Source organism: Salvelinus fontinalis, chromosome 33 (assembly GCF_029448725.1).
Source record: "Salvelinus fontinalis isolate EN_2023a chromosome 33, ASM2944872v1, whole genome shotgun sequence".
NCBI classification, from domain to species: Eukaryota; Metazoa; Chordata; class Actinopteri; order Salmoniformes; family Salmonidae; genus Salvelinus; species Salvelinus fontinalis.
The window spans coordinates 40754749-40814375 of NC_074697.1; the positions used below are offsets into that span (position 1 = coordinate 40754749).

Genomic DNA, 59627 nt, shown 5'->3' on the forward strand with positions numbered 1-59627 from the left:
GGCACAGCCATGGGTGGGACTGGGAAAGCATAGGCCCAGCCACTTGGGAGCCAGGCCCAGCCAATCAGAGAGAGTTTTTCTACACAAAAGGCCTTTATTACCGAGAGAAATACACCTCTGTTTAATCAGCTGTCGCAGTGGCTGGTCTCAGACAATCCCACAGGTGAGAAACAGGATGTAGATGTCGTGGGCTGGCATGGTTACACATGGTCTGCGGTTGTGAGGCCAGTTGGACCTACTGCCAAATTCTCTAAAACAATTTTGGAGGCGGCTTATGGTAGAGAAATTAACCAACAGCTCTGGTGGACATTCCTGCAGTCAGCATGTCAATTGCACTCCCTCAAAACTTTAGACGTGTGGGATTGTGTTGTGTGCACATTTTAGAGATATTTTATTGTCCCCAGCACAAGGTACACCTGTGTGATGAGCATGTTGTTTAATCAGCTTCTTGATATGTCACACCTGTCAGGTGAATGGATTACCTTGGCAAAGGAGAAATGCTCACTAACAGGGATGTAAACAAATTTGTGCACACAATGAGAGAAATACCATTTTTGTGCATATGGAAAATTTCTGGGATCTTTTATTTCAGCTCATGAAACATGGGACCAACACTTTACAACACTTTTTTAATGAATTAGCAAACATTTCTAAAAACCTGTTTTTGTTTTGTCATTGTGGGTTATTGTGTGTAGATTGATGAGGAAAATAAACAATTTAATCAATTTTAGAATAAGGCTATAACCTAACAAAATGTGGAAAAAGTCAAGGGGTCTGTATACTTTCCAATGGCACTGTATATGATCAGTTTATCTTCCCGCCAATTGACAGCCTACTGGACCAATTGGGTTTTAAAGTTGAATGTCTTCTGTTCAGACACTCTTATCTATCAATCAATCAAGTTTATTTTATATAGCCCTTCGTACATCAGCTAGTATCTCGAAGTGCTGTACAGAAACCCAGCCTAAAACCCCAAACAGCAAGCAATGCAGGTGTAGAAGCACGGTGGCTAGGAAAAACTCCCTAGAAAGACCAAAACCTAGGAAGAAACCTAGAGAGGAACCAGGCTATGAGGGGTGGCAAGTCCTCTTCTGGCTGTGCCGGGTGGAGATTATAACAGAACATGGCCAAGATGTTCAAAATGTTCATAAATGACAAGCATGGTCAAATAATAATCAGGAATAAATTTCAGTTGGCTTTTCATAGCCGATAATTAAGAGTTGAAAACAGCAGGTCTGGGACAGGTAGGGGTTCCATAACCGCAGGCAGAACAGTTGAAACTGGGACAGCAGCAAGGCCAGGTGGACTGGGGACAGCAAGGAGTCATCATGCCCAGTAGTCCTGACGTATGGTCCTAGGGCTCAGTTCCTCCGAGAGAGAGAAAGAAAGAGAGAAGGAGAGAATTAGAGAGAGCCAAGATGTTCAAAATGTTCATAAATGACAAGCATGGTCAAATAATAATCAGGAATAAATGTCAGTTGGCTTTTCATAGCCGATCATTAAGAGTTGAAAACAGCAGGTCTGGGACAGGTAGGGGTTCCATAACTGCAGGCAGAATAGTTGAATCCAGTCCTTGGCCTGTTTGGAATACGTCACATGGCTTCTGGATCTACTGAAAGGTGTGTAACTGAATAACAAAAACAAATGAAATGAGCCCTAATTAGTCTTTCCTTGTATCCTCCTGAAAAATTATTGGAGGAGGCAAGAGTGGAGGAACATTGAGTCCCCTCTTTGAAACGGGTGTGAAAAGATACACAGATGTAAGAAATTGAACAAAGATCAAATCCGAGACAGTATGGTTGATTGTCCTATCTTCATGTCTGTTCCACCATCCCGCTCCTTCTTCCATTCCTTCCCAGGCAGGTATAAACAAAGAGTGATTGGTGATGTTGGCTGGTATAAAACAGAGTCATTACATGTAATCAGTCATTACATGTAAATTCAGGGCATGAGCTGATATTCTAAATGTTTTAATTGAAATAATGTAAGGTTGGGTTAGTTTGTTTGTTGTCAACACAACTAATGCACCACCTATGGCCAGAGCCATATATTTATCTATATGGCTCTGGCTATGCGTGTGTCCTTCTCATGGACCTTAAATAGGGCAAGTCATTTTATGCGATCAATATCACTACAGAACACTGATACCTAGTAGAAAATAGTATAGTGTAACGACCCTGGGTTTATAAGCGCGGAAATCGACTCTGCCGCACAAGCATTCTTTTGCGGCACAGTCGATAGCGCGCCGGACCTCGGGTTAGAAGGTCGAGGGTTCGAGACCTGCTCCCTGCCTCTTTCATTACATTACTATTTATTATCAGTAACGTTATAATGAAAATGGGAATTGCGTCACAAAGCTAAATAAACAAAGCAGTCAGTAGGACAGGATAACATTACCGTTACAGTAGTAGCTTAGCTAAACATACCATAAATTAGTTCAGTGAATGGCAAACAAATAACGTTATAAATTACTTTGTGATGTCTAGCTACAGGTATTATTCATTTAGCTAGCTAGCAACATACCTTGAATGGGTGGAGCGTTCCCGTGTATGTCGGAAAGACGGTGGGATCAGAACCCGGTTTCAGTCGGTCCCCATTGTAGTCAGTGGCCACAACGTGATCACTAGACACGGTCAACCGCAGCTGGTACAATGCACTTCATTCTGGCCAACTTCACTCAGCTACTTGACTACTACCGTTATTAGCCTTACTTTAGCCTAGCTAGGTACCATCTCTTTGTTTACTTCCTTTCGTTCTGATTTCCTTTCTTGAAGACCAATAGTGAAATGCTCATTCGTCCCGCCTAGTGTAATTATCCATTTTAGAACCAGGATTAAGAGTATTTACCGATTGCATTCTATATGGAAGAACTTAGTTGTTTATACTTTTTACATTAAAGGCCACATGTATTTGGCAATTCAATGCCGAGACACCAATTGTTGTTTATGTAACAAATACGTTTGAATGCATTTTAGGTAACTTTGGGAAATTCAGAATTTATATATAAAAACACAGAAATCTAAATACTAAACCAATGGACCTAAAACTATCTGGGGTACTGACAAACAGCCGGGTAAGTGTTGTAAAGGGCCCAGAAGTATTTTTGGGTGAACTTCCCCTTTAACTAATTAAGGATACTTGTTGGTGGCCCTTATAACTAGCTGGAGCAACAGTAAGTCAGATAGTGACACAGCTTTTACTCTGAAAACAGCTAGCACATTCCTGTTGCAGCCCATCCTCTCCACGCCGATGTGAAATGGCTAGGTAGTTAGCGGTGGTGCGCGCTAACAGTGTTTCAATCAGTGACGTCACTCGTCCGTAGACCTAGAAGTAGTTGTTCCTCTTGCTCTGTAAGGGCCGCGGCTTTTGTGGCGCGATGGGTAACGATGCTTCGTGAGTGACTGTGGTTGATGTGTGCAGAGGGTCCCTGGTTGGGGCGAGGAGAGTATACTGCCACACCAGTTCTTGTGGACAACGTAATAAAAATGTATCCATGCAGTTAAAATTGTTAAATTAAGTTTGGATATCGTACACGGAAATGGAGCTCGTCAGCCTGCAGTCCTAAAAAACGGAAATTAGTTACCTGTGGTTCATTCATCCTTTCTTATGGGAGAATGAATGGGGTTTGTGGATAAACACAGAAAATAAGGTCTGAGGCTTAGGAGATCTTATACGTTTTGTTCAATGAGATAATCAGTCAGTTAACATTACCTTTATGAATGAAGCCTTTATGTGCTTGTTTTAATTACACAAATGCTTCAAAATCCAAAGTCACGTTAGCTGATGAATATTATCTCATAGGACAAAACTTAAGATCTCCTAAGCCTGTGTTTACCTTATTTTCTGTGTTTATCCAAAAAATAACATTAATTTCCCTATAGGCTTTGGCCAACGAGCCATGGTTCTACGACTATTGCTTTGCTAGTTTAATTAAACCGTTTTTCCTGTCAGCTTGCAAGGCTAGCTAATGATAAAGCAGCCCATTGGATTCCATGAAAATGCGACGCCTAGACAAAGAGTTCACTCAGGCCGTTTTACCGTCAGTTCCGGTCTGCTTAAGGGTGTGGCTCTCCCATAGACACCAGTGCTATAGCAGTTGGGTCTATTAGTTCATTGACTCCAATGTAACCAGAAAAAAATGAAGGAGTCTCACTTTCTCATCCGCCTTGGATGAGTTTGCCGGAAGTGTTGTGGAATCCAATGGGCTGCTTTAGCATTAGCTAGCCTAGCATGCTGACAGAAAAGGCAGTTCAATTAAAAACGAGCAGTATTTCAATCTTCTAGTTATCCCATTATCCCAGCTGCGAAATTGAGGAGTACAGTGACACCTTCCATCCCTGAATTGAGGAGCATTTTGAAGCCATATCCACCATTCGCCACCGTGGCGCAAACATTTAGCATTGCATCGTTATGACTTGAAGGGAAGATTTGTAATTTACTGCTGAACCTCAAATCGAGACACGTTGGCTAGATTGGGGTGTGACGTTGTAAAGAACATGAGTGAGAACAATAGTATTCTGTTCTCCCAGCAACAGGAAATTATGCAGGCAGCACAAACATGATTAAAAAAAAGTTACATCGGAAGGTCTGGAGGGGAGATAGAGAAGATAGGATGACAGGGATATGAGGGGACATGGGAGGGGAGAGTCGAGGAGTTGCTGTGTCTATAGAAGAACAAAGACCATGGATTATTTTAATTTTAGATTTTATATATTTTATTATTTAAAAAGCATTTATTTTGAAGGTTTACACAAATACTGTTATGTTAAACTATTGTGTATTTTTAAAGAAACACACTTTATATGTTATTGGAATTACCCAATAGATTCTGAAGAATATAAATGGTCTCTTGTGCTGGGCAGCTGGTTTAATACAGAGTGCTGGCGACTCCTTACTCTACCCACTCCCTTCATTGCAATGCAATATAATACACTGTATATAAAATAAATATGGCATAGAGAAAAATACTTGACTACATGTTTCAGCTAGAGGGGGTGGCCATTATTCAGTAAGGTCTCTACTAACCAAATGTTTAGTTTTTGAGGGGAACTGTGTTATAAATATCCACCAGCACTTCGTACACTGCCTATTCCATTGCCCCCGAAGCAATACACTATATATGAAATACATATTGGGTTATAGAGATTTTTTTTAAATTTGTGCTGGGGAATAAATGGGATTGGAAGTAGTCAGTAGGGTCTGTAGAATCTATATCTGGTGACATTTCCTGTGCTCTTCTTTTGACTAGGGCCCATGGTGAGAGGAGAAGGAAGGGGAGTAGAGGAGGAGAAGATGTGAAGAGAGGATTTTTTTGGTTTGACGTTACTCTTAAAGATGATTTGCCCTTCTTATTTTTATGCCCCTACTGTACCAATCCCATTGCTTTTTAGCTAGTGGTGGCTAAAGTTAGCCGGAGTTTGTAGTAGCTGTTTAAATAATAACTTGTTTTATTCAGGCTTCTGATAAGAATCAATGAATTAGAAATTCCTAATATCACACCCTTAACGACAACACTAAGGCTGTCGGTCTGGTCCAGCCAGCATGGAACGTTGCCATGGAACAGGAATGTCTGTCATTATAATTCTACAAAGTCTCCATTCTATTATTCTACAGGAGAGGTGATGGAGCACTAGCTAAAGCCTGAGGGTCTGGTAGAGAAGATAGGATGATATAGTAATAGGAGAGGATGGGAGGAGAGAGAACAGAGGGGAGGGGAGTGAAAAGGAGTTTCTGTGTTTCTGGAAGAACAAGACAATGGAATGGATGGATGGAGTCTTAAGTGTGCCCCTTGATAGCCTGACCAGTCTACTATCTGGTCCGTCTTCTCTACAGTCTTTAATGACAGGCTCTAGTGGCCTAACCTCGGACCTTTTATAGTGTAAGGCTTCTTGTGTAAAACTTTAATATTCGGGCGAAATTTTCGTAGTGCAAAATAATTGTCAAAGCACAAAAAAATACTGTTAACCTCATAAGTATGGTCATAGGGCTCTGGTCAAACGTAGTGCACTATATAGGGAATCGTGCCATTTGGGAGGCAGACTATGAATTCCTTAAGGTATCTTGTGTAAGATTGTACTTTGTGCACAGATATGTAAAATATGTTGTTGGCTTGAGAGTATGTTGTTTAAACATTCCGTATTCCTTAAGTCTTCCATGAAAATGACACCAGATAGTAGAGTAAAGTAGAGACTGAGCTACAAAATGGTATATCATACACTGCATTTGGGAAAGTAATTCTGCTTTGAAAGTTGATATACTTTTGAGAAAAGGGCCTTTGAATGTTTTGGTACGGACTGGAGAGGTCTCCTTTGTCTACACCCATTCAGCATTGTTCACACCCTCTTAAAGTGGTGGGTGGGGCTGGCTTAAGGATTCACATGTTAGGTCATGTGCTAAACAATGAGTAGTGTAGTAAAGATTAAGACTAAAAGTGGTAGTAGCCTACAATAAGGAACATTTCCAGGTGAACAGAAAGTGTCCAGATGTAAAGATACCTTAATAGAAAATGACTAAAGTAAAAGTCACCCAATAAAACACTACTTGAGTACTTGGAATTGCTCAAATGTACTTAAGTATCAAAAGTAATAATAATTTCAAATTCCTTAAACCAGACAGGCCCAATTTTTATATATTTTTTATTGACGGATAGCCAGGGGTACACTCCAACCCTCAGACATAATTTACAAACAAAACATTTGTGTTTAGTGAGTGTGTGGTATGTCACAAAATCATCTTACGACCACACATATCAATATAAATTTTATATATCAATATTTTGCTAAGTCTTGCAAAGTGGACGGATCTCCACAGAAGGTGTAAACAGTACAGACAATGGATACTTGCATATCAGCAATATCAGAAATAGACAGTGTCAATATAAATAAAATAATATACAGTATGTACACGAACAAGATCAATAACGATAGTGATAGACGAGGTAATTGTATGCATACAGTCAGGGGTAAAGTGGCTGAGCAGCAGGATAATAAAAATAATTGTAGCAGCAAAGTGAGGCGTGTGTGTTAGGAGAGAGTCATGTGAATAGAAGCACTGCAGATAGTGCTGATGACTGGTCTGTCCGAACCTCACATGAACAAGGGAATCTATATTCGGAGAGCCTGTTTCTGTCCTTACCTTGACTTTGGTGCAGGGCATGTGAAGTCCAAAAAGAAAGACAAATTCCAGATACTAACGTTACACACATTTCATACATGTAAGTTACTGTTAGCTAGCAAGCCAGCCATCTAATCGCCGCTAACAGCAAGCTTTAACTTGGGGTCTTTTGTTTTAGACATGTAATGTTAAAGTTAGCTAGCTAAGAAATTTACCAAAATCCCAATCCAGAGTAAAGTTAGCAAGCCAGCCATCGAACTCCAGCTGGCTGGCTAGCTAACAGCACGCTATAATTAGCAATACAAACAAATTTTCATAGCTAGCTAAAGTTAACCAAAATAGGTTCAATGTTAGATTCTTACGCATATACATAGATGAAAGCTTCACGTCCTGTGTCATTACCGTTTAGTTTGAACAGCTTGTTTAGCACGTTGTGTCAAGTAACTTTGGTTCACACTGACAGTGTGCAATGCCATAAGTATCATCAGAACTTTCTCCCTCTCTGTCACCGATGCCATGTTTGCCCTTAGTTTGAAGATGTAATCCGGAGACATGTTTTATACAACAGCCTTCTGTGTTCTCTTTTCGACCCCCTATGCATTCTTCCGTGACACACTGTTGATTGTCACCATTTCTTCTCCATCACTGTCATCAGAAGACTCTACAATGTCTTCAATTAAAATGTTTTTACCTAAATCAGGTATTTCCTCATCGTCTGATTCATTTTCAGAGTCAGAGTCAGCATGGCACAATCGTCCTCCAGAAAGTGGTTCATCACAACTTTTTCCCCACTTACCCTTGTCGATTGCACCTGATAAATCCAGGGCAGCAATGCTATTGAGAGAAGTAGCAACATATTTGCAGTTCTCCATGGCTAATGTTATATATTTAGAAAAAACTGCAGTAGAAAAGATTATCTACACATTACGAGCAGCTCATTTTATAGACACAAGATGCTACACCGCAGACCAACCCAATCTCATCTCTCGGCATGTGCAGTCCACTCATTATCTCAGCCAATCATGGCTAGCGAGAAGGTTGCTGACTTTTTCTGTGGCTAAACCAACTAGGCTCATAATTTAACAATTTTATTCGTATTTACAGATGGCATACAATTTGATTTTAAGGCATATGAAAGTTCACATCTTCAAGAAGGCATTTCTTTTTTTTTACATTTCTTTTAAATAAAAAAAATTACCCCTTTTTTTCTCCCCAATTTCCTGGTATCCAATTGTTAGTAGTTACAGTCCTGTCTCATCGCTGCAACTCCCGTACGGACTCGGGAGAGGCGAAGGTCGAGAGCCATGCGTCCTCCGAAACAATGTTTCGGAGGAAACACCGTACACCTGGCGACCTGGTCAGCGTGCACTACGCCCGGCCCGCCACAGGAGTCGCTAGTACGCGATGAGACAAGGATATCCCTGCTGGCCAAACCCTCCCTAATCTGGACGACTCTGGGCCAATTGTGTGTCGCCCCATGGACCTCCCGGTCGCGGCCGGCTGCGACAGAGCCTGGGCTCGAACCCAGAATCTCTGGTGGCACAGCTAGCATTGCGATGCAGTGCCTTAGACCACTGCGCCACCCGGGAGGCCCGAGAAGGCATTTCTGCCCCCAAAAAACATTTTGATTAAAAAAAAAACGTTAACGTTCAAACAGTTCTCTTGTGCAGTCGTGACTTGCAACATATGCCTAGTTTCCTGAATCGGGTCACATATAGATTCTACAGACAGTACTGAGTACTTCCAACCCCATTTTAACCTTGGCACAAATAATAGTAAAAAAAAAATCTTGAACCAAATTATTTCCATATACTGTGTATTGCACATGTCAAACTCATTCCAAGGAGGGACAAGTGTCTGCGGGTTTTCGCTCCTCCCTTGTACTTGATTGATGAATTAAGATCGCTGATTAGTAAGGGACTCCCCTCACCTGGTTGTCTAGGTCTTAATTGAAAAGAAAGACTAAAATCCAGCAGACACTAGGCCCTCATGGAATGAGTTTGACACCCCTGGTGTATTGCATTCGGGAATGGAATAGGCAGAGTACAAAGTGCTGCTGGATATTTAGATGACATTCACACAAAAAAATATGGCTAGTAAAGACCCTACTTATATGTACTTCCAACCTCGCTTTTATCTCTGCACAGTTCTTTTTTTTTTCTTTAAAATGTTTTTATACAATATTTTTCATTGTTTTCATAAATATTTCTCATTGTTTTCATACATTTCTTGTTGGATTTGCTTATAAGCACAATACAAATAAATGGTCATTGATTAATTGTAATTTATTTTGAAATCGACATTGCAATGTTTTGAAATGTGGACTTTTATTTTGAAGGTTTCCGCACACTTCCAGTCAGACGCAAAATTGTTTGAATAGTACCTGAGGTCAAAAGGCTCAGCTACTATTAATTTGCATCTTCGGCGTGAACGCATACAAGTACGGTTCGCTTCCTGCTTCCTCGTATTTCGACCGTGCAGCTGGTTAATGCGAGTGTATCATGTATATGTTAGCTTGTGGCGTTGTATTTTTCCCGGGACTGTTCTTCATATCCAGGAAAGTGCTTGAATCCGCTTTCAAAAGTTGGAATGATGCAGATGTGTTTGTGGTCAGTGAAAGGTAGGCTTTATTGTGACTATTTCCGTATTCATAACCAGTTCTTGTCATTGAATGACTTAACTAGTAACTGACACTATGTATTTCAGTGAGCAGATTTCTAGTTCTATCGAAACAACTCCGGAGAAATCTATCAGAACTGAACCGCAAACTGGATTTACAGGAGACATTGAAGATGCCGATTCTCCTTTAAAACCAAGAGCAATTTAACTTGCCATTAACCCATTTTTCAAGCTTAATAATGTCAAAAAACGTTCGGTAACGTTACTTACCAAAGAATGGCGTTTCACTGAGCGACAGATGGACTTCCAAAAAGGGTCTAAATAAAAACACATATGCAACCGAAAAAATGCTTTATCTGAAAATAATTTATTTCCATATTAGTAATGGAATTAAAATACACGAAATGAAGCCTATCTAGAAATATATAATCACTATAACGTACCCTATATTGGCTACATAACCCGTTACCTGGCACCAATAAATTAATATAAAGCAATTTGTTTGCTATTTTAAATTAATATTAAAACAAATGAAAAACCAATTGTGCGCACTTGCATAGCCTCATCTCATGTATTCCATCTCTCCACAAGGTTGCTGTCCTCTACCCATGCCACTCTGGCTACTATTGTTGGGTTCATAATTGCTACTGCCTCCAATGATGTGATGTCTGACAGGTAAGAATTCATGTTTAAATAATTTCCTTTTAAACAGCAATCATCACGTGATTTCATCTCCTCTGAGTGGAAATATAACCAGTGATTCTTTGCGATCTCTACTTTGCACCTTCTTCCACTGCAAACCAACCATTCCAGTGTTTTTTTTACTTGCTATATTGTATTTACTTCGCCACCATGGCCTTTTTATATTTTTATTTATATATATATTTTGTTTGCCTTCACCTCCCTTATCTCACCTCACTTGCTCATATTGTATATAGACTTATTTTTCACTGTATTATTGACTGTATGTTTGTTTTACTCCATGTGTAACTATGTGTTGTTGTATGTGTCGAACTGCTTTGCTTTATCTTGGCCAGGTCGCAATTGTAAATGAGAACGTGTTCTCAATTTGCCTACCTGGTTAAATAAAGGTGAAATAAATAAAAAACAACCAGAGCCATTAAAAACAAGAGTTTTTGGGGCAGAGGCCGTAGTACCCTTATAGATAAAAGACTGACATGCACAACAAGAGCCCGTCACCAGAGTCCTCTCTAGAGATTAAATTGAGCACAACCCCACCCACCCACCAATTTTAACACTGTGGTCTCATTATCTGCAGGGTTTGGCTGTTTTCATTTCCTTCGTGACTGAAACTGTTCCTCAATTATTCATAGTAAAAAAGGAAACTTTTTTTGAAAAAGCGTAAGGTCATGAACAGTCAATTTGACTGTAGGGTCTCCGCAAATATAATTAAGTTTATCCTAATCATCTATGGCAAAGATATTTATGTTTTCCCCTTTCGTCTGTAAGTTACTGTCTAGCTAGGTCTTCAGCCAGCATGGAACAAAAAGGGAGCGGGGGAGGGTCGTTCAAAACTCGGACGCAGTTGTCAAGTCAACACACCTGTCAGTGTTGTTGTGAACCTCACAAGAGAAATGGAATATGTATAGCAAAATAAAAAACAAATTGATACAATGTCAGTGTTTGAGTTGCTTTGTGTATCACCAAATTTGCTTGATGATTTTAGTGCAACACTACATTCAAGTTGCTTGACATGGGCGTTTCAAAGAGCTGTCACTCAACGTCGGGCTCATGAATATAAGCTTCTCGCCCACTCAGCCTGTCTTTTCAAACTTCCTGGTAGTTAGCCATGAGAGGAAAAAATATATAATTTCAAATTTTTAGCATTTCTATCCAAAACAAATTATGGGTGACTTTATTTTATTCACTAAATGTTAGTTTACATGGGCATCGGAATGACTGTTTGGGACCTTATTTTTATTAAATGTTTAATTCCAGGTCATGTGACATGATTAACCAAAACACAGCCCTATTTATATTTTACTCTACCCTCCAGTTTCATTAGGTGTAGGAAGAGGATTCAGTGATAAAGGATAAGGCCACATTTCTATTTGTTTCACTGGTTAAATCATCAGGTTTAACACACAAAATCCAGTGTAAGTGCTTACTTTCATCATGATCCTAATGTACCGGTATGTCACCATCTTCTTTAGGCACAGACTGACCAATGAATTTGTGTGGTTTGGTGCTCCTTACATGGCCTTTGATATCTACGCCATGTATCTGAGTAACTACCACAGTCAAAAGGTCAAAGGGCACGAGGAGTACAGAAAGCACTCCCTCCTTACCATTAAGCAGTTCCTCCTCCGGCATCCCCTCATGGTGGTTCATCACATGGTCCTCCTCATGGTCTTTATGCCCATCACTCTGGTGAGGACAGAGCACAATTACTGTACAGTAACTTTAGGTCTGATGTGTTACATCGGCAGTTGAAATTTTTGTTATTGAGAATTGGCAGTGTCATCCTCAAGCTGGCTGTGCTCAATGAGTTAGTTTTTAATATTCATATCATGCTGCCCCCCCAGTTCCTCAGGACCGGTCTAGGTGGAGACTTCTTCATTGGCTGTTTCTTCATGGCAGAATTCAGCACTCCGTTTGTCTCATTAGGAAAGGTTCTGATCCAGGTAAGGCTACTCCTAGATTCATAAACCCCTTTTGTTTTTGTTGCGCTTTAGGAAGTCTGAGCATAGTATGAATTGTACTATAATTCGGTGTACAATCATTAAACAATCCATATATTTTCCTCTCTAGTTGGGACTAGAGGACTCATGGCTTCACAGAGTCAACGGTGTGATGGTTCTGCTGAGTTTCTTCACCTGCCGTATCCTGCTCTTCCCCTACATGTACTGGGTGTATGGTCAGCAGTACACCATTCCCTTCCACAAAGTGCCTTTCCATCTACAGCTCCAGTGCAACTTAGCCAACCTATCCATACTGGCACCTCAGATCTACTGGTTTGTGCTGCTGTGTCGCAAGGCCTATCGCCTCTACCTGCGTCAGACTGGGTCAATGGGTCAACCTGCTCACAAAGATGGCTCAAAGACAGATTAGAGGTGCCATCTAATTCTGTGGTTAGCAACATGTCAATTATGCTTCCTTTGCACTCAGGTCTTCAATGCCATGAGTTATTTCAATCCTTGCTTCTAAAGGAACGGTCTGTGGAATTTAGGACATGCAACTGCCTATGAATACAAAATTACTGGTATTTATAAAAATTCTCAGGGGTCAGACACCATCTGTACTATGTAGTTTGTGCAATAAATATTGAGTGATTTTTGAATAATTGTTTTCTACGAGAGTGACACCATACATGACGAGTCAGGATAACTTCTAATCCCCAAATTATTTTTCATAGTTACCTAAAATAATTAAGTATGTGAAATGTTGCACTAGAAAATAGATTTGACAGACAAATGAAATAGGTTTAGCACTGACAGCCAAAGCTTTTTGGTCAAGTTGTAACCCTGTCTTGTGTCCTAATGTGGATTATCAAAGTTTGTTTTGATTAATAAACCATTGAAAGACATGCAATTTGTCAGTTTTATTCAAAAGTACATTTTGGGTCAGAACATTGAGGCTGGGAACAATAAACCCTCGTTCAAGCGCTGTCTTAAATGTGCATCAACCTGTTGACGACAGCTGAGCAATTTTCTGATGCAACACAGCCTTCATCTCGGCGCTGTCCAGGTTGTCTGTGATGGTGGTGAAGAAGTGGCGAGTGTTCTCGGTCTCCAGGTGCGAGCTGCTGCTGGGGTGTGCGGCCAGCACTGCCTCGTAGTGGGTCAGGATCTCCAGTGCACACAGGAACAGGGACTCGCACTGCCCGCCGGGCATCATCACCTGAATGTGCTGCACATGGCAGAAGAGCTGGCTCAGTACAAACAGCACCTCCTGGCTGGCAGTGGTCATAGCTGCCCTCTCTTTTGGGTCTTTGTTGGAGGGAGACTGTGACAGCTTTCCCCTCAGGGAGTCTATGACCTCTCTCATGGCGCTGGCGTACAGCCGTCCCACATGGGCCCAGCCCTGGCCAGGCAGCCAGTCTTTGCAGCTGGAGCCACAGAGCAGCTGGAGGACACGCAGCAGTAGCACGGACAGACCCAGCTCGCAGGAGAAGGCCCGCAGGTCCAGCAGGGGGAGAAAGTCCACGTACTCCAGAGAGTAAGGCACGTGGAGACGGCCTGAGCGGAGCAACTCTCGCATGGCTCTCAGCAGCCTGCCCCACTCGGTGATGGTGCACCAGGGTAGGGTCTGCGTCACGGCCACCAGCAGGCCTTTGCTGAACATGTTGACGTCGTCGGGCCGGTGCTGGTCCAGAACCAGAGAGGTCAGCATGATGTCCTGAATCTCGTCAGAGACGGCACAGCACTCCATCCACACCAGCAGCCCTGTGCCCTGCCCATACTGGGCCAACTTTAGGCCAGACCACTCCTGCTCCGGCAGCTCGCACACAGCCAACAGTGAGAATGGCACCTCGTTTTTGAAGTGATCCCCCCACACTACCTTCAGGTGGAAGCGAACAGTCCAGTCCAGGGCCTCCACTTTATTGTAGAGCCAGAAGAGGGCTCTGGACCAGGTGTTGGGGGCTGAAGCCACCTCCCGTCCCACCACCTTGCCCAATGCAGTCAGCACTGTGACGAGCAGCACCTTGGACTCCATGGATAAGTGACGTGGTGCGCCCTCTGCAGGAAGCTCCCAGCACCTGCCGCCCTCGTTCAGAATCTGGCAGAGGACGCAGAGGAGGGGGAACGGGGAGCAGTTCATGACCCAGTGTGGAGATGCATCCTGGAAATCCAGAGAAAATGCAGAGTGGAGCAAACGCAGGCACAGCTCCAGGCTGCAGGTGCTAGAGCCGGAGGAGGGGGAGAGGTGAGGCAGGACGAAGGCACACACAACCTCTTCAGGGTGCAGGAAACTCTGTCCGCTCTCGGAAATGATCGGCTGCATCAGTGCAACCAGGAAGTGCAGGAACTGGTCCTCCTCCTTAGCGGAGGACAGTTTAGTCATGGCAGTATCTTGAAGACAGCTGCACAGTAAGCTCCCCGTCCCCTCTGTGCAACCGGGAGCACCGCCCCTCAGCCCTGAGAGCTGCTGGAGTATCTTGGAGAGGAGGCTGTGGGCCCCATGGTTCACCACCGCTAGATGGCAGCACCGACGCAGGGTGGCCTCGGGGTTCTGAAAGGCCACGCGGGCTATGGCGGCCACGGCCAAGCTGAGGTTGTTCTGCGCCGCTCCCCCCTGGATGATGCAGTTGAACGCCATGTTGAGCTCCTCACTAAAGCCCTCCGTCACAGCCAGGGGCAGAGAGCCCTGGAGACCCTTCTTGGAGCAGGTTAGCATTTCCGCTAACGTTGTGTTTTTCTCAGCTAAGGGGAGCTCTGTGAAAATGTTCACAATAATGTCCTTCAGCTTTCTGCAGTGCTCTACTTCTTCAGTATCTATTTGGCACTTTGTCATGAGAGTGGAGACTAATTTCATGACAATGTCCTTTCGCTGGAATGCGGTTTTGTTTCTCTCCAGACAGCTGATCCACTCCTCCATGCTCAGGGACCAGCTCAGTTCAGTGGCAAATAGCAGAGTGAAATCTTGGAAGCCCTCCAAGCGGTGGTTAATGATGGCTACGGCAATGTGGGCCATTTCCCCAGTGTTGTGCTCTGTGTCGGGGAAGGACAGTGAGCCTAACAAGCCTCTAAAAGTGCTTTGCACATTGTTCAGTGTCTGGCGCTCACCCTCATCCATGGTCTCAGACATGGACCGTTCCTCTAGGGACTCGAGCACTCTGGCCAGACAGCTTTTAAGACGGAGTGCCAAGACGCCGGGGTCACCACTGTCTGTCATCTCCAGCAGCCCTCTCTTCTCCCAGGCCTGAGTGAGCTGTGAGACAGTCTGCAGGGCTTGCATTAGTGTCATTCCACAGGGTTTAAACTGGGAGGGTGTGTGGGCTGCCTTCAGGTCACTGTGGGCCTCGCTTATCACCTGGACCAGATCAAACTTCTCTATCTCAGCATGCCTCTTTCTGACAATCACCGTACTGGTCAGGCTCTGAAGTTGCACCTCAGCTGGGAGGATGATAGCTTGGTCTATCAGATGCGAGGTGTACAGGGAGTCGAGGCAGTTGGATAGGGCACGGTAGCAAAGGTCAGAGGTGCTCAGATGCTCTTTCATCTCCCCCAGAGCATGAAAAAGAATGGACAGCACATCAGTGGTGGATGGTGGTGATGTTGGGGTATCTGGGTCTGACTTGAATCTCTTGGCAGCCTGAGGTGAGAGGCCAGTGGTGTTGGTGAGGCGGGTCCACTGGTTAGTAAAGACCTTATCGAGGTCGTCCTCCTCTTGCCTTCCCCCCCTGCCCTTCCACAGCTCCCACCACACCTCCAGCAGGACGCGGACGTCCTCCTCAGTGCTGTTTCGGGTAACGTGTTGAACTAGCTTCTCTAGCTCAGAACTCAGGTGGGACGATGGCAGACACAAAAGCAGCTGGGCGTAGATCTGAGAGAAGCCTTTCAACTTGACCAGCTCAAACATCACTGTTCGGTTAATGTCAGGTAGACTGTTCTGCAGAGAGAAGAATGGATTCTCCCTCCAGCCGATTTCCATGTCCTCTTCGCTCTCCCGCCCCAGTAATTTGCTCCATAAGACGCAGATGATTTTCTTCTTCCAGCGGACACTGCTCAGACAGCTACCTCGCTCCTGCCCACAGATTTCTCTGACAGCCTGTAGAATTGGGTGGCCAACCTTACTCCAGTCCTCCTTCTGTAGGGCACTGAGTGACGCTGGCTGGCACAATCTGTTGGCCAACAGAAAGCCTCCCTGGAGAACGGCAGTCTTCTCACAGCTCAGCCAGGAATCTGAAAGCACAAGCAGAACAGTGAGAACGTATGAACACAGGAGTAGACTAGAGAGGAGTTAGTTCAGGACAGAAATCAGGTTGCCAGGGCCAAATCCATTTGAGTTCAGTCACTTTTTGACAGATCCTCTTTGATAAAAAAAATTAAAAAAAAGTAGCATTCATGTTTGCCCATGGAAGAAGTTGTCAGGAAGTTACTTTTTGTAACTGAATTCCAAAACATTCCAGAGATAAAGGTGCTCAAAGGTGACCCATTTTGCATACCCCACCATTCCATGAGACATCCATGGAAACGATAAACGGTTGAGTTTGATATAATTTAAAAAGCTTACAAATAGGTTTGCAAGCTTCGGTTGAGACACATGCTTTTGAATACAGGGTGGGTGTCATTTCAATCATATAAATAATTCATAGCATGGACCTATCCTTCAGACCACTGGAATTTAGCTGCTACGCCATTGAAATGTGAACTTCTGATTATTATCACCTAGTCAGTTGTACAAGTGAATGGCTTCTGCATTTAACCCAACCCCTCTGCCATAATCGACATCCACATCTTCTGCACCTGGGAAAGAGTGGGTTAACTGCCTTGCTTAGGGGCAGAACAACATAATTTCACCTTGTCAGCTCGGGATTCGATCCCGCAACCTTTCAGTTACTGGCCAAACGCTCTAACCACTAGGCTACCTGCCGATCCACCCACATTCAAATGTCAACTGATAGGGGTGAAATTACAGGTTTAGCACATATGTGGAAGCTAGGTGATTTGCAACAGCACTTGGCTGAATTCAAAACAAATTTCCTGCACCGCATCCCATTTCCCTGTAACATGGCGGAGAATTGCAATCGAGCCCTTTACCTATGGTTTTGGTCCACCAGCTTCAAACAGCTGTAAAGAAAAAATGTTGCTATTAAAAATATAATACACAGCAATTTAGATGGTACACCGATTCCCTACACTATTCAGTGCTTGTTTTCTGAAACTGAGCGAACAGTGTAGAATTTTAGGAATCAGGAAATGACAGTGATTTCTACATTGACCACTTGACCTGATTAACACAGCTACAAAGTCAAAACAGCTTTCCCATTTTGAAATCAGATGCCATTCGGGAAGGAGAAACCAATAAGCGAATATCATAGCCAATCCCAACACTAGAGGGTAAGTAATTCTGTGAAACACACCATTCCACTATTACTGCAGATATTTTGGACATTTTCTATAATTACAATGCATACATTCTTAATAAAAATCCTGTGTAGAACCTTGAAATGGCCATGTCTATTCTATTATCTATATTTCTATGATTTCAATAGGTTTCCTATGGAAGATTAAGAGTAGAATTTAAAACAGATATTCCCATTCAAATCAACATTCTATGTGTGGACTTCTAACCATCTTTGTGGTACCATTTGTAAGTTGAAATGTCAACTTATTAGTACATTTATCAGCCAAAACATGACACACACCCTGTATTCAAGAGCATGTTGTGTCTCAACCGATGGCAGTCACAAGACAACTTCAGATGTAAAAAAGGGTCTAAGCTACAACATGTGAATATGACAAATCAAAGTTTACACGTTTTTTTGATAGTTGATGTTTAAGGTTAAATGGCAGTTATTAAATAAATATTTAAGCAATTATACAATAGTTTGACAACCCTGTTTGTAAACTTTTAAGTGATATCAATATCAACTGTTTTCACCCCACCCCCAGTGATGAAGGTATACAGGGCATTCAGAAAGTATTCAGACCCCCTTCACTTTTTACACATTTTGTTACGTTACAGCCTTATTCTAAAATTGATTTAAATATTTTAAAAATCCCTCAATCTACACACAATACCCCATAATGCCAAAGCGAAGAGCAGGTTTAGACATTTTTGTAACTATATTAAAAATAAACAGAAATACCTTATTTACATAAGTATTCAGACCCTTTACTATGAAACTTCAAATTGATCTCAGGTGCATTCTGTTTCCATTGATCATCCTTGAGATGTTTCTACAACTTGATTGGAGTCCACCTGTGGTAAATTCAATTGATTGGACATGATTTGAAAAGGCACACACCTGTCTATATAAGGTTCCACAGTAAACAGCGCATGTCAGAGCAACAACCAAGCCATGAGGTCGAAGGAATTGTCTGTAGAGCGCCGAGACACAGATCTGGTGGAAGGGTACAAAAACATTTCTGCAGCATTGAAGGTTCATAAGACCACAGTGGCCTCCATTCTTAAATTTAAGAAGTTTGGAACCACCAAGACTCTTCCTAGAGCTGGCCGCCTGGCCAAACTGAGCAATTGGGGGAGAAGGGAGGTGACCAAGAACCCGATGGTCACTCTGAACAAGCTCTAGAGTTCCTCTGGAGATGGGAGAACCTTCCAGAAGGACAACCATCTCTGCAGCACTCTACCAATCAGGCCTTTATGGTAGAGTGGACAGATGGAAGTCACTCAGTAAAAGGCACATGACAGCACGCTTGGAGTTTATCAAAAGGCACCTAAAGGACTCTCTGGTCTGAAGAAATCAAGATTGAACTCTTTGGCCTGAAAGCCAAGCGTCTGAAGCATGGTGGTGGCAGCATCATGCTGTGGGGATGTTTTTCAGCAGCAGGGACTGGGAGACTAGTTGGTATCGAGGGAAAGATGAACGGCACAAAGTACAGAGGGAGCCTTGATGATAACCTGCTAGAGCGCACAGAACCTCAGACTGGGGCGACGGTTCACCTTCCACAGGACAACGACCCTAAGCACACAGCCAAGACAATGCAGGAGTGATTCTTATTGAACATCTCTGGAGAGACCTAAAAATAGCTGTGCAGCGACGCTCCCCAACCAACAGAGCTTGAGGCTTTGCAGAGAAGAATGTGAGAAACTCCCCAAATACAGGTCAAAAGTCACTGAACACTTCTACAATGGGGAAAATGACATGTTTGGTTCAAATCAAAAGGGGTGCTGTCAAAGTGATTGACTTGAAATAGATTTACCCTAACGCACAGCTCTACATAGTTCACACTTGACCGTAAATAATCTGTATTGTCAGCTAGCTAGTTCAGCAAATATATACAGATAACATGTTATTACTATAAGCAAATGCATTCAACTCAAATCTCATTGCTACCTTGATTCATTGTGTTTGGGTGAGGCGCAGTTCAGTCTTCAAACGTGCATCCTTTCATCCACGCTGGACCCAATTCCACGCCAAGCCAACTACAACGAAGAGCACGTGTACATTTTTGTTCAATACATTCTACTAATTGCAATAAAATGAGACAAGTTTAATACTATAAGTAGATACTTACTTTCCAAGGCGATATTACAAGAAACCAATGAAAGAAACGTGTTTTTCGATCACTCAAAACAACTCTTCTTACGTCCGCATCACGGTCACGTGGGCGGAATTTTATTTTTTTGAAGAGCGTCAAAATGTATTTTAACTTTACAGCGCCACACATGGTATGGATGTATAGTGAGGGTTGTTCAGTTGCAGAAGCATGTTTTGGTTTTAATATTGTTTTTCCTAGTAGTTTAACACTTTCTTCCTCATTCACTTATCTGATTATTAGTTTACTATTACAAGCCATTGTAAAAATCAAATGTTAACGTGTTTTACGGACAGCTGCACAAGCAGGTTCTGTTTTATTCATTTTGCGTCAAGTTGTCTGAAATGAAAGTGAAAGCTCTTCGAGTTGAATGGCACAGGGAAAGATAGGTCCAGAAGACCGTTTTGTAACATGATTTTTAACGTCAATATTCTTATCTGTTTATTTCTCTGTGGAGGTAGGCTACTTTATGACCTATTGTTTATTTTTTTTGCTATCATATTTCTTTAATCTGATGGTTTCAGGCATGTTGTGCTCGTTCAGAGTTATGCTTGTTAGCCTATAATTATGATTGTAAAACTCTCATAGTGATTATTCTACTTATTCCTCGATTTGACAGAGGTGCAAGGAATCCAGTCTTTCGAACAGGTGCCTTGGCTGCCCTGTCAGCTGGTGGATGAAAGTGTAACGTTCAATGATGAGGGACATGCTGAAACCGAGTACCAACACAGAGACGCAGGGCTGCAGTTTGGCCATCCAGGGGACAGTTCTTTGAACCCTAATACTATCACCTTCCTTGTTACAGGTGAATGAGAGAAACAGCTGAACAAATGTCAGATTTGGTTATGTGTTCTTCACTGGTTAATGTTTGTTGTTTTCAACACTGAGAGGTGCTCTTCAAACCGTGTGTTCAGGCTCTAAGGTGGACATGAGGAAGTACATTGAAGGAGTAGTGGAGCACCAGCTGCAGTGTGAGATCCGCAGGTACAGCACAGAGGGCCTCCAGATGCGTTGGCCAGGTTTAGGAGCCCAGGAGCATGACATCTGGTTCACCTGCACCATACGGCACACCGACGGTGTATTCATCATCACCAGCTTCCTCAGACACACACCTGCAACACCCACACCTGGCCAGGCACACTACCGCAACTGGGCCGCCATCGCAGACAGAGCGGCGCTAACCACTTCAAGTAATGCAGACTTTTCATTCTGTCTATTTGTTATGCAGTAGATCACGTCAAACTCATTCCACGGAGGGCCGAGTCTGGGTTTTCTTTCCACCCTTGTACTTGATTAAGGTCACCAATTAGTAGTGGTGTAAAGTACTTAAGTTAAAATACTTGAAAGTACTACTTAAGTTATTTGGGGTATCTACTTTACTGTTTATATTTTTGACTACTTTTACTTCGCTACATTCCTTAAGAAAATATTGTACTTTTTACTCCATACATTTTCCTTGACAGCCAAAAGTACTGAATGCTTAGCAAGACAGGAAAATAGTCAAATTCACGCACTTATCAACTGAACATCCCTGGTCGTCCCTACTGCCTCTGATCTGGCAGACTCACTAAACACACGTTTCGTTTGTAAATTATGTCTGAATGATGGAGTGTGCCTGTGGCTTTCCGTAAAAAAAAAAAAAATTGTGCCATCTGGTTTGCTTAATATAAGGAATTTGAAATGATTTATACTTTTGATACTTAACTACATTTTAAACCAAATGTTTTTTGACTTTTTAGAATTTAGTGGGTGACTTTTACTTGAGTCATTTTGTATTTTAAGGTATCATTACTTTTACTCAAGAATGACAGTTGGGTACTTTTTCCACCACTGTTAATTAGTAAGGAACTCCCCTCCCCGAGTTGTCTAGGTCTTAATTGAAAGGAAAAAAACAAAACCCGCAGATACTCGTTGGGACACACCTACTCATTCAACGGTTTTTCTTTTTTACTATTTTCTACATTGTAGAATAATAGTGAAGACATCAAAACTATGAAATAACACATATGGAATCATGTAGTAACCAAAAAAGTGAAACAAATATATTTTAGATTCTTCAAAGTGGTGTTTGGTTCTGAGAATGGAAATATACTTATTCATGTCACTGAGGGAGAGTGGGTAATGTATAACGTTTACATTATGTCAGGATATGTTATTGTTAGCCATCAGGGATCCTCTGGGAGGAGAAGAGACAGTCTGGTACCAGGCACCATGACAGCCGTGAGTTGGGGAGGAGTGAGCACTTTGGGGCAGAGGTCAGGTCAGATGACGTGAGGAAGAACCGATATCACTGAAGGTTTTGTCTAGCAACAGAGATGCATTGGCTGTTCAGATGTGTAGGAGGAGACTCAGCATAGGAGAAAGGGTTAAATACTAGTGCTGGTGTGAATTTTTTCGTCGATTCAGCTGTTCGATCCTTTGGGAAGAATAAGCTTGGTTTGAGCTTTCAGTGTCTGAGTTCTTACTCTAATAATCAGAACCTAACAGTAGCCACCCTTTGCCTTGACAGCTTTGCACACTCTTGGCATTCTCTCAACCAGCTTCATGAGGTAGTCACCTGGAATGCTTTTCCAACAGTCTTGAAGGAGTTCCCACATGCTGAGCACTTGTTGGAGGATTTTCCTTCACTCTGCGGTCCAACTCATCCCAAACCAACTGAATTGGGTTGAGGTTGGGTGATTGTGGAGGCCAGGTCATCTGATGCAGCACTCATCACTCTCCTTCTTGGTCAAATAGCCTTTACACAGTCTGGAGGTGTGTTTTGGGTTATTGTCCTGTTGAATAACAAGTGATAGTCCCACTAAGCGCAAACCAGATAGGATGGAGTATCACTGCAGAATGCTGTGGTAGCCATGCTGGTTAAGTGTGCCTTGAATTCAAAATAAATCACTGACACTCACCAGCAAAGCACCATCACACCTTCTCCTCCATGCTTTACGCTGGGAACCACACATGCAGAGATAATCCGTTCACCTACTTAGCGTCTCACAAAGACACAGCAGTTGGAACCAAAAATGTAAAATCTCAAAAAAGGACAGATTTCCACTGGTCTAATGTCCATTGCTCATGTTTCTTGTCCCAAGCAAGTCTCCTCTTCTTATTGGTGTACTTTAGTAGTAGTTTCTTTGCAGTAATTCAACCATGAAGGCCTGATTCACGCAGTCTCCTCTGAACAGTTGATGTTGAGATGGGTCTGTTACTGGAACTCTAGCATTTATTTGGGCTGCAATCTGAGGTGCAGTTAATTGCCGATTTCTGAGGCTGGTAAGTCTAATGAACTTATCCTCTGCAGCAGAGGTAACTCGGTCTTCCTTTCCTGTGGTGGTCCTCATGAGTGCCAGTTTCATCATAGCGCTTGATGGTTTTTGCGACTGCACTTGAAGAAACTTTCAAAGTTTGACATTTTCCAGATTGACTGACCTTCATGTCTTAAAGTAAAGTTAGACTGTTGTTTTTCTTTGCTTATTTCAGCTGTTCTTGCCATAATATTGACTTGGTCTTTTACCAAATAGGGCTATCTTCTGTATACCACCCCTACCTTGTCACAACACAACTGATTGGCTCAAACGCATTAAGAAGGAAAGAAATTCCACATTTAACTCTTAAGAAGACACACCTGTTAATTGATATGCTTTCCAGGTGACTACCTCATGAAGTTGGTTGAGAGAATGCCAAGAGTGTGCAAAACTGTCATCAAGGCAAAGGGTGGCTACTTTGAAGAATCTCAAATAGAAAATATACACTTTTTTGGTTACTACGTGATTCCGTATGTTATTTCATAGTTTTGATGTCTTTACTGTTATTCTACAATGTAGAAAACAGTAAAAAATAAAGATCCTTGAATGAGTAGGTGTATCTAAACTTTTGACTGGTACTGTATGTCAGTTATTCCTTTTATACCCTTGTTTATTTAATTTAGGCATTTGTATATCTATGTAAGAGTACAATTTTTATGTAAATTGTCCAATACTTCTCTCTCCTGAAAGTCAGAGTCACATATACTGTACCGTATGTCTGTCACACGCATCAGAATTAGACCCTAGCTATAATCTCTTTCTATATTTCTCCTTCCTCTGCACCCCCTTCCTGCCCTGCCTTGGCTGTGACCTGTGTGTAGCTGTGATGCTAGTCCTCACCCGCTCTCCCTCTGTGTGGGTGGGCCTAGTGAAGCAACAGAGCTTGCATTGTCAGTTTGACGTGGACCACAAGGCAGCTGACCTGACAGTGGAATGGCGTTTTCAACAACGCGGCGAACGCACCACGCTCTTCAGCCACTCCAGCCGCTCGGGCCAGACGGAGGGGAGCGGGGTGCCGCTTAACGCCATCGGTAGGGGCAACGCATCCCTGACGCTCCCCCTCACCAAGCAGAGCAGCGAGGGGACGTATGTCTGCCTTGTCTCAGTGCCTCCGCTGTTTGGTAGCCATGACATCACTCTGCACATCATGGGTAAGGTGGATGGGTTAGTGGTCACAGGACTTGATGCAGACACATTTCATTATTGAAGCTTTGCGCCATCATTTGCTCATTGAAAGAATACGCAAATGACTTTTATTATCACTACCTGATATGGTATACACTTTTATGAATTTGTACATCTCTGACATGATAGCCATAATGTAACCAATTAAAGGTGTCATGGACTGCCATTTTTATCCCCTTGTATATACCGCCAACATCCTCATTGTAATGCCAGTCATTTCTGACATCGTCCCTCAGAGCCGCCTCGCGTGTCCTTGAACGTGGGCTCTACCATCTCTCTGGTGGACAGGGGGGAGCAAAAGGTGGTGTGTGAGGCAGAGGGCTACTACCCCCTGGATGTGGAGATGGAGTGGTTCAGGGAGCCCAGTGGTGGAGGCCTCCTACCAGAGAAGCTAGACACTGTCCTGTACTCCAGCCACCACCACCACCAGGACGGCACCTACTCTCTGTCGGCCTTCTTCCTGCTCCACGCTTCCCTGCATGACTCGGGCTCCACGTACTTCTGCAGGGTGTCTCACAGCTCCCTGCGCATGCCCATCCGCAAGAGCTTCACCCTCATCGTCACAGGTTAGGTGGTTTAGGAACTTATCATGGAGTTTTAAACCTTAAACCCTTGATTAAAAAACAGTCTGATTACGTACAGGGATACAGTATGCGTTCATACACATTTCTGCAGATTTACAGAAGCATGTTTTATACATTTTATATACACTGAGTATACCAAACATTAAGAACACCTTCCAAATGGTTGACCCCCCCCCCCCCCCCCCTTCCCACAGTTGTGTCAAGTTGCCTGGATGGCCTTTGGGTGGTGGACCATTCTAGATACATACGGGAAACTGTTGAGTGTGAAACCCAGCAGCGTTGCAGTTCTTTACACAAACCGGTGCGCCTGGCACCTACTACATACCACGTTCAATGGCACTTCAGTCTTTTGTCTTTCCCATTCACCCTCTGAATAGCAAACATACACAAGCCATGTCTCAATTGTCTCAAGGCTTAAAAATCCTTCTTTATCCTGTCTCCTCCCCTTCATCTACACTGATTTGAAGTGGATTTAACAAGACATCAATAAGGGATCATATCTTTCACCTGGATTCACCTGGTCAGTCAATGTCATGGAAAGAGCAGGTGTTCTTAATGTTTTCTATACTCAATGTATATAGTCTTCACAGGATATTAATCCAAGCGTACTACACTGTATGCAGTACCAACTCATGGCCACTAGGTGGCAGCCCCAGTACATACAGTATGTACTGTATTATGCTATGAGAGGAGAACATGCCACAAAAACCTGCGTTGACTGAAACTTTGGATGTTATGTTTTATCAGAGTATGACAGTTGGAACTCTGCGCTGTGGTTGTTCTTTGGCTTTGGATCCATCTTGGTCATGGTGGCCATTTTGTTTGTGATGCTACCCCGCCTGAGCTCAGGTGAGCATCTCTAGTTCACCACACTCTGTCCTTTACCTTTAGTCATTGCCAGGTTAAGCTTGTTAATGAGGTCACCCAATTGAGATATTGCTAATTATTGTTTGCTTGCTAGGACATCCTGTGAACTTTGAATGTTTTTCTTTTACAGCAAGAAAAGCAAATCAGGTGGGTACATCTTCATACCTAACGCGTGTGTGTTTCAAGTTGTATTAGTAGTATAGACGTGATATGCATGGTATACATCATCCAACAAAATACCTACTACAGATTCTTTCTCTACAATGCAACAACAATAAGAAATAATAAAAGATAAGCATACGAACAAAGTAAATGGCAGTAGAATAGAAAACATTTTAGCATAAGTACAATACAGGAAGGCAAAATATACAGTGCATTCGGAAAGTATTCAGACCCCTTTTAACATCTTGTTACATTAAAGCCTTATTCTAAAATTGATTTAATAGTTTTTGCCCCTTATCAATCTACACACAATACCCCATAATGACAAATCAAAACAGGTTTAGACATTGTTGCAAATTAATAATTTTTCTTTTAAATGACGGAAATATCACATTTTACATAAGTATTCAGACAATTTACTTAGTACTTTGTTGAAGCACCTTTAGCAGTGATTACAGCCTCGAGTCGTCTTGGGTATCACACTACAGGCTTGGCAGACATGTAATTGGAGAGTTTCTCCCATTCTCTGTAGATCGTCTCAAGCGCTGTCATGTAGGATGGGGAGCGTTGCTGCACAGCGATTTCAGGTCTCTCCAGAGATGTTCGTTCGGGGGACATTCAGAGACTTGTACCGAAGCCACCCCTGCATTGTCTTGTCTGTGCTTAGGGTCGTTGTCCTGTTGGAAGGTGAAACTTCGCCCCAGTCTGAGGTCCTGAGCACTCTGGAGCAAGTTTTCATCAAGGATCTCTGTACTTTGCTCTGTTTATCTTTGCCTCGATCCTGACTTGTCTCTCAGTCACTGCTGCTGAAAACCATCCCCACAGCATGATGCTGCCACCACCATGCTTCACCGTAGGGAGGGTGCCAGGTTTCCTCCAGACGAGACACTTGGCATTCAGGCCAAAGAGTTCAATCTTGGTTTCATCAGACCAGAGAATCTTGTTTCTCATGGTCTGAGAGTCTTTAGGTGCCTTTTGGAAAACTCCAAGTGGGTTGTCATGTGCCTTTTTACTGAGGAGTGGCTTCCTTCTGGCCATTCTACCATAAAGGCCTGATTGGTGGAGTGCCCGCAGAGATGGTTGTCCTTGACGGTTTTCCCATCTCTACAGAGGAGCTCTGTCACCTCCCTGACCAAGTCCCTTCTCCCCTGATTGCTCAGTTTGGCAGGGTGGCCAGCTCTAGGAAGAGTCTTGGTGGTTCCAAACTTCTTCCATTTAAGAATGATGGAGGCCACTGTTCTTGGGGACCTTCAATGCTGAATAATTGTTTTGGTACCCTTCCTCAGATCTGTGTCTCGACACAATCCTGTCTCAGAGCTCTATGGACAATTCCTTCGACCTCATGGCTTGTTTTTTACTGACATGCACTGTCAACTGTGGAACCTTTATATAGACAGGTGTGCCTTTCCAAATCATGTCCAATCAGTTGAATTTACCACAGGTGGACTCAAATCAAGTTGTAGAAACATCTCAAGGATGATCAATGAAACGATGCACCGGAGCTCATTTTCGAGTCTCTTGGCAAAGGGTCTGAATACTTATTTACATAAGGTATTTATTTCTGGGCTTTAAAAAAATAGTTAAATGTAAAACCTGTTTTCACTTTGGCATTATTGTGTGTAGATTGCTGAGCAATTTGTTTTATTTGATACATTTTTGAATAAAGCTGTAACGTAAAAAAATGTGGATAAACTCAAGGGGTGTGTATACTTTCCCAAGGCACTGTATAGTCCAATATTTACACATGTACTGGAGAAGGTGGGATTGGGGGCAGTGTATGAACTGAGCAGTATATAAAGGGTTTGGTTGCAGCAGGTGTGTGTGTGTGTGTGTGTGTGTGTGTGTGTGTGTGTGTGTGTGTGTGTGTGTGTGTGTGTGTAGCATGACTAGGGTTATCACGATACCAGCATTGCGATACTCAGAGGTATCGTGGCAAGGAAACAAAACATGAAGCAGACTACATTTCCTGAGGAAAACAGTCCTAATGTTGGAAACAAGCAGCCTTATGTTGTCACCCAGAATCACATTTCTTTTCCAAGCTATAGCACACAATATTTGACACACTGTAGGTTTTTTAAAGGACCATAGAGTTTAGTCTGCTTTGTTTTCCTTTTTGAAAATCAGGTATTGTAGTATACTGGTATCTTGACAACCCTACATGACTGTATACGTGTGGGTGTGCTTGAGTGAGTGTTTGTGTGAGAGACTTCCCTGCTCATTGTGTGTGTACTGTATCTCTCCTGTTCAGCGCAAGCCCTACTGAGAGAACAATCCAGAGTGGTCCTACTCTTCATCTCTGGACTTCTCTATCAGGTGGTTTATTTTGGAGTTTAAAGTTTCCCCTGATTCTCCTATTATAAAAGTACACAAAATATATAAAGAGACTATCCCACAAGGTCATAGTACTGCTCTATGATAAGATTGTGTAAGGAAGCTTAATTTTGCAATAAAAATACTTGACATGGAATAATTTAATTTGATAAAAATGCATGATAATGTTTGCTATGAAAAATATGCACTAGGAAATTGATTTGTTTAAAATTGAAAAGCAAGGGCACGGATGAGATTGTGAATATATATTTTTTTTTTTAATTTGTATTTAATTGCTGTTGTGTTTACTGTTTTCGCTCTAGAGATTTCTACTAAGCAGGTCAGAGTGTGATGTCAAATCCAAACAAGCTCTATTTATACAGCACATTTGAGACATGGAATGCAACACAATGTGCTTCACAGGGGAAAAACTGAAATATTTACTACACAACAAGCGTAAGAGGATAAAAACCAAAATGATAACAAGCTGAATGACTAAAAAGCACCCTAAGGAAAATCATAGCTAAAAATGTGTATTTTAAGAGCTCTTTTAAATATGACCACAGTTTTGGCCCCCCTCTGGTTCTCTGGCAGGCTATTCCAGAGGCTGGGGGCATAATAGCTAAAACCTGCCTCTCCATGTGTCTTGGTCCTAGGTTTTGAGAGTTCAATAGAAAGCCCCTTTGTAATAATCAGGTCCAGAGTATGGCTGCAGTTATGGGTGGGCCCAGTAACATGTTGGATAATGTCCATAGAGCTTAAAAGATGCATAAATTCTCTTTGTCAACATGAATATTAGTTACCCAACACAATAAATTGATCATAGTTCTCAAGGACAATAGTTCAGAGAAATCAGTAAAAAAAAGTGTGGCAGTGCTTTGGTGGCCAACACAGGGTTATGGCCAGCACTGGTGTCTGCCATTTAAACAGTATAGCGGCATGCTCAAAAGACCCAAAGTCGCCAAACTAAATGTCCTTACAGCTGAGAGCATTAGTAAAAATAGAGGCCACCCCCCCCACACTTTGAAAAGATGTAGTCCGATGCGGTTGACACACTATTGTCTGTCTTCTGCTGAAAGCCAATCTGTTCCCAGAGGCTTTGGTGTAATCTTGGTTAAGTCTTTAGTACCCTACAAATGGAGAAATACTGTGCCAAAGCCCCATCTCTGTTTCTACATAGTTAACTTTACCATAAACACTTCACTATGGAATGGCAGCTGTTCCCAAAGGGCACATGGTAAATTCCCCCCAAGCCATACCTTTGGGCACTAATGTTGGCACGTGGGGAGAAGTGTGGCTCTGGAGAGGCTATCATCACAGAGCAGAGCCAGTGTAAAGCTGCGTGCCTGGTGGGTCAGGAGTCAGCTGAGGGCCAGGGCTCCGCTCCGCCACACAGCCCAGCTCAGAGCTCCACCAGTGGAAAGGGCTGTAATGGGATCTGGGGGCTCAAGGATACACAGAGTAGACCCACGGGTAGTTCTAACTGAGCATCTGCTTCCTGTAAACTATGATGCACAATCTGGGGTCATACTAGGGTCAGGATTGGTTGTGGTCTAGGTCTATTATAGTCAACTATGGTTGTGGGTTACATATTTAGTCCCCCGGAAGGGCTCCATCGAATATAAACTTGGAAAGTAAAGAGACAGATCTGGATGGTAACTTCCCTTCAGTAAATGTTCCCGGATGAGTTTCGGAGATACTTCTTCATCAAAGGGGTTGTAAAAAAATTATGTAGGTGTAGCTAGTTTATTTGCAAAAATGATTCATGCCAATTGTTGACAAGCATGCACCTGTTAAGCAGTGGTGCAAAAAGTACCCAATTGTCATACTAGAGTAAAAGTATAGATACTTTTATTTGAGTAACTTTCTATTAAAAAGGTAAGTCAGCCAGTGAAATACTACTTGAGTGAAAGTCTATGTATTTGGTTTTAAATATACCTAAGTATCAAAAGTAATTGTAATTGCTAAAATATACTTAAGTATCAAGTAAAATGTATGAATCATTTAAAATGTCTTATATTAAGCAAAGCAGATGGCACCATTTTCTTGTTTTAAAAATGTATGGATAGCCAGGGGCACACTCCAACACTCAGACATTATTTACAAAAGATACATTTGTGTGTAGTGAGTCTGCCAGAGGCAGTAGGAATGACCAGGTGTTCTTTTGATAAGTGCTTGAATTTGACCATTTTCCTGTCCTGCTAAGCATTCAAAATGTATCGATTTACTTTTGGGTGTCAGGGAAAATGTATGGAGTAAAAAGTACATTATTTTCTTTGGGAATGTAGTGAAGGAAAAGTTGTCAAATATAAATAGTAGAGTACAGATGCTCCCAAAAACTGCTTAAGTAGTACTTTAAAGTATTTTTACTTAAGTACTTTACACCACTGCTGTTAAGAAACTAACTGTGAGGACTGTTTGAGCCCCCTGGATTAATGAACTGAAAAATTGTATAGTTCAAAGAAATGATGCAAAAGAGGTGGCAAACAAGTCAGGGTGATTGGTTGACATACTGTAAATTGAGAAATATTGTAACTTAACAAAAAGAGAAATTCTAGTATGGCATAAACCCAAATGGAAAAATACTTTGGAGTACCTTAAATGATATCATGGGCAAAAACCCCAATTCATCTCCATCGTTTGAGGTTGAAGGGTATAACAAAATGTTTCGATATTGCCAATCATTTTAATGACTATTTCACTAGTAAAGTGGATAAAGTGAAATGACAACAGAACAGCAAACTAATATATATATATATATATATATATATAGTATAAAAGATCTAATGATGAAATAGAAGGATTGTTTTGAATTTAGTCAATTTAGTGTGATAGGGGTGGGAAAAACGATGGTTATCCATCAATGGTAAGCCAACAGTGATAGAAGAATTTGTATGTTTAAGATAATGACTAAAGTATTCCACCCTGAAACCATATAATTGTATGAAATGTGTTAGAGTCATAATTCAATAATGTGTGTGACTTTAAGACTAGGCCATTGTGTTACTATTTCGCAATATGAGCAGGGTATAGTTGAGACGTTCAAGGACAACTGAACTGTCGACTTGTGATAACGGTGAAACTAATAACTGGAAAGAGGCCTCCCCACCCTAGGGAGGAGAAAAACTGTTAGAAACGGCTTGCAGAAGATAATGAAACATGTTGCAGAAGTGTGATAAACAATGTATGTGTGATAAAAAATGCAGCCCACCTAAAGCGAGGTGGAGGTTCTACTGATGTGAGTTCATTTGTGTGTGCTATAAAAAGACTGTTCTCATTTTGAAGACCGAGCGCTCTCTGAATAAAGAATTGATCTATTGCAGGCTGAGATTGTCTATTTCTTTGAACTGGAGAGTTACAACCTTCAGGAATTAGACAGCGATTTTGTAGTAGTTGAGTTCAACCATTGAGATAACAAATTCTCGTGACAAACAGGTATAGACAATTTAATAGGAAACTATTGAGAATGCTAGCCGACTGTATTGCCACCCCTATTTGCTATATCTTTAACCAAAGCCTAAAGGAGTGTGCGTCCACAGGCATGGAAGGAAGCTAAAGGAATTCCACAGCCTAAAAACAGTAAAGCACCCTTTGGTGGCTCTATCAGCTGCCCAATCAGTTTGCTGCCTGTTCTTACTAAACTGATGGAGAGGATTGTTTGACCAAATACAATACTATCTTTCAGAAAACACGACTTTCAGCATGCATATAGAGAAGGGCACTCAACTTGTACTGCACTAACTCGGATGATTGGTTAAAATATGGATAATAAGATGATAGTTGGAGTAGTATTGTTATATTTCAGTGTAGCCTTTTTGTTATTGATCATAAATTGTTCTGATCAAAAAACTAACTTGCTATGGCTTTACATCACCTGTCAGCATATGTTTGGAGAGTTATTTATCCAATTGAACCCAGACAGTGTTCGTCAATGGAAGCTTCTCTAACATATGTACAGTGTGGTGTCCCTCGGGGCAGTTTCCAAATGATTTGCTACAGGTCTTCCACATAGTCATTCTAGCTTTGTGTATGATTCCACACTCTACATGTCAGCACCCAAAGCCAGTGAGCTCACTGAAATTCTAAAAAATAATTCAGTCCGTATCAGAATGGGTAATTTAAATAATAAACTGATCTTACATCTAAAAGCATTATATTTGGTTCAAAACATTCTCTAAGACCTAAACCTCAACTGGCGTTTTACATAAATGGTGTGACCGTTGAGGAAGCTACACTCCTAGGTATAACATTGGATGGTCAATTATCATGGTTAAGTCATATTGACAAAGTTGTTGTGAAGATGGGGAGGGATATGTCTGTTTTTTAAAATATGTTCTGTGTTTTTGACACATTAACTGTACTAGTTGTTCAAGCTCTGGTCTTATCCCATCTTGATTACTGTCTGGTAATATGGTCAAGTACAACAAAGAAAGACCTAGCAAAGCTGCAGCTGGCTCAAAACAGAGCAGCACGCCTTGCCCATACAGAATTAACATCAAAACCATGCATGTCAGTCTTTCCTGGTTGAGGGTTGACGAGAGATTAACTGCTTCTCTCCTAGTTTTTATCAGAAATATTATTGTGATGAAAATTCCAGAATTGTCTGCATAATCAAATAACATTCAGCTCAGACACCCACACACACCCCACAAGACATGCCACCAGGGGTCCCTTCACATTCCCCAAGTCCAAAACGAATTCACAGCAATGCAAAGTTTTACAAAGAGCCATGATCGCATAGAACACCCTTCCATCTCCAATTGCTCAAGCAAACAGCAAATTGACCTGTTAAAAACAACTAATGGAACGGTGGGGACTGTGAGGGAGAACACATGCAAACACACTAACACACATATTGTTTTATTGTTTGTATCATTTTTTTGTTGCATTGTTTGTATATCATTGCATTTTAAATGTGTGACTTTCCTTGTCTATCAGTGTTTTGTTACTTGTCATGTTCTGTGTTTTTTGTGGACCCCAGGAAGAGTAGCTGCTGCTTCTGCAAAAGCTAATGGGGATCCTAATAAACAAATAAGTATACAGAAAGCAACACGACCGGAGGAGTCAGTCTGTCAGGGCTAAACATTTGCCAGAAGGATAAACAGAGTTTAGATGGGACCAGATGGAAGGGCTGTTGAGTTGCCCTCATCCCTGGTCCCCTGTCTACAAACAGTCTGGCATGGGGCCTCTCTGCTGCTGCTAAAAGTGCGTGTGGTGTGGCCCCTGGCTTGATCACATATGTCAATGGAAAACAAACAGCACAAGATCTCACTGGGAGGTGGAAGAAGGTAGATGGAGGCTTGAAAATGAAAGCTAAGGCAGAAGAAACGGTGCTTTTGTTTTCCAGTGCAGTTCCAGACTTGGCTTTCCTCCAAAGCAGCCACCTGGGAACCTGCTGGTGGAGTATAAAGCTTGTTCTGGGAGAAAAACACTAAGGTAAATGATGGTAAATGTGCTGGTAGAGTAGCTTTACCGGAGGGTGAAATCAAGGTTCAACAACAGCAAACAGGACTATAGGAAGGGAACAGAAACAGTAGGAGTTGTGCCAGTTGGCTAGGATTAAACTGACTTCACTGAACATTGCTTGGCCAGTTTTTGAGATCAGGGCAAGTTAGGTCTAGTTTAAGTCCACAGGCACAGTAGCGGTTTCGCTTGAGCTCAGTTATGCTGCTTGTGCAATCCCTTCGAATGCCACAGATGTTGTTACACTAAATAAACCATTTGCTCAGGATAAGACCTTAGTGTTTATAAGAGGCTGCAGATGTCATGTGTACAAAAAGCCACAGCATTTTACCTCCCCTTATAAAATGAACTTGCTTCTAGTATCCTTAACCGTTTTCATATGCCTGGCCATATCCTTTGTCTCATTTTTGTCACCTTGTGCCTCAGTCTCTATGTTTCTGTGTGTCTGACAGACTGACCCTCCTCTCCCTTCCATTGCCTTGTCTCATTTTTCATTCAGTTTTCGTACCTGTTGTGAAGTTTCAGAATAGCATTGTTGACCAGATATTGTGTAACACATAGAGAATTGAACACAGTCACAGCCAAAGGATCCTCCTCTCCCAGTGCTGCTTACCCACCCATCTCTGGGCTGGGTCATGTTGCCTGAACTGGCCTAACCCAGACTTGGGTTCAAATACTATTTGAACTCTTTCCAATACTTAGTGTTTGCTTTAGCCTGCCTGAAGTGCCAGATGGGTGGGTTTCACAGTTTTGCGACTGCTCTATTGGTTTCATTGCGCCAGGCAAGCTCAATCAAAGGCAGCTAAATTAATTGAAAATATATCAAATAATAATTGAGCCCAGGTCTTGCCAAGCGTGTAATAAAAGGTATAAATACAAGCAGTAGCTTGGAAGAGATGACATCATGCGAAAGACACATGTATCTTGGCACCTCCGCAAACAAGACACAACTTATCATTGTCTCCCAAACTACAAGCACCTTCCCCCTTCTCTTTCCTCTGTGTTTGTCTTTCCCTCCGTTGTCTTCTCTCTTCTTTCATTAAGAGCTAAATGAATCCGTGTAGAATCTTAGCACCACTAGGCCTGCGTTCCAGAGCTAGGCATGTCCAGTTGCGCTCTATCCCTCTGTGTTCTGTTTAAACATCCTATCATTACTCACTGCTAGTTGTTCAGCAGTATCCACTCTGTGTTTTCTGTATACGTATAGTCTTCTGTGGGAGTCCTTTACGGCCTGGAATACCAGATGGGGCGGGTTTCACAGTTTTGTGACTGTTCTATTGGTTCCTTTGCGCCATGCAAGCTCAATCAAAGGCAGCTAAAGTAATTTCAAATATATCAAATGATATTTGAACCTCGGTCTGACCTCACCAAGTGTGTAATAAAAAGTATAAATGCAAGCAGCAGCTTGGAAGAGATGATGTCATGTGAAAGACACATGCATGGACTTTTTTTCCCTTCATGTTGAAACATTGTGTAAGTGGCTGTAGTATGATTCATATGGCTTTCAACAGCTAAACATGAAGTTTGATCATAAAAACAAGCGTCAGAGCATAGTTATGTTCTGTGGGCCAATGTGAGTAAGAGTATGAACTCTCAGCAGCAAGCTAGACCATAGGAGGCTTCAGTTTCTAAATAGATTGAACCTAGAAGTGAATGTGTTTTGTACGACTCTGAGGCCAGGCTGAGGAGTTAAACTGTTAAGTACACCATGACTGATAGGAAGTGGAGATGGTGATGACAAGTGTTTTGAAAGTTCCAAGTGGTTTTGACTCCTGAGACTTGAGATGCGCATTTCATGTTGAGTAAGAATATAACTGTTTACATGTGTGTTTACATGGAAACTGAAAGGGAGACACAGTATGTGTCTTATGGGACAGTCCCCCGAGATTGAGTGGTAATATAACTCCTGTGGGGGGTAGATGTCTGAGTGCTCATTAGTGGGCTATATTCATCCAGGATCCAGTGATAAAGGAGAGGCGTCCAGACAGACACCAGGGAGGAAGAGGGGCAAGCAGAGGGGTCACATTATAAACATTATCCTCGTAACCAGATATTTGGTGCATGTTGTTGGCTTGGTTTATTTCTGAAATACACTGCTATTCCCTATGCTCTGAGTGTACAAAATATTAGGAACACCTGCTATTTCCAGGACATAGAATGACCAGGAGAATCGAGGTGAAAGCTATGATCCCTTATTGATGTCACTTGTTAAATCCACTTCACACAGTGTAGATGAAGGGGAGGAGACCCGTTAAATAATGATTTTTAAGCCTTGAGACAATTGAGACATGGATTGTGTATGTGTGCCATTCAGAGGGTGAATGGGCAAGACAAAAGATTGAAGTGCCTTTGAACGGGGTATGGTAGTTGGTGCCGGTTTGAATGTGTCAAGAACTGCAACGGTGCTGGGTTTTTAACGCTCAACAGTTTCCCGTGTGTATCAAGAATGGTCCACCACCCAAAGGAAATCCGGCCAACTTGACACAACTGTGGGAAGCATTGGAGTCAACATGGGCCAGCATCCCTGTGGAACGCTTTTGACACCTTGTAGAGTTCATGCCCTGCCAAATTGAGGCCGTTCTGAGGGTAAAACAGGTGCTAAACAGGTAAGTATAGGGATGAAATAAATATAACACAAACACGATAAATAGCTCCTACAGCCCCCTATTCCCTATATAATGCACTGGTCAAAAGTAGTTCACTGTGAATAGGGTGCCATTTGGGATGCACACTACGTGTTCAGTCATCTCGCTGAGTCTGGCCTTGGCCTCCCAGGTACCTCAGTCATCTCGCTGAGTCTGGCCTTGGCCTCCCGGGTACCTCACTCATCTCGCTGAGTCTGGCCTTGGCCTCCCGGGTACCTCAGTCATCTCGCCGAGTCTGGCCTTGGCCTCCCGGGTACCTCAGTCATCTCGCTGAGTCTGGCCTTGGCCTCCCGGGTACCTCAGTCATCTCGCTGAGTCTGGCCTTGGCCTCCCGGGTACCTCAGTCATCTTACCTGTTTGAAGAAGCCATTCGTAGCAATTACCGTCTGACCATTTTCATCAGTGCAGCTTTGCTGAGGACTGATGTGAAGTCATGGTCCATGTAGGAGTAGATTCTCCAAGGGCTTGCCAGGAAATGTGGCCAGGTTTTTCCCTCACTCCTCGGCACATTGCACCGATTTTAAAGGAGAAAGTTGTCCGCTGAAAATGTATCTTCTAAAACTAGCTTCACCCTCATAAGCTTGAGTGATGGGGTTTAGTTTCAAAAAGGCATTTCCCTACATAACCATACTATAATTTAAAGGCAGACATCAGCAGGCAAATTACTATTTAAGATGAATTCATATTGAAGGATGATTTAAGCAACGAGGGATAGAACTTGGAAAACCTAATGATGTCATCACATCAGACATCATCCTTAAAATCGCTGGAACTGTAATTGAGACTGAGAGTTGAGGTTCAGTTTTATAACTGGTATACAGATAGATGGAATGGAAAACATTATTAAAACCCCTCCAAATTGATTTAATTTGTTCTAGGGCCAATGTGGGGGTCACAGGTCAGGATCAGACCACCTCCCCTACAGCATGATATGGGAAAGGTCAGGGGGGCAGATTCCCAGCCAGTAAAACACCTCAAGTGGAAATGTGTGTGCGTGTGTGTGTCCTCCTCTACCCCTCAGCGGGTTACTGTCTATCCATCCTCCCTCTGGCTGTAGCAACAGGAAGTGAGGTCATGCAGACAGGGTTTTATCAGGCCTTCAGGGAGCCAGTAAATCAGTTTGTGTGTGTGTGTGTGTGTGTGTGTGTGTGTGTGTGTGTGTGTGTGTGTGTGTGTGTGTGTGTGTGTGTGTGTGTGTGTGTGTGTGTGTGTGTGTGTGTGTGTGTGTGTGTGTGTGTGTGTGTGTGTGTGTGTGTGTGCGCGCGCGCGTGTGTGTGTGTGTGCGCGGGCTTGCACATGTCTAGTCAGGGCATGCGGTGCATGACCCCAAAGGGTACATTAAGCTCTATGTAAGTACTCTGTGTGTGAGAGTGGGGGCCTCTCTTAGCAGCAGAGCTCAATCAGTTTTGCAGTAGTATATGGGAGTCCTCTACTGTTCAACAGTGAATTATCTTGGCACCTCAGCAAACGACACAACTTATCATCGTCGCCCAAACTACAAGCACCTTCCCCCTTCTCTTTCCTCTGTGTTTGTCTTTCCCTCCGTTGTCTTCTCTCTTCTTTCATTAAGAGCTAAATAAATCCGTGTAGAATCCTAGCACCACTAGGCCTGCGTTCCAGAGCTAGGCATGTCCAGTTGCGCTCTATCCCTCTGTGTTCTGTTTAAACATCCTATCATTACTCACTGCTAGTTGTTCAGCAGTTTTCAGTCTATCTACAGTCTTCCAGAGGCTAAACATGAACAAATCTGATGTTTCCACTCTTAAAGGAACATATAGGACCATCTTTTGGGTTAAACAGAGGCTGACCCAGCCTACTCGGAGCCTGCTCGGAGGCTGGTTGGGTTTCTTCCCCATCCCAAAGCCGGTATAGCTCTACTATTGTTGCCAGTTTCTATTGACACTTTCTAGCACAATCAGAACCAAAATCCTGCTCGATCCACTAAAAAGTAGACACATTAAACAGCTTGGTCTGTGAGCTGGGTGGACGGCGTTTGTGGGTTTTCTTGCGTCCCATTTTTTTTTTTGGGGGGGGGGGGGTGTAAAAACAACCCAATCTGGCAACACTGAGCTCTACCTCCAGGACCACCAGTGGTAGTGAGGGTCTGGGGGAGGAGATAGTAGAGAGGGGCCTGGGGTGGACATGGAGGGGAGGAAGCAGAGGTCGTTGTGGTTACTGGTGCTTCTTCATTTGAACAGAGGTGTGGTCTTCTTGATGACCTTTCTCACACTCCTCTCTCTGGACTGTTGAAGCACATTAGGCCCTGATCTCTCCCCCTGCCTTGCTTTTCACTCCTCCTATCAGACCAACAGCCCTTCACCTCTGTGTTGGTCTTCAGCAATGGCAGACGCACAGAAGGGTGTCTCCCCTCCTCTAAAAGCTCTGACACACCGGTAGGATTGCCAAACGTTTGCCTGCCGACAGTACTTAGCACCTCTGAACAGAATGTAGGCAGTCAATCTCTTATGTGTCCACACAGCAAAGACCTTGGAAGTCATCAGCCACTCAGCCTTGTTAAAATACTCCCAACCAGAAGGTGGCAGTAGCGTTGTTTAGAAATGCATATATGTACATATTGCTTATGGTTTAGATTCCAAGCTATCTGCGCTTAATGTTGCTATTCGGTAGAAAGCCCTTGTTGATAGTAGCCAGATGGCCACAACTAGATGACTACCAAGCAAGATGACGAAGAAACAATATAATTCACTCTCCATAATCCCATATTGCCAGTGCCAGTGCCAGCCCATAGCCAAATGCTTAGCTAGCTAGTTAATGTTAGCATATTCGCTAGCTAGCACAACATAGCTAACTAGTTATGGACACTGCACTAACTCATCAGCTAACACAGGCTGCTGTTTCATGGAAACTAGCTAATCCATTGTGATTTAATTATGATGTCAATACTAACTACAGTGGTTAGCTGGCTTGAAGGAAGTATTTAGTGTTGTGTGCATTGCATCTGTGCACTTAGCTAGCTGCCATCCCTTAGCCTACATTGGATATGAAGTGTGACTGGCTCATCTGTGGATGTACGCAGAAAATGCTGTCTTTTAAAAAATAAAACATTTATTGTTAGTTCCCCCACATGGGGATTCGTGCTCTCCCACATGGGGGTTTGTGCTCTCAAGTTGTTGGCCACTGACAAGCATTGCTATTCTACAAGTAGAATCAGTAGGTTCGTTGCTACTGGGTTGGCACGAAGCAGGTACTATTTTTGTTCTAGCAAGAGAAGGAACGGCCTCCCACTGTCATGGCCCAGTCCTAAATGACTTTGAAGAGAGGTGTGATGAATCACACTTGGTCCTCAATACCAACAAGACCAAAGAGATGTGCCTAGACAGACTTCAGGAAGCGAACAACACCCTCCTCTGCAACAGCTATCAGAGATCAGAACATTGTAGAGGAATACAAATATCTGAGTGTCCTCTTGTATGTACAGACCATATCTACAAAAAGAGTCAGCAGAGACTGTACTTTCTCAAAAAGCTGGGATCTTTTGATGTTGACTGTACTGTACTGACTCTGTTTTACAAATCTTTCATTGAGAGTATTAAAACTTTTTGCGTTGTTTGTTGGTTTGGCAATGCCACTATCAGCCAGAACAATATGCTGAGAAGGATTATCACCACAGCAAACAAAGTGATGAGATCTTTAAAGTCAGAGCCCTCAGCAAGACTCATAAAATAATTTGAGACCAAAGCCACCCCCTGTACCTGAATTTTGAACTACTCCCCTCTGAGTGCAGGTTTAGAACACTCCCCTGCAGGTAAAACAGAATTAGACAATCATTTCTGCCAGGTGTGATATCCCTCCTAAACAGCTCAAGCTAATGTTCCTATCCACCAGTAAAGCCAGCAGGCGAGTCTCTTTCATTGGTATATACCGTATGTAACATTATGAATTTTGTATTGTCCATTTTTTGTCTACTGTATTTAAAATGTATGATGGGCCCCCCGAGCGGCGCAGCGGTCTAAGGCACTGCATCGCGGTGCGTGAGGCATCACTACAAACCCGGTTTTGATCCCAGGCTGTGCCGCGACCGGGAGACCCGTAAGGCGGCGCACAATTGGCCCAGCGTCATCCGGGTTAGGGGAGGGTTTGGCCAGCCGGGATGTCCTTGTCCCATCTCGCTTTAGCGACTCCTTGTGCACATGCATGCTGACTTCGGGCGCCAGTTGTACAGTGTTTCCTCAGACATATTGGTGGGTTAAGCAAACAGTGTGTTAAGAAGCAGTGCGGCTTGGCATGGTCGTGTTTCGGAGGACGCACGTACGGGAGTTGCAGCGATGGGACAAAGCTGTAACTACCAATTTGGATATCACGAAAGGGGTAAAAAAGTACAACAACAAATAAAAAAATAATGTACATGATACTGCAACAAAATTTCCCTATGGGGACAATAAAGTCAGTAAAGTAAGTACCTATCGGCAGTGAGATTCTCATGCAGACCCAACATAGACACAGTGTCAACACCGCTGTCTGACCACTCGGCTTCATCTCTGTAGAAACATCTCATTTAGACCTAAGACATGAGCCTTGTTCAAATACTCATACTAACCGCACTAACCGTACTATTTGTGACTTAAATTGAGTATATAGTATGCTTATTGGTCATAGTATGGATATAGTTAGTATGCCAACAGTTCCCGGATGTCTTCCCAAATTCGGCTAAATATGAAGTATACAAACAGTGGACATTATTTCCGTGCTTTTAGGGCCCATAATGCAATTCTTCAGAAAATTGCCGTGGCTTCACATCATTTTCAGATTTGAAGAAAATGGCGGAAAATATGCAGCCTAAGTCCAACGAGAGCAGATACAAATTCACAGCTTTAACTAATTATGACAAATGTTAAGATTATGTAATTACTTTTCAAATAACTTGCCTTACACGTTATGTTGGCTGACAATTTGTTAGCGACGCTATCCTTACGAACCACATAGCATAGCATTACAGCAGTTTGTACCGGTATGTTAGCTAACTACCTAACGTTAGTTGGCTACTAATACATCAATCTTGCCAGTATATTAACTATATTCTATCTAACTAACCCCCCAACGTTTATTGACTTGATCATTCCCGTCATTCTTAGCTAAGTGGTATAGTTGTTGTGCGTTCTCAATGGACATTGTTAATTCTGGCTATCTACTCCGATTTCAGAGCACTCTCGTCTCGTCTGCGTGCCGGAGCGCAGAATAACTGATACATTTACGCTCAACACCAACAAAAAAACTGCGTAATTAAATTGTTGCGCACTCCAGATTGAAATTATGAACACACCCAAAATCGTAAAATGTCTAGTTAGTCATTTGTTATCCTAACAAACTAGCGAGAGGTTGCATAGCAACAGCATCAACTTCCTGTAGACAGGTGAAGCGCTAGTACGCTCAACCGAAACGATACCGTTCGTTTACAGTATACTAAAATGAACTAATAGTATGTAGATTGTGGTATATACTCATTAAGTATGTAGTATGCAGTATGTTAGTATGGGTATTCGAACAAACACAGGTAAAAACACATTCATGTATTTCATTACAAACTGTAGTTTATTGTAACATTTCAGCTGGAGCTCTCACCTGTGCCACAGACATATGTCATATGTCCCCCTCCCCCACCACACACACACAAGCACACAGGTGAGCTGAGGCACATCTGTCTTACAGTAATCACTCTCCTCCTCAGCAACACTTTCATTAGGAGTTGGCAGAGGCAGTCTGCCTCATGTGCGAACACACACACACACACACACACACACACACACACACACACACACACACACACACACACACACACACACACACACACACACACACACACACACACACACACACACACACAGACCGCTGGATTCACAGCAAATCAAAAGCCTTTTCTGGGCGTGTGAGTGAGGAGGGATCGTTGGGTTCTTTGCCTCTCCTAGCAGCCTGTCATTCATCACTCAAGCTGTTTCCCAACTCTGCTTCATGCATTGCCAAAAGAAGTAGCTATGTTTGTGCTCACACAATCCTACATTTCACACACACACACACACACACACACACACACACACACACACACACACACACACACACACACACACACACACACACACACACACACACACACACACACACACACACACACACACACACACACACACACACACACACACACACACCATTCACCTGCACTGCACAGGCCCCAGAAGAACTGAGAATACTGAGCCTCAATGGGCTCTCAGTCACTGCAGCAAATAGCTAAGGCCATAATGAAAGGTTTTTAATTTGAGTAGCTGTTTGCCCCTGATGTAGCTTTGTCAAACTGTGGAAGTTTATTTAGTGGTGAAAGTCACGCTCAATCATTTTAACGTTCAACTGCCTCGGTAACTAGCAGGTTCACTACAGTGAAGCGGTGTTTTGCAATGACACCATCCATTATATGGTGTGCAAGGACTGAACGCACGTTGGTGCCCTTCAGAAATGGACCGAGATGAAAGGAGAGATTGTGGGTGTCTTTATGCCAACAAGGTGTGATTCCAGAGTTTCCACAGGGTTAAGTAGCCTTAGATACATTATTTGAAGGACCTATCTTGTGCATCCTAGCCACAGCGCTACTGTGTCCTCAAGCAACTCCGAGAGAGGGAGAAGCCGAAGGGTTTTTAAAGTGGACAACTTCAACGAAAAACCATTCTCTTTTTTTTTCGTGAGTGCTCCAGAGGACAGACCTTCATTGCCAGGACAAATAGTGATGTTGTTTCCAAACCTCACTTCAGGGTCTTTAAGTGAAAAACGTTAGTCTGACAGACGGACAACCTTAATTGTCCTGCTCATTTTCTCTCTATGTCCGCGTGTGTGTGTGTATATGCGTGTTCTTAAGGGCCTTGGGGCCACAGAAAGAGAGGGTGATGTCATGCTGAATCAGGGCCTGTCTGGCTGCCAGAGAGAGGCCTGGGAGAAGGTTGTGAGGTTTCGATATAGGAGAGCAGATTGTGGGGAACAATTGATGGATATGACAGAGATGTGTTTTGGCTCGGCCTGGGAGTATGACATCAGCACTGCTCACTTCCTTGAGAATCCATCATCACTGAAGTATCAGTTTTTGTTGAAGCTGCACACAGACTGATAGCGTTTCAGCATGTGTGTTCCTGTGCGTGTGTTCCTTTGTGTGTATCGTGGTCTTTCACATGCACTCCAGCTCTCACAATTGCATCCAGCCTCTTGGAGACAGTACACTGTGTGTTGATAGTAAGGGTTAGTCTGTTTCCCCTAGTGCAGGCCCAAGGAGGTGACATTCATGATGTTCCACTTTCCACTGAGCCTGTGTGTGTCTGGTCATTGTCTTTTCCTGTCTCTGAGGATGTCTTAAACGTGATGTGTATTTGTATTTATTGTGCGTATGACGGAGCGACGTGTGTGTGATGGACGTTGTGCTGACTGCTTGGCGACTACCACTTCCTCCTGATTCAGCTCACATCAAGGCTTCAACCCCCAGACCTCTGCCGTGCCTTCCCGAAGCATCTTACCAGTCAGCCCCACCCAAAACGTAACAGCTGTGCAAGTGGCGACACTTCAAGCCGAGGAGTACGTTTTACACATCCCCGTGCGCTACACGTGCATGTGTGCAATCTTGTGCGTTTGCTAGCATGTCAAATCAAATGAAATTGTATTGGTCACCTGTGGCGAATACAACAAGTGTAGACATTTTCTTGCGTGCGTGTTTGCAAGCATGTGTTTGCGTCAATGTGTGTGGTGTGTGTGGTGTGTGTCTGCATGTGTGTGGTGTGTGTGGTGTGTGTCTGCATGTGTGTGGTGTGTGCCTCATACACTTCTCATAGCATTTCTCTCTGCTCAAGGTCTCCCAGACAACCAGTATCTCTCTGCTAGCATATAAGACAGTACTAGCCCAATTATCTTTAGGCTATGTATGTTTTCTATTTTAGATTAAGTTAAACTCCCCTATAGGGATCTGATTCTATTTGTCACCTTCTCATGCATTGCATAGGGGGATGTTCAGTGTAGAGAGTGTTTTACAAGGTTGGAGTTATGCATCCCCTGCCGTATAATGGTAATCAGCCAACATCTCAATCCACCTCATCACAGGATGTCTCTGCACGTAGCTCAGAAACCGTGCAATAAACATTAAACGCTGGTAACATTAAATACATTTTATTAGCATACTTCCCCCTCTCTCTTTCTCACACTCTTTCTGTTTCTTTCTCTCTTCTCTACACTCTTAGAAAAAAGGGTTCCAAATGTTTTTTTTTTGCTGTCCCCATATGAGAACCCTTTTTGGTTCCAGGTAGAACTACATGGTACCCAAAATTGTTCTACCTGGAACCAAAAAGGGTTATTCAAAGGGTTATCCTATGGGAACTGCCAAATAACCCTTTAAGGTTCTAGATAGCACCTTTTTTCTGAGTGCATCTTTCTCTCTCTCTTTCTCTCTTTCTCTCTCTCTTTCTCTCTCTCTCTCTCTCTTTCTCTCTCTCTCTCTCTCTCTCTCTCTCTCTCTCTCTCTCTCTCTATCTCTCTCTCTGTCTCTGTCTCTCTCTCTCTCTCTTTCTCTTTCTCTCTCTCTCTTTCTCTCTCTCTCTCTCTCTTTCTCCCTCTCTCTCTCTCTCTCTCTTTCTCTCTCTCTTTCTCTCTTTCTCTCTCACTCTCTGTCTTGGCTCCATGTGCACTTAATTACATTTACTTTGATGTGACGATGACATCATCAGCTGCCTGTTATTCTTTTTGGGCTGCAGGGTTCCCATGGAAACTCTGATGTCATCACATCCATGCAGGCTTGTTTTCGGGGAAATCACAGCACAGCCGACATGGGAAAGAGAGAGGGCTTTTGTTTTGGAAGGATCAGCAGGATCAACGGGCTGTCTCTGTGGTCAAAATGCCAGCAGGTATTTTATCTTTTCCCAGGAGACAGGAGAGGTAGCCGGGACATTCCTTCAGTCTCTTCCTCTCTCCCTAGTGAGATTGCTCTGTCCATCCCTCAGTCAGACGTCTGGGGCAAGTTCAGTAGGCAAACGTTATGGAACATTGCCGATTAGAAATATCATGAATAGAGCTGACGTGATCCTTTACATATCAGAGAGGCATCTTTGTTCATATACAGTATTTTGGTCTGAACGTTCCACAATGTTGTGCCGTGCTGAGTGCATGCAGCTCTGGGCCTGTATTCACAAAGCATCTCAGAGTAGGAATGCTGATCTAGCATCTGTTTTGCTTTGTAAATCATAATGAATAAGGGCTCTTGAGTGGCGCAGTGGTCTAAGGCACTGCATCTCAGTGCTAGAGGCGTCACTACAGACACCCTGGTTTGAATCCAGGCTGTATCACAACCGGCTGTGATTGGGAGTCCTATAGGGAGGCGCACAATTGGCCCAGTGTCATCGGGGGTTTGGCCGGTGTAGGCCATCATTGTAAATAAGAATTTGTTCTTTTTTTTTTGTACTTTTTTTTTTCTTAATTTTTTCCCCCTTTTCTCCCCAATTTTCGTGGTATCCAATCGCTAGTAATTACTATCTTGTCTCATCGCTACAACTCCCGTACGGGCTCGGGAGAGACGAAGGTCGAAAGCCATGCGTCCTCCGAAGCACAACCCAACCAAGCCGCACTGCTTCTTAACACAGCGCGCCTCCAACCCGGAAGCCAGCCGCACCAATGTGTCGAGGAAACACCGTGCACCTGGCCCTCTTGGTTAGCGCGAACTGCGCCCGGCCCGCCACAGGAGTCGCTGGAGCGCGATGAGACAAGGATATCCCTACCGGCCAAACCCTCCCTAACCTGGACGACGCTAGGCCAATTGTGCGTCGCCCCACGGACCCCCCGGTCACGGCCGGCTGCGACAGAGCCTGGGCGCGAACCCAGAGACTCTGGTGGCGCAGCTAGCACTGCGATGCAGTGCCCTAGACCACTGCGCCACTCGGGAGGCCAAGAATTTGTTCTTAACTGACTTGCATAGTTAAATAAAGGTTACATACATTTTTTTAAATAAAAGGGGGGACCTGATCCTAGATCAGCACTCCTACCCTGAGACACTTCGTAAATACATGAAGACAAAGAGGTGCTTGCATGGCATTTTCTCTGGCTGAGGAGGGCTTGTCTAGTTCAGAGACAAGTGCTAGCCTTCATGTGGGCACTGGGAGTTTTAACGTGAGGTTGAGTGGAGCAAGAAAGAGAGAGAGTGGACAGACATGTTTGTGTACAGTTTTAATAGTGTAGTGACGCAGCCCTGCTCTGTGGGCAAGCTTCAGCGGTCCTTGTTAATGTTTACAGCTCAAAACCATCAGTTAGAGGGGTGGGGGGAGGAGAAGGGAGGAGAAGTTACAGGGGACATAGGAATGGGGTTTAGCCTGGCACCCTCTGAAAAGATTAATAATGTTGACACTACACGCCAATTACTATACTTACTAACTTCAAATACGTAAACATAAATGATACTGTAGATCAATCTTTATACTATGACCACTGATAGCTAACGAGCAGCAGTAGTTCCGGTGCTTGGGGTTTTTCTGTCACTGGTCATTTGATTTCGCTGGTGTTAGCATCTTTCGAATTTCAGAAGGTGGAGGGGACAGAAGACTTTCCCGCAAAAAGAGAGGGTGGAGCTCCTCATTCCGGTTCCGCTCCTCGTTCTAGCATCTCTTAATCTCTTCTTTTAACACAAATGGAACCAGAACTTAATTGAGCAGCTGCCGAATTACCTGAGACTTGTTATTGGTTAGCCCGAGGTTATTACTAACTTAATGAATCGACCGTTGTGATAATATGCTGACTGATACATTGACGTGGTGATGTCAAGAATAGAATAAGCAAAGGTACTGTCGAAACTGACCTGCTTCCAGTACTCTGAGGTCAGAGATCATCATGCTTTACCCCTCAAAACTCACAACCTCTTTCCTCTGTCCTCTCTCACTGATCCCCAGACTGACATGGAATCGAAATCTTGACTATTTCAGCTCATGCTACTGAATCCATGTGACGTTTCACTATTGTTTCACTAATAGTGTGGACTCGGTTAGGATTCCAAGGCTAACTGAAACTCTGTATAAGACAGGGTGCAGCACAGACAGTATCTCTGGATCCCACTGTCTGGATAGCATCACCAAGAGTTGGTCATGAATGACACACGTTATACGGCAATTGTCATCATGTCATATGGGGCCCAACACGATTCCCTGAAATGAAGCCAGCGCAGACTGTAGGAACAGGCGTGTGACTATGCATGCGTCACGTTTTTTTTGTTGTGTCTCTCTGACTTCCTGCTTTTGTCTCACTACTACTGGATTGCGCAATACCTAACCTAAGCTGGTTATCGCTATCGGGGATCTCGGTTTTACATCAAAGAGCCCTTTCTTCAGCAGCCCAGTGAGGTCCAGAGCTGAACCACAAACATCCATGAGTTCATTTCGTCAAGCGCCACGCACCACTCGCAATGACTTCATTGGGCCCCTCTCTCTCCATACTGCAATGATACGGCTGAAAGCAGGCAGAAGCACAGCAGACTAGAGGGTTAGGGGGATTCAGGTACGATAACAAACACTTGTCGTGGATAAGCAGAGCACAACAGAGTTTGTGAACTCACCTGGTCCGTCCCACTAATCACGTCTGACATTTACGACCTGAGCAGAGCCGAGCGGCACCGCAACATGGCTGACGTCACCCCAGGAGCTCAGTCATATTTAGTCATTATGAAAACACTGCAAGAAACAGCTGCTCTTGGCCCAGCGACTCAGGGAATGAGAGACATTGTTTGGAGAATGGCAAGTGGATTTTGCTCATCAAATCGAATCAAATGTTATTTGTCAAATGCGCCGAATACAACAGGTGTAGACCTTAAAGTGAAATGCTTACTTACAAGCCCTTAACCAACAATGCTTTAAGAGGTTAAGGAAAAAAAGTGTTAAGTTAAAAATAGAAAAGAAGAAAATAGAAAATAAAAGTAGCAAATAATTAAACAGCAGCAGTAAAATAATAAGTGAGGCTATATACAGTAAGTACCGATACAGACTTAATGTGCGGGGGCACTGGTTGGTTGAGGTAATTGAGGTAATATGTACATGTAAGTAGAGTTAAAGTGACTATGCATAAATTATAAACAGAGAGTAGCAGCAGCGTAAAAGAGGGGTCTGGGTAGCCTTTTGATTAGCTGTTCAGGAGTCTTATGGCTTGGGGGTGGAAGCTGTTAAGAAGCCTTTTGGACCTCGACTTGGCGCTCTGGTAACGCTTGCCGTGCAAAGCAGCCCACTAATTCATTTTAAAGGATCGGTGAAGTAAATGTATTTGCCATGATTTATCCAGATATTCAATTAACACACATTGACAGAAGACAGAAGAGTTGTTGGGAGTTCTCTTCTTTCTCACCCCTGCAGATCTAGCCTGGTTAAAGCACCCTGAATGCAGCACTCAAATGAAACAATGGTGAGCACCGCATTCAGTCTGGTTTAACCAGGCTACAGTAGACTGTGGTTCCTGTGGTGGCTGGTTGTTGTGTCTCAGCCAAGCAGACTTACATAAGACCTTGGGTATGAGGGAGGGAGGGAATTACTGATGGAGGGATGTCCAGGGTGGACAGTCAGTCTGCCATCGTAAATCACCCCCCTCCCAAGCCACCTCTCCAACCCCCTGTGTTTACAGTAAACAGTGGGGTGGAATGTAAAGTTATTTGTGTCTGTTCGTCTGCTCTCATTGTGATGGTGGTGCAGGGCAGTGTTAGTCCCAGCCACCCATCCAACCATCCCAGCCAGACCCCCACTCACTCACTCTCCAATCTGATATGGAATGTTTGCTCTGCTAGGGTCCTGTTACGCGGGGGAGGGGAAGAGAAGAGGGGTGCAGGCCTACCCTTCACTCACCAGGCTCAAACCCAGCTACCCACTTTGACAATACAATTTTAGCAATAATTGTTCACATCACAATACAACTATACAATGGAATACTGACAGAGACAGGCATTTTCCACTACTTGGATGTTCTGTTTCACAGATTACCTGAAGTCAATCATTATCTTGCCCGTCAATCTCTCTCTCATTAAATGTAATCTCACAAGTTTATTTGTCCTGCCTTATCTCTCTTATCTTGTCCACCCACCTATAATAATACAATTAGAGAGAAAGAGAGAGGGAGGGAAAAGACAGAGGCATGGGGGGGGAAGAAAGCGTCAGTTTCCCCCCTGATGTATGACAGCACTGCTAAAAGAGGGAGACAGCCGGCGGGATTGACAAGACTTGGAACCGAAAGAAATTAGATCAGAGAGAGAAAGATGGAGAGAGAGAGAATGCTGCTTGAACGTCCTGCTGTTAAAAGTTCACTCGGTGAGAGAATGACACAAATACACTAGGAGGAGGAGGAGGAGGAGGAGGAGGAGGAGGAGGAGGAGGAGGAGGAGGAGGAGGAGGAGGAGGAGGAGGAGGAGGAGAGGTGGGAAAGGCAACATCAACACAGATGATTCCTTCCAACAGTTCACCGAGTGCTGGGAGGGATAAAGAGGAAATCTAGCCCGCCTCCGTCTCTCTCTCCCTCCTTCTCACTTTCCCTCCCTCCTCTCTCCTCTGTATGCCTGCTCCCTCCCCCTGACCAGTGGAGAAGAGGGAGATTAACCTGAGTGAGTGTGTGAGAGAGAGGAGTGTTTAAAGCCGGGCAGAGCAGAGCAGACACTCATAGCTGGCCAGCGCTGAGGGGGAATACTATATTGGAGCTCGAGAGGTGAACTTACGTATGGGTTACTACTAACTCTATCTGTCTCTGTTTCTCTCTCTCTGTCTCTGTTTCTCTCTCTCTGTCTCTGTTTCTCTCTCTCTGTCTCTGTTTCTCTCTCTCTCTGTCTGTCTCTCTCTCTCTGTCTCTGTTTCTCTCTCTCTCTGTCTGTCTCTCTCTCTCTGTTTCTCTGTCTCTGTCTGTCTGTCTGTCTGTCTGTCTGTCTGTCTGTCTGTCTGTCTGTCTGTCTGTCTCAGACACACACACACACTGTACTCACGAAAACTAAGTTACAATTACCTCACTGGTTTAATTCTCAACAGCCTTGTCACATGTCTGGCTTCAACACAGATTGTATCTTTTTACTTTTCTCCTGATTCACTTCACGTCTGTCATGTTTGAATAGTGTTTGCTATTCGAGAGACCTCAGTATGGTCATTCGGTGTGTCGGAGCAGCCTGATAAATGTGAGCTTTGACTCGGCAGGATAGTGGACACCCTGAGGGACCTCCTGGAGCGCATGGGACCTGACGGTTCAACTGCAGCTGACAAGACTGACTCCTCCCCAATCTCCATTCAAAGTGTGTGTGTCTGGGACACTCAGACAGGAGGAGGGAGCAGCCCCAGAGAGAGCAGAGAAGACCCAGTAAGGAACACAGCAACTGGAGGCAGCGGAGCAGAGATGGACGCAGGTCCTCTGACAGCCGAGGGAGAGGGCTCCTCTCCGGAGGGCGAGACGGTGTGCTCCGCGCTCGCCCGCTACGAGGCCACACTGAGAGATGCCGTGCGTGAGATCCACGTGGACGTAAGCGCCTTCAAGCAGGGCGTGGAGCGCCGTCTAGTGGAGGCTACGGCCCACGCCAGCGAGGGCCCCCTAGGCCTGGCTGTGGCCCAGCTGCAGCAGGAGAACCGGCAGCTCCGGAGCCAGCTGGAGGCCCTTAAACATCAGGTGGAGCTCCTCACTGGGATAATGTGCGACAGAGGCGCCCTGATGACCAACAACAACAACAACCAGCACCAGCCAGCGTCCTTCCAGGCCCAGACACACAGCAGCAGCCAGGGGAGGGCGAGCCCCCAGTCCCCCTCCACATCCCCCACCTGCCCTGCTGGTGGCCCCAGTATGGGAGCCCTGACCGGGTCAGCCTTGGGCTTGGCCTCCAGCCCCACTGCCACCCGCTTCTCCAGCCGAGCTACCTTCGCTGTGTCCAGCAAGACTAACGTGAGTTTTATTAAATCATTTTTTATTATTTCACCTTTATTTAACCAGGTAGACCAGTTGAGAACAAGTTCTCATTTACAACTGCGACCTGGCCAAGATAAATCAAAGCAGTGTGACAAAAACACAGCTACACATGGGCTAAACAAACATACAGTCAATAACACAATAGAAAAATCTGTATACAGTGTGGGCAAATGAAGTAAGGAGGTAAGGCAATAAATAGGCCAATAGTGGTGAAGTAATTACAATTTAGCAATTTACACTGGAGTGATATGTGCAGATGAGGATGTGCAGGTAGAAATACTGGTGTGCAAAAGAAAAACTAAAACAAATATGGGGATGAGGAAGGTAGTTGGTTGGATGGGCTATTTACAGATGGGCTGTGTACAGCTGCAGCGATCGGTAAGCTGCTCTGACAGCTGACGCTTAAAGTTAGTGAGGGAGATATAAGTCTCCAACTTTAGTGATTTTTGCAATTCATTCCAGTCATTGGCAGCAGAGAACTGGAAGGAAAGGCGACCAAAGAGGTGTTGGCTTTGGGGATGACCAGTGAAATATACCTGCTGGAGCGCAAGCTACGGGTGGGTGTTGCTATGGTGACCAGTGAGCTGAGATAAGGCGGAGCTTTACCTAGCAAAGGCTTATGGATGACCTGGAGCCAGTGGGTTTGGCGACGAATATGTAGCGAGGACGAGCCAACGAGAGCATACAAGTCGCAGTGTTGGGTAGTATATGGGGCTTTGGTGACAAAACAGATGGCACTGTGATAGACTGTATCCAATTTGCTGAGTAGAGTGTTGGAGGCTATTTTGTAAATGACATCGCCGAAGTCAAGGATCGGTAGGATAGTCAGTTTTACGAGGGTATGTTTGGCAGCATGAGTGAAGGAGGCTTTGTTGCGAAATAGGAAGCCGATTCTACATTTAACTTTGGATTGGAGATGTTTAATATGAGTCTGGAAGGAGTTTACAGTCTAGCCAGACACCTAGGTAGATATAGTTGTCCACATATTCTAAGTCAGAACCGTCCAGAGTAGTGATGCTAGTCGGGAGGGCGGGTGCGGGCAGCGAACGGTTGAAGAGCATGCATTTAGTTTTACTAGTGTTTAAGTGCAGTTGGAGGCAACGGAAGGAGTGTTGTATGTTGTTGAAGCTCGTTTGGAGGTTTGCTAACACAGTGTCCATAGAAGGGCCAGATGTTTACAGAATGGTGTCGTCTGCGTAGAGGTGGATCAAAGAATCACCCGCAGCAAGAGCGACATCATTGATATATACAGAGAAGAGAGTCGGCCCGAGAATTGAACCCTGTGGCACCCCCATAGAGACTACCAGAGGTCCGGACAACAGGCCTTCCGATTTGACACACTGAACTCTATCTGAGAAGTGGTCATTCAGCTTTATACACTGTGGAGACTGGGTTGGGGTTATGGCGCACATAGAGATACATTAGAGCAGTAGACTATGTTGTGAACCTCCTGTAATCTAATGAAAGGGTTGTATTTAATTCTGTGGTGGTGACAGTATGTGGTTCTGAGAGACTGTCAAGATTGTGCAATGATTCATCCAGACTCCAGAGTGTGTTTATACTAAATCATGATATTGGGGGTTGAATAGACTTTCTTGGCCACTTCACTGAGATGATGTCAGAGCTTTGACAGCGGTGGGGAAACTCGGGTCATATTCAACTTAATATTTAAACACGCGAGCGGAGCAGATACCAGATGAAAGCAATCAGGATCATTTCCCATCGCTGAACATTTTTGGTCGAAGTAATTGCTTATTTTAATGTCCGTCCAGCCTCTGCAGTCTGAGAAAGAAGCTGTTCTTGTAGCGTTAGATCTTCTCTTTCCCGAGAGTGAAAGATCCTCGGAAGAATATACCTCTCCCTCTCCCTCTCTCTCTCTCTCTCTCTCTCTCTCTCTCTCTCTCTCTCTCTCTCTCTCTCTCTCTCTCGCTCTCTCTCTCATGAATGGTTCTTTTGCGCTCATATACTGCTATCATGCTGCTGACAACATGTTGCTCGAGAATCTTCTCCCACTATTCTCTTTGTTGAGTGGCACCACAGCTTGCGCAACCTTTTTTTGAATGGATTCAATCGTGTCCTTCAGTTTTACGAGCAACAATAAACACAGTACATTGTTTCTCACTTACCCCTATCCAGACATTCATTGGGACATTTGACTAATATGAGGGATTGAAAGACAAAACACGTGTACTTTGTTACAGTTGACGAAATGCTAACGCTGTCTATGTTGGTCAGTTCTAAGGTCCAGTACAGTTTGACACTTGTTGATGAGGTTTGGGTGGGAACTCAGTGATAAGTCTGGGAAAGTTACCCTCTTAGTCCTTGGTGTATTGTAAACCACAGTAGTGTCTGTTTGAAAAGTCTGAGGTTTCTCTTGACTGTATCCCAACACAAGGCCCTAAGGCTATGCTGCTTTGGAAACTACAACGGTAACATTCACCCTTTTATAAGGTCAATATTCAGATTTCCTCTTTATTTGATTCCAAATCATTCCTCTCGGCTCTGAGGTTCTTTGTTGTGTCTTGGTTGTAAACTCACAGCAGCTTTCTGCAAACTAACCCTTGACGGTCTGGCACCGATGTTGACTATTAACTGTGACTGCTCACCCACAGCCGTAGACGCAGCAAACACACACACGTACACAGCATGTATGCAAATGACTGATGTCATGCACCTCATCTTAACAAAGTATGGTGTAAAGCATCTGAGGATTCTTATCTGATGTAAATATGTCGGTTCGTATGAAACAGAGGTTCTTTGTTTCTCATAACAGATTGTTGGACAGCCCCCTTTTTGTGGCCAAAACTTTTTTCTTCAAATTTCCCAACAACCAGACAGATTGGATCATAATACTGTAGAAAACTAATGTGAGATCCTCATCTATTGATCCAATTCATTACTTCTAGTGAATATTTACATGTACCCGGAACTCAACAGGGAGACACTATCCTATTCAGATTTCCCCTACAGCCCCATCAACACCTTTCAGCTTCAATGGCCATGTCTACACTTGACACTTACATGCGACTTCTGCTATCAGAGTACGAAGATTGCATTGAAAAGACAGGTCTAGACGCAGAAAAGTCGCATTAAGGTCAGATTGTGTTCAGATCTCCCTAACCACCTCAGGAGGTGGTCAGGGAAGCATTGTGTGCGGATTTCTCCTCGGTCTGGAAGCAACCAGGCTACTGAAAGCGCATACAGTGGGCGACGTCATCAGCTCTCCACCCACAAGTCTCCAGAAAAGAGCACACTTTTTCATTAAACGTTGGAGGAAATACATTCCTAGCATGTGAGAAACGTGTTTGCTGGTGTAACAGTTTAACTTTCGTCCGTTCCCTCGCTCGAACCAGGGACCCTCTGCACACATCAACAACAGTCACCCACGAAGCATCATTACCCATCGCGCCACAAAAGCCGCGGCCCTTGCAGAGCAAGGGGAACAACTACTTCAGGTCTCAGAGCGAATGACGTCACCCGATTGAAACGCTATTAGCGCGCACCACCGCTAACTAGCTAGCCATTTCACATCGGTTACACTGGCCTCATAAATGCTAGCCAGCTAACTTATTTAGAATAAAACGATATTTTTGTTTGCTAGAGTTATGCTAACATGTTTGCCATCTCTTTAGCTTTGCTAGTTAGCATGCTGGCTAGTTTGAGGTTAGCTGGCAAGTTAGCTTCAGTAGTTAGCTACTGCCATTAAGTTGTTGTTGTTGTGTAATCAGATTTAGCCTGTTCCACCGTTTGCAGAATGCTAACTGCATTTGAATATAGTGTGGGAAAAGGGAATCCGGACACAATGTGGACACAGTAGACACATTTAAATGTAGGTGTAGACGTGTTTGGAATTCCATGACCAGAACTCCATGATCAGAATACAAAAGCTGCATGAACTGTCAAGTCTAGACACAGCCAATGAGAGATGGAGAAAGACTGTACAGTATGTTGACTTCGTAAAGACCGATGGGGCTGTTTCAGCAGGTCTGAGGGAGGGAGCCGATTGCGTTGAGGACCTCCAGGCACATCTGAAGATGGTTTTGCAGCCCTGGAGTTAAGCGTCACCCCACTGAGAGAGCACAGCCAATTGGGATGTGTGCGGGCCTGCACTTTCACTATAGGGTTGGTTACAGTACATCCCCACCGGGTGCTCGACTGTGCCTTGGACACCTGACACTCTGATGCAGATAGATATGAGTCTCTCTCTCGCTCTCGCTCTCGCAATCTCTCTTTCTTTTTTTCTCTCTTTTTTTCTCTCTTTCTCTTTCTCTCTCCTCTCAATCTCTTTCTTTTTTTCCCTCTAACTTCCCACCTCTCGTTCCCTCCCTATTTTTCTCTCTCTTTTTACTCGCTCCCTCTCTCTCTCTTTTTACTCCCTCTCTCTCTCTCTCTCTCTCTCTCTCTCTCTCTCTCTCTTTTCTCTCTCTTTCTCTCTCTCTGTAGAGCCCTCTGGTCCTGACTGGGCCGTGTTTTTATGCAGTCTTACGTGGCTGAGCACAGTTCATCAGAAGTTCCCCTCGGTCCCGTTGAGCACACATCAGCTCCCCCAGAGTCTGAGGAGGACAGGTATTGGGTTTCACTGGGATAATTTGATACTTCTCTCAATAGAGAAACTATGAGCCTCTACCACTGTGCTGGTCAAGGCTGCTGCTCTGACAATACTAGACAGGAATCCTCCTCCTCCCTCGTCCTCCCTCCTACTGCTCATCCTCCACAGCCACCTACGTCCGTCAGTCTGTCTGGTCTCTGCCGAGGAGTCACACAATGCTGCCTGTCGCCAATTACTCCACCATAGCTGCTGTCTGAAAGGGCTATTGTGTCGACATTCTGCCTCATTTGAAGTACATTGACCGAGGAGGGGATTAAGAGGAGAGGGTCACCCAGGACCCAGCCACCCCCAGACTCCACACTCTGGGCTTCAGGAATGAGTCAGGGCCCCCTCCAACACTCCTCCTTCCTCCCCTCCTCTCACAGACCTCCTCTTCACCTCTGCTCCACTTGTAGCATGCGTCAGAATTCACTCAAGTACTCTCAGACACAGGCATGCTTTCACAGACAGACCACACCTGCATACCTCCAACCTCACGTTCGCTACATTCCTCGGTGTACTCCCGTTGAGGAGAAGAAAAGATGAAGATGATAGATGAAGATGATCTGGATCGATTCCACCCAGGTCACAATGTTATCTTTGACAGTTAACGTAACTACATAACACAGGACCACAGTGTGAATCCTTAGGTACCTCACTGTCCTGCCCTGGGCTGGGTTGTGTTCATGGGGGCTGTGTGTGTGTGTGCGTGCCTGGTTGCGTACGTGCGTGCGTGTGTGTGTCTTCTCTCAGACTGAGGCATCTTTAGGGCATGTGAACCGACGGGGGGGGGGGGAACGGACGTGTGTGTGTGAGACTTTATCAGTGGAAACTACGTCAGAGCACGCTCACACTGTCACCGCAGACACAGACACACACCACGAACGTACTGTACAAACAACCCCCACTGCGTCCTGCCCTCAACACACCTCCAACGGTAGGATCCCATTGCGTACACTAAACACACACATACTATTATACAGTACACATGGAGAGGACTTCTAAAGAGGAGCTGAGCACAGGTTTTATTATCAAAACCCCTCAAATCAGCTGAAAGCCAACGCTCCCTGTCACTGCTACACGTAAAATCCCCCCCCCCCCCCCCACACACACAATACACCAGCATCATATACTCTCTCCGCTCCCTACAATACAGGACCCCCGCTATTAACATTACTCAACCACCGTCTTCTGCACTGCTGCTCAAACATGCAATTACTAACAGACTGCTTGGTTTACCTTGCAGTGCCATAGGTGCGTGTGTTCGTCACAGTCTAGTATAGTCTGATGGATAGATTGTATGAATGGGGGGGGGGGGGGGGGGGGGGGGGGGAAGCATTCATCCTGCTCCAAACCAAATTACTGTTTGTGATGGTTGGCTCACGATGTGCACGTATGCACACAGCAGTGGAGGCTGCTGAGGGGAGGACGGCTCATAATAAGGGCTGGAACGGAGCAAAGGGAATGGCATCAAACACATGGTAAACATGGTAAACATGGCTCTCAACCTTCGCCTCTCCCGATGTCCGTACGGGAGTTGCAGCGATGGGACAAGACTGTAACTACCAGTTGGGGAGAAAAAGGGGTAAAAGTAGCAGATCTCTCCACTCGGGCCGTTAAAGGTGAGAAACATGATGGGAGCAACTCAGCAACATCAAACAGCTCCACCTCCGCTTCTTTTTCACTATTAAAATGGTCACATTCTCAGAATATGTCTTTTGAGCTTAATTAGAATGGTATATGCCTTTTTGTTTTACGTGCCTGAGTTGGAAGTTTCCATCACAAGTCTTTCAAGAGCACTTCAAATCTTTGTGTGTGTGTGCGTGTGCTTGTGTGTGTGGGTCTGTGTGTGTGGGTCTGTGTGTGTGTGTGTGTGTGTGTGTGTGTGTGTGTGTGTGTGTGTGTGTGTGTGTGTGTGTGTGTGTGTGTGTGTGTGTGTGTGTGTGTGTGTGTGTGTGTGTGTGTGTGTGTGTGTGTGTGTGTGTGTGTGTGTATCCCCATGATAAATACGCTTGACATTTACAGCACAGCCACAGAGACTCCCCTCCCAAATTCATAGCTCTCTCACAATGGAACAGGGTCTTTTATTCTCTGCCTCTCTGTGTGTCCCCTGCCTTAGCCAGGCCATCCAGCCCAGAGCTCCAGATTCCTGGCACAAACCCCTCAGCATAGTTATTAATACAGTGGAGCTCAGCCTGAGAGAGAGAGAGAGAGAGAGGCGTACATTTCCTCAGTGAAAACAATGTACTGAGCAAATGTCAAATTGGCTTTTTACCAAATTACCATATGACAGACCACGTATTCACCCTGCACACCCTATTTGACAAACAAACAAACCAAAACAAAGGCAAAGTCTTCTTATGCTTTGTTGATTTCCAAAATGCTTTCGACTCAATTTGGCATGAGGCTCTGCTATACAAATTGATGGAAAGTGGTGTTGGGGGAAAAACATACAACATTATAAAATCTATGTACACAAACAACAAGTGTGAGGTTAAAATTGGCAAAAAACACACACATTTCTTTCCACAGGGCCGTGGGGTGAGACAGGGATGCAGCTTAAGCCCCACCCTCTTCAACATATATAGCAACGAATTGGCGAGGGCACTAGAACAGTCTGCAGCACTCGGCCTCAGCCTACTAGAGTCTGAAGTCAAATGTCTACTGTTTGCTGATGATCTGGTGCTTCTGACCCCAACCAAGGAGGCCCTACAGCAGCACCTAGATCGTCTGCACAGATTCTGTCAGACCTGGGCCCTGACAGTAAATCTCAGTAAGACACAAATAATGGTGTTCCAAAAAAAGGTCCAGTTGCTAAGACCACAAATACAAATTCCATCTAGACACCATTGCCCTAGAGCACACAAACTATACATACCTCGGCCTAAACATCAGCACCACAGGTAACTTCCACAAAGCTGTGAACGAGCTGAGAGACAAGGCAAGAAGGGCCTTCTCCATCAAATGGAACATAAAATTTGACATACCAATTAAGATCTGGCTAAAAATACTCAGTTATAGAACCCATTGCCCTTTATGGTTGTGAGGTCTGGGGTCCGCTCACCAGCCAAGAATTCACAAAATGGGACAAACACCAAATTGAGACTGCATGCAGAATTCTGCAAAAATATCCTCAGTGTACAACATAAAACCCCAAATAATGCATGCAGAGCAGAATTAGGCCGATATCCGCAAATTATTAAAATCCAGAAAAGAGCCATTAAATTATACAACCACCTAAAAGGAAGCGATTCCCAAACCTTCCATAACAAAGCCATCACCTACAAAGAGATGAACCTGGAGAAGAGTCCCCTAAGCAAGCTGGTCCTGGGGCTCTGTTCACAAACAGACCCCACAGAGCCCCAGGACAGCAACACCATTAGACCCAACCAAATCATGAGAAAACAAAAAGATAATTACTTGACACATTGGAAAGAATTAATAAAAAAACGGAGCAAACTAGAATACTATTTGGCCCTAAACAGAGAGTACACAGTGGCAGAATACCTGACCACTGTGACTGACCCAAACTTAAGGAAAGCTTTGACTATGTACAGACTGTGAACATAGCCTTGCTATTGAGAAAGGCCGCCGTTTGCAGACCTGGCTCTCAAGAGAAAACAGGCTATGTGTACACTGCCCACAAATGAGGTGGAAACTGAGCTGCACTTCCTAACCTCCTGCCAAAA

At 44.0% G+C, this 59627-nt stretch overlaps 4 protein-coding genes and 1 long non-coding RNA gene across 9 annotated transcripts in view; 3 read left to right on the plus strand and 2 right to left on the minus strand.

Annotated features, from left to right (window-relative positions):
* Positions 1–566: 566 nt before the first annotated feature.
* On the minus strand, positions 567–4704 carry LOC129832279 (uncharacterized). The gene is made up of 2 exons (XR_008755897.1): positions 2524–4704; positions 567–1893 (listed from the first exon to the last, which is right to left on the minus strand). It is a non-coding gene; the product is annotated as an uncharacterized LOC129832279 (long non-coding RNA).
* A 4781-nt stretch (positions 4705–9485) lies between these two features.
* LOC129832281 (TLC domain-containing protein 3A-like) lies at positions 9486–13279 on the plus strand. Its single transcript, XM_055896221.1, has 5 exons — positions 9486–9733; positions 10324–10407; positions 11907–12123; positions 12279–12377; positions 12505–13279. Exons 1-5 carry the CDS (start codon positions 9615–9617, stop codon positions 12802–12804), a joined length of 819 nt encoding a protein of 272 aa, XP_055752196.1. The 5' UTR covers positions 9486–9614; the 3' UTR covers positions 12805–13279.
* LOC129832280 (gem-associated protein 4-like) lies at positions 13280–19988 on the minus strand. Its single transcript, XM_055896220.1, has 3 exons — positions 19899–19988; positions 19718–19806; positions 13280–16598 (listed from the first exon to the last, which is right to left on the minus strand). The coding sequence occupies exons 2-3, from the start codon at positions 19725–19727 to the stop codon at positions 13375–13377; spliced, it is 3234 nt and encodes a 1077-aa protein (XP_055752195.1). The 5' UTR covers positions 19728–19806; positions 19899–19988; the 3' UTR covers positions 13280–13374.
* Positions 19989–20040: 52 nt separating this feature from the next.
* LOC129832282 (tapasin-related protein-like) lies at positions 20041–31642 on the plus strand. 2 transcript variants are annotated; one of them, XM_055896223.1, is made up of 8 exons: positions 20041–20376; positions 20539–20724; positions 20834–21109; positions 24037–24366; positions 24637–24966; positions 25732–25833; positions 25982–25998; positions 28262–31642. In XM_055896223.1, exons 1-8 carry the CDS (start codon positions 20331–20333, stop codon positions 28274–28276), a joined length of 1302 nt encoding a protein of 433 aa, XP_055752198.1. In that variant the 5' UTR covers positions 20041–20330; the 3' UTR covers positions 28277–31642. The 2 variants fall into 2 exon arrangements, with proteins under 2 accessions (XP_055752198.1, XP_055752197.1); XM_055896222.1 differs by lacking the exon at positions 28262–31642 and adding an exon at positions 26546–28252.
* Positions 31643–49888: 18246 nt separating this feature from the next.
* The window catches only part of LOC129832283 (smoothelin-like protein 2), a 21451-nt gene continuing 11712 nt past the window's right edge, over positions 49889–59627 (plus strand). Inside the window, exons 1-2 of one of the 4 annotated variants that reach the window (XM_055896228.1) lie at positions 49889–50117; positions 50594–51326. In XM_055896228.1, coding sequence (XP_055752203.1) covers positions 50628–51326 — 699 coding nt within the window. In that variant the 5' untranslated portion in view covers positions 49889–50117; positions 50594–50627. Of the gene's footprint in view, positions 50128–50593; positions 51327–59627 lie in introns of all 4 variants that reach the window. The other 3 variants (XM_055896226.1, XM_055896224.1, XM_055896227.1) reach the window with 3 other exon arrangements.

Bases quoted from the DNA above. Each gene is read 5' to 3' on its own strand.
- LOC129832282 (XM_055896222.1), top strand. From the start codon at position 20,331: ATGATTTTTAACGTCAATATTCTTATCTGTTTATTTCTCTGTGGAG. The intron at 20,725-20,833 runs GTGAATGAGAGA...CCGTGTGTTCAG, and splicing joins TATCACCTTCCTTGTTACAG to GCTCTAAGGTGGACATGAGG. The intron at 24,967-25,731 runs GTTAGGTGGTTT...ATGTTTTATCAG, and splicing joins CTTCACCCTCATCGTCACAG to AGTATGACAGTTGGAACTCT.
- LOC129832281 (XM_055896221.1), top strand. From the start codon at position 9,615: ATGTATATGTTAGCTTGTGGCGTTGTATTTTTCCCGGGACTGTTCTTC. The intron at 9,734-10,323 runs GTAGGCTTTATT...TCTCTCCACAAG, and splicing joins GTGTTTGTGGTCAGTGAAAG to GTTGCTGTCCTCTACCCATG. The intron at 10,408-11,906 runs GTAAGAATTCAT...CATCTTCTTTAG, and splicing joins AATGATGTGATGTCTGACAG to GCACAGACTGACCAATGAAT.